At 40.5% G+C, this 70,941-nt stretch overlaps 6 protein-coding genes across 8 annotated transcripts in view; 3 read left to right on the top strand and 3 right to left on the bottom strand.

Moving 5' to 3' along the window:
* The window catches only part of LOC103179275 (katanin p60 ATPase-containing subunit A1), a 23,125-nt gene extending 22,809 nt beyond the window's left edge, over nt 1-316 (bottom strand). Inside the window, exon 1 of the mRNA XM_042332693.1 lies at nt 126-316. Within this exon, the coding sequence (XP_042188627.1) occupies nt 126-293 (168 nt within the window). The 5' untranslated portion in view covers nt 294-316. The remainder of the gene's footprint in view (nt 1-125) is intronic.
* Nucleotides 1-13,137, top strand: part of ppil4 (peptidylprolyl isomerase (cyclophilin)-like 4) — a 26,277-nt gene extending 13,140 nt beyond the window's left edge. The window contains 11 exon segments of the mRNA XM_007894477.2: nt 5,316-5,433; nt 5,923-6,065; nt 7,115-7,211; nt 8,487-8,603; nt 8,861-8,985; nt 9,507-9,573; nt 10,423-10,534; nt 11,320-11,416; nt 11,881-12,013; nt 12,839-13,019; nt 13,022-13,137. Coding sequence (XP_007892668.2) covers nt 5,316-5,433; nt 5,923-6,065; nt 7,115-7,211; nt 8,487-8,603; nt 8,861-8,985; nt 9,507-9,573; nt 10,423-10,534; nt 11,320-11,416; nt 11,881-12,013; nt 12,839-13,019; nt 13,022-13,068 — 1,237 coding nt within the window. The 3' untranslated portion in view covers nt 13,069-13,137.
* A 984-nt stretch (nt 13,138-14,121) lies between these two features.
* Nucleotides 14,122-28,433, bottom strand: lats1 (large tumor suppressor kinase 1). 3 transcript variants are annotated; one of them, XM_042333300.1, is made up of 8 exons: nt 28,380-28,433; nt 25,066-25,583; nt 23,400-23,550; nt 21,157-22,766; nt 19,584-20,166; nt 18,891-19,073; nt 17,995-18,101; nt 14,122-16,053 (listed from the first exon to the last, which is right to left on the bottom strand). In XM_042333300.1, the coding sequence occupies exons 2-8, from the start codon at nt 25,420-25,422 to the stop codon at nt 15,538-15,540; spliced, it is 3,507 nt and encodes a 1,168-aa protein (XP_042189234.1). In that variant the 5' UTR covers nt 25,423-25,583; nt 28,380-28,433; the 3' UTR covers nt 14,122-15,537. The 3 variants fall into 3 exon arrangements, with proteins under 3 accessions (XP_042189234.1, XP_042189233.1, XP_042189235.1); XM_042333299.1 differs by lacking the exon at nt 28,380-28,433 and adding an exon at nt 28,315-28,345; XM_042333301.1 differs by lacking the exons at nt 14,122-16,053; nt 17,995-18,101; nt 18,891-19,073; nt 28,380-28,433 and adding an exon at nt 28,315-28,345 and having other exon boundaries at nt 19,623-19,696.
* Nucleotides 28,434-29,086: 653 nt separating this feature from the next.
* Nucleotides 29,087-36,617, bottom strand: nup43 (nucleoporin 43). The gene is given in 8 exon segments (NM_001292152.1): nt 29,087-29,476; nt 29,905-30,027; nt 31,419-31,570; nt 32,158-32,293; nt 33,653-33,815; nt 34,374-34,451; nt 34,826-34,948; nt 36,470-36,617. Coding segments are annotated over 8 exon segments (1,125 nt in total). The 5' UTR covers nt 36,590-36,617; the 3' UTR covers nt 29,087-29,246.
* A 331-nt stretch (nt 36,618-36,948) lies between these two features.
* shprh (SNF2 histone linker PHD RING helicase) lies at nt 36,949-64,668 on the top strand. Its single transcript, XM_042333304.1, has 30 exons — nt 36,949-37,034; nt 37,693-38,312; nt 38,968-39,097; nt 40,280-40,498; nt 40,881-40,959; nt 41,711-41,861; nt 42,466-42,571; nt 43,051-43,307; nt 44,446-45,156; nt 45,909-46,160; nt 46,950-47,028; nt 47,614-47,777; nt 48,317-48,573; nt 48,923-49,044; nt 49,630-49,718; nt 49,840-49,932; nt 50,600-50,707; nt 51,660-51,802; nt 52,643-52,816; nt 53,807-53,869; nt 54,478-54,703; nt 55,272-55,415; nt 56,656-56,757; nt 57,035-57,106; nt 57,226-57,414; nt 58,039-58,131; nt 59,155-59,241; nt 60,077-60,255; nt 61,200-61,280; nt 62,798-64,668. Exons 2-30 carry the CDS (start codon nt 37,710-37,712, stop codon nt 62,892-62,894), a joined length of 5,070 nt encoding a protein of 1,689 aa, XP_042189238.1. The 5' UTR covers nt 36,949-37,034; nt 37,693-37,709; the 3' UTR covers nt 62,895-64,668.
* A 4,117-nt stretch (nt 64,669-68,785) lies between these two features.
* Nucleotides 68,786-70,941, top strand: part of si:dkeyp-110a12.4 (pancreatic secretory granule membrane major glycoprotein GP2) — a 14,454-nt gene continuing 12,298 nt past the window's right edge. The window contains exon 1 of the mRNA XM_007894530.2: nt 68,786-68,864. Within this exon, the coding sequence (XP_007892721.1) occupies nt 68,786-68,864 (79 nt within the window). The remainder of the gene's footprint in view (nt 68,865-70,941) is intronic.

Below are 70,941 nucleotides of genomic sequence, written 5' to 3'. Positions count from 1 at the left end.
TTCTAAACTACAGACTAAAATAATAAAAGACAAGTACAGCAGTTAACCTGCATCAGCAACTATAAGGCATCCATCATCTCTTTATTAAGTAAACACATAATAGAAAAATAAGTAAAGTGTCTTACTTGTTGCCATTTCTGTTTGTTCAAAGGATCTCTGACACAGGATAAGTATTTTTGAATCTGTTCAATCACGCCTTGGTAGTAAACTAGTGCAGAATCATAATTTCCCAGCAAGGCATACTCTCTGCCCAACTTTACATTTTCACTGATCTCAATGAGACTTGTATTCATTGCATTCTGGAAGAATATCACAAACAATAATTACACTTTCTCCAAATAAAACGAATGGCGCAGAAAAAAATATTTTATGATAGGTTTAATTATAGCTTTCCAATGCAATTAGACCTACACTCAGAAATCAACTCCATTAACAACAACAAAATTACATTTGTAATAGCCCCTTTCACGTCGGGAGGATGTCCCAAGGCACTAAACAGACAGAGTTACGGACCCGAGCTGGGGGTTTGGGTCGGGGAGGGTGGAGGGCAGGGGGAGAAGCAGGGAGATTGAAAGCACGGTCGAAGAGGAGGGTCTTGAGATGCGTCTTGAAGGTGGCAAGGAACGGGGCGAAGCGGAGGGACTGCGGGATGGAGTTCCGGAGGGTGGGTGCAGAGTGGCGGAAGGTCTGCCCGCCAACAATAGTGGGGCAAACAAGGCGGGGGACATGAAGAAGGCCGAAGCCCGTGGAGCGGAAGGAGCCAGCTGGATGATAGGGGGTTAGGAGGTCGCAGAGGTAGGGGGGAGCAAGACCGTGGAGGGCTTTGAAGGTGAGCCATAACACCATAGCATAGTAAGTATTTTGTGCAGTGATGTACGGTATATTTAAGACCTTAAATGTAAACGTACTGCAATACTGAGGAATAAGTCAAACACAACATTGGTTTATGAAAGGCTGAGTATATCTAATAAACTCTAGAACTGCTTCAAAAGGCAAAATACGCAGATGCTAGAAATCTGAAATAAAAACAAGTTGCTGGGAACACCCAGCAGGTCAGGCAGCATCTATGGAGAGGATTTTTAAAAAATTAGTTAATGTTTCAGGTCGATAATCTTTCATCAGAACCAGGGAATGTTCGAAGGGAGTAGATTATAAGGACAAGTAGAGAAGGGGGCAGGGAAAAACAAAGGAAAAATTTAGGTGGGGGGACAGAAGATGGTGAAATCATAGGTGTGACGGTGCAAGACAAAAGAAGGCAAGAGAGGGAGATTATAGAAAGAAAAAATGTAAGACTCAGAGAATGTGTGAATGGTTATAGAAGAGGGCAAGGCACGACTGAGAGAAGATGGGAGCTGTGTTTAAGGTTTGAAGTGGTCTAGAACTGCTTGACCATTACATTCCAGCAATTCTGAAATCAGGAGACACGAATTTGTAAATGACATTATATGCTTAGGCATATTGCTGAGAGTAAGTTCAAGGACTCATTTGCATTGCAAAACGTATCAAAATATTTGGTATAGTTTTCAGCCTGTAGTCAGTCTGCAGGAACTCAGGCTAGTTACACTAAGCCATGGGGAGATTTACCAATGCACGAAACCATTAGAAATTTACAGCGCAGAACAAGGCAGTTGTGTCTCTGCTATCTCTTTTAAAGATCAATCAGCAGAGAGCAGGAATAATCAGGGTGAAAGCCCACAACAAAATGACAACCAGGTAATTGAGGCATCCTAGTAGTAATAATAATAATCCTTGCATTTGATATAGTGCCTTGTCACATCTTCGTCTCTCAAAAAGGAGTTCAAATTCCGAGCACTTGGCTAGAATCACTTTGCATTGTTTAATTCATAGAACAATTAATCCATTGTAAAAGGATATTTCCTAAGTGCCCTGTTTTGCTCAAATTCTCAATATATTTAGTTGAATTGATTTTCCCCAAGGCAAACTAGCAGTGACCCCTATTTCCTGACCTGTTGTATTTCTATGCTTTAAATCTACGTTTCACTGGTACGCCATTCTGCCAGCGGCAAAAGTATTTTACTGATGGATTTCCATTGTTTTTATCTTAGGCTAAAAATTTGCAGAGAAGATGACTTTATTGTAATTGCAAACTCTTTAATCATTCTGAATGTGTGTTGTAAATATGAATTTCTTCTTAAATACCCTAATTAAAAACGTTTTGGACATTTCAGGAAAAGCTAGCTGCAGCTCATCTTATTTGCCAACTCTTCCAGCAACACGTACATATAATAATCCATTTGATGTAAGCGCTTTTCACATCTTCTAGATGTCTCAAAGCGCTTCACAGAATATACTATAAAGTGAATTGACTGTATATTTGTGGGCAAAACCCGCCAGCCAATTGCACACAGCAGTGTCCTACAAACAGTCGTGGTTGCAGTGACTAATTTACTATTTTTTTTCTTGAGGGATTATTATCATGCATGTGGAGTAAGGAAACTTGCCCAAGGTTTCGCCCTGCTGGGAATCGAACCCAGGTCTCTTGTATGCGAGGCTGGAGCTCTGACTACTGAGCTACAGGACTCCTTACAAATATCCTTATAGAAAAAAGGAAATCCGTATTGGTCTTAGGATGGATATACCGGATCAGGCTGAGATTGTTTTCATGCCCTGAGCATCATTGACAAGTACTTGACTTTGTTTGATAATTCTTCCTTCTTGATCCTTTGCCTTTTCCAATGCCGTTTTAAATTTTTCTTTTTCACATTTTTGGTTCAATTACTTTCTGGAAGCTATTATGGATTCCTGGACCTTCTTCCCATTAAATGAGGCCATTTCAAATGTAAACATTCATCCTTCTTCAGTGTACAGAGGCTGGCACTATAAACACTTTATGATTAAAGTAACAACAACATCTTCATATACATAACCCGCCCACTATGGGGAGAGGTTCGGAGGGAGAAGAGAAACACCAAATAACTGAGTAGTTTATCAATGTATCCCTTACAAAGGATTCAGCACTTTGTGAATAGGCCGCACCACCCTTCCACTCAATTATGAACAAACTTGTATTTTATAGCAAAGGTATATCAATTTTATTGATTTTTTGTCACCAAACATGGAGCCATTTGTGCCAGCAAGATCCACTCAGGTGAATTAAATATTTTTAATCTGGAAAATAAATCTTGTCCTACTGATATTCTATTTTTTGGGGCTGCGAGCCAGATGAGAACAGAAAAACTAGAAATCTGCAAAAGATCGATCAGCATCTGAAAGAAGTTACTGTTCAGTGGAGTCCTGTAGCTCAGTGGTTAGAGCACTCGCTTTGCAAGCGAGAGACCTGAGTTCAATTCCAGGCAGAGGGCGAAACCTTGGGCAAGTTTCCTTACTCCACACAGAGCCTAATAATAATCCCTCCAAAACCAACAACAATAATAAATTGGTCATTTTCAATCTACGACTGTTTGTGGGACATTGCTGTGCGCAATTGGCTGCCGCGTTCGCCCACAAATATACAGTCAATTCACTTTACAGTGTGTTCTGTGAAGCGCTTTGGGATGTCCTCCCGACGTGAAAAGCGCTATATCAAAAATGCAAGGATTTATTATCACGACCGATAGCTTTTCCTGGTCAAAGGTGATTGAAACCTCAAGCTATTCCTCTCTTTCCAGTGCTGACGGACCTGCTGTGAATTGCCAGTGTCTTTCTTGTGTTTCATAAATTTCAGCACATAGTTTTTTAAAGATGTATGTATGAGGGGCAGTTACAGGCCAATTGAAACTCTTGTTCATGCCTTCATCACCTCCAGGCTCGACTATGCAAACGCCCTGCTTGTCGGCCTTCACAACTCCTCCCTCCACAGGCTGCAGATAATCCAGAACTTTGCAGCCCGTGTCCTCTCCCGCACCAAATCCGTGACCCCATCTCCCCCATTCTTGCCCGACTCCATTGGCTCCCTATCCTTCGGAAGATCCAGTTCAAGATCCTGGTCCTAACCTACAAAGCCCTCCGTGGTCTCGCCCCACCCTATCTCTGTGACCTCCTAACCTCCTAACAACCTGCCCGTTCCCTCTGCTCAGCCGGCTCCGGGCTGCTCCATGTCACCCGTCCCACCATTGGCGGGAGAGCCTTCAGCCACTCTGCCCCCAATCTCTGCAATTCCATTCCCCAATCACTCCGCCTCGCCCCCTCCTTAGCCTCCTTCAAGTCCTGCCTCAAAACCCTCCTCTTCGACCATGCCATCAGCTAGCACAGTAATAATCCTAGGCCTCCAAGGCCTTGAATGTATTGAAAACATGCCGTTTCTGCAAATCAGGATGGTGGCATACGAGTACAGTACTGCGTAAAGTTTATCTGCCAGTAAATTATTTGTGGCCCGAGATGGCCCAGATCCTTGAGAGGACAACATATTTATTGTAATAATAATTCATGCATTCGATGCATTTTGTTATCACAGCAAAATATTTCAAAGCGCTTCAGAGTTTTTTTTATAAACTGTAGTAACTATGTACTTGTAGGGAAATTTCCGCTGATGAATAATGTTCGGAATATAAAATGAATTTAATGACTTGGTGTTCCACAGACAGAACTCAGATGTAAATATGTGTGCTATCTTAAGACGAAAAGCAGATTTGTTTCGCCTACAAAGGATTTGAGGATCAATTGCTATCTCTTCAGTTTATAGGCTTTCAGACTATAATCAAATGTATTGGAAACTCCTTGCTATGCATGTCATGGAATATCGAATATGTGTTTCCTATGATAATTACTTTTGTATTGAAATGGAGTGCATCCTATAATAATAATAATAATCCTTGCATTTGATATAGCGCTTTGCACGTCGGGAGGACATCCCAAAGCGCTTCACAGAACACACTGTAAAGTGAATTGACTGTATATTTGTGGGCGAACGCGGCAGCCAATTGCGCACAGCAATGTCCCACAAAACAGTTGTAGATTGAAAATGACCAATTTATTATTGTTTTGGGTTTTTGGAGGGATTATTATAGGCTCTGTGTGGAGTAAGAAAACTTGCCCAAGGTTTTGCCCTCTGCCTGGAATTGAACTCAGGTCTCTCGCTTGCAAAGCAAGTGCTCTAACCACTGAGCTACAGGACTCCACGGCGCAAGGCGCAATTGCATAGTGGTCGAAACACATTTAAACCTGTGTACAACGTTGAACTAATATTTTAGTCCTAGGTGATCAATACATCATCAAGCTCTCTATAAAGTACCAGCTTTTAAGTCTAGTTGTTTGCACTTGGCATCACTCATGTTGCAAGTACTCGTATAAATGTTTTTATATAATTGAGATTAAACTTGCCGTTTTTGAATAAGTTTTCCTTTACTGTCTTGCAGTAAGCTGTATGGAGATCAAGCCAGATTTTTTGAGGCAGAAAAGGTGCCTCGAATTAAACATAAGAAATATGGGACTGTTTCCATGGTGAATAATGGGAGTGATCAGCATGGATCTCAGGTAGATTGATATCACATAATTTTATACACATGTGTGTGGACATGCATTCTAGTTGCCTATGTGCATTCTCAGCTGGAGGTGGTGATAGTAACAGTGAAAAATCATGATTATTGGAAGCAGCAATGTGTGTAACTGAAGATATATTTTCCATTTCTGTGTTTTCACACTTGTAAAAATGAATAAATATTTTCTCTTGAGCTGCTGCCAGTAACTGAAATTTGAGGTTTTACTTCAGAAAGAAATTTGATCCATTTGTTTTGCTTAAATTAAATTGATCTGTCTTTGGTTAACCTCTTTGCACCTCTTATTTTCCTGCTTGGTGTCCACTGCGTTTATGAAGAGCTTGAGAGTTTTTTTTATAAGTGAAAATCCACCTGTTCTTTAGTTGGTTGTGGTGAACGATCAGGAATTTGCAAACCTGGAAAATTATCATATGGATCATTTAAATTTAAATTATTGTTGTTGATTTCTCTTCTTTCTCTACCCCAGTTCTTAATGACTGCAGGAGAAAACCTGGATTACCTGGATGGTGCACATACTGTGTTTGGTGAGGTGACTGAAGGCATGGATGTTCTGATGAAAATCAATGAGGTCTTCGTTGACAAGGATTGCTGCCCATACCAAGATGTTAGGTGTGAACTATTAAATCGTATTGAATAGTCTGACGATAGAAGTTTTTTTAAAAAAAGAAAGGATATGATGTGTCCTTTTACCAATGGGACTTACTGAGTTATTAAGAGCCTCGTGAGAGTGCAGGTTCACTGTTAACATAGATCTAATGACCTGGAAGTCTGTCTGTTTTTAGGGTTAACATGGATCTGATGACCCAGATCATGGTGTTACAACAGGGTTTTTGTGTATTGGCATTTTTCAATCATTAGTGTCTTTAAAAATTTGTATCAGATTTACAGGTAACCAAAGTCCATAGCCGACTCATGTTAAAAGTAAAATTGCACTCTCACGAGGTCAGCACATCTCTATCCTTTTCAAATACCACATTTGTATTCCTGGAGCCTTCCATCCATATGTTTCTGAATCCTATTTGGGATCTTTGTAGCATATTCTGTCTCTAACACACTAAATAGACAAATACCATGGAATTGTTTCTGTTCTCTTGTCTAATGGAATTATTATAACCAGTCTCCAAAGCTGAGGTTGTTTACGACAGTTGAAACTTCAGTATATGCATAGGGAAAAGGAAAGAGATATAAGACATATAAATGATGTGTCTTACCAATTTGCTGAAAATTATCTTCTTATCATTCTGACAAAATTATGCTTATACTCTTTATCTTGACAAGTTTTCAGCCTTTGTGCAATTGTGGAAAGCAGTTAATGATGTGAAACAAGATAATATTTTGCAACATTGTATAATTATAATAATTACATAGCAGGGTTTTTTACACAAGCATTCATGCCTCCTATCTTCAGGAAATAACATTGAGTACATCCTTTTCATACCACAAAAAGAGAGCATACATCACACTTAGTTACAGTGTGAATCTTAACCTTGTGTTTTGGGCAACTGTGGGTCTTTTATAGCATTGCCCTCTACCTCATTCCCTCTACCACCATGTGTAAAATTGTTACAAAGCTAAGATTTAAAAAAAAAGTTTAATGATTCAGTTACTGAATGTAGTTTTATGCATACATTAAATAATTTTTGTTTCTTTCATAATAGGATAACCCACACAGTAATATTGGATGATCCATATGATGACCCTCCAGGTTTGCAAATTCCTGATCGTTCACCAGAACCAACCAAAGAACAGTTGGATGTGAGTTTAAAAAATGTAGCGACCTAGTGATCAGTTTACTTATGCAGTTAACATTATGTTAAACCCATTTTAATACTATGGTTACCGCCACCCCTCCTGCATCCAGCCCCCAACTTGAGTGCTAACCCTCAACTGGCCTTGAGTTGTACTCCCAAAGTGAAAGGTACTTTATAAGTACAATTTTTCGTTGGTGTTGGCGGTTGGGGTCCATAAAATGAAGATCAGTGTTCTAATGGTTGAATTATAATGTGGCCGGTGTTCAAAGGTTCTGGGTCATCAAGTCACTGATGATGTAACCGCTGCATGGTGTACGGAAGCCAGGCTAGTCAGTGGCGACTGCTCTCGAGAGTATTTCTAGCAGTTCTTGGGACATTGCTGACATCCGAAAGCCCTGCTTGCTGTGCATGAAGCTGACCGGTCGGCGCGAGAAACCTATTGCACATCCCTATACTGGGAGTCCCTGACCACAATGTGCTGTGTTGTGTTATAGCTGAACTCACAGTATATTAAAATATAATGCAGTATAACAGGTCAACTGTTCTTCATCCATAAGTCATATAGACCTGTTCCTGCAAGCATTATGCATAAGAATATTCTTGTGGTCTATATGGCTTCTTTCTATTTCTGCAGAAACGTACAGATTTATAAAAGAAAACCATTCAGTGCAACATCTATTTCATGCTTCTTTTGTTGTAGCAATGTATTACAATTATACTGTACTTTTGAATTTTATTTTACATTGTTTTACCGTGTTTGTCTGAGATCAATAGATTTTTAAAAACTAATAATAATAATAATATTATTACTAAAGGCATTAAGGGATATGGGGATAGGGCGGGTAAATGGAATTAGGTTAGAAGATCAGCTATTATCTTATTAAATTGCAGGGCAGGCTCGAGGGGCTGAATGGCCTCCTCCTGCTTCTTATGTTCTTATTGTTACTCCTCCCTTTTATTAGAAACACTTCTATGAAGATTTTATTATACCTCATAATTTCTGAGTGTTTTGGTGGCTTCTATGCCTTTCATGTATTTGGTTAAACATTTGTATAGATTGTGACAAGGTTATGTAGATATGAACTGTTGTTTTTTCTGCTTCAAGCACATATTTGCAATAAGGAAGATTCATGCCATGTGAAAAATCAAATATGCAGTTTTGGCCTTAGAGCTAAATCTGTATGGTCATGGAGGAAATGTTCATTCAAAGAATAGAAATTCACACAGAAATTCAAGTAACAATAATGTGTTATGTGAAATGTGTTTTGATTCTGTTTAGAGTGGAAGAATAGGAGCTGATGAAGAAATAAATGACAACAAAGGAATGTCTGTAGAGGAAGTTGAAGAAAAATTGGCAGAGAAAGAAGCAAAGACAAGAGCCATTTTGCTGGAAATGGTAAGGGAAGCAGTTGCAGTGACTTGAATAAAAAGATCTTTTAAGACATTTTTAATCTGTGCACTAACCATCTTTGTTGTCACAAATTGTGGAGAGTTGTTTCTTTGTAAAGAACAATCCCATTATAACACGATGGCCATAAGCTCGGAGTCCTGTGGGGTATATGCAACAAGATTAATCTGAGCTATTTCTTTGCCAAGGTGATGGCCGCAAAAGAAAACGTGAATGCCAGAGTCACAAAGTTTCTTGTGTTATAGGTCGGAGATTTGCCAGATGCAGACATCAAGCCCCCTGAAAATGTGCTGTTTGTTTGTAAACTCAATCCAGTTACCACAGATGAAGACTTGGAAGTTATTTTTTCAAGATTTGGATCAATCAAAAGGTACTTTTTGACATGGTTTCAAACTAATTGATGCATTTCATGAAGAATCTGGAGGTAATAGGTGTTTATGGTAATAAACTGTCCAGGTCCATTATGGTTAATGATAGTTGAATGTGACAGTAGGAAGAGTATGGAAACGATCCATAAATCTGGGCTTAATAGGTGTTTTATTTTGCAAGTTATTTGTTTCTCTCCTTTCTGTGTCTTTATGCATCAATTCTGACCAGGTTAAGCAGGTGAACTGCTCCTCTGCTATTGCTTGTCTGTGAACAGCTGGTAGGAGGAGCTTGAGTGAGTTTTTCATTTCCCCCTTTCTGTGGTCTGCACTTATTGCCTCAGTGTAAACCATACGTAAACACAAGTATACAGAATTACCAGTGTCCTCAATTCTATTATCCTTTTCATTGGTGTTTGGACATGGTTATTTCAACCCGCAAGGTAGAACCCAGTGTGAATGTTATTTGTCTAATATTAGCGCCTATATATCAAAGTGAATTATAGTAATGTGTGTTATTCTGCAGCTGTGAGATCATTCGAGACGGGAAAACTGGAGAGTCTCTCTGCTATGCCTTCATTGAGTTTGAAAAGGTATAGTTACATTTTTCTTTAGTTATTTGGTATTCTATATGGTACTGCATTGTATGTGCCATTCTCTGAGTAAACTTCAAAGCATGTGTTACACATTATTGTTAATTTTTCAGTGCTGTATTTATATTGAACATAGAGACTGTAATATTTACTGTTTATACTGTTTACATTATCTGAAAAAGTTAACTTCTCTTTCATAATTCTTAAGCAGTCATTGGAGTCAGTATTTAAATTCTTCATGGGCAAAATAAAGAGATTTAGTAAATATCCTGTGCCATCAAAATTTCACTCAGAATTACAACAAAAGAAATGCTCAGGAAATTCTGGGGTGCATTTTCTCATATAGGAAATGCATATTTTTATATATGTCTGTGTGCAGTCGAGATTTGGACTGTTTCAGTGCTGCTTGAGTTGTGTAGGCCACTGGGCCTTTACTAAAATCTTTTAAACTTTAGAATAAGTTTCAAACCTTTAAATAAGTTTCATATGATTTAAAGCAAGAATACTGACTCCCATGCCAAGCTCTATTGGTAGGAACTAACAGAGTACAGTGCTGTAGGGATGGGTTGATTCTTGAGAGTTCATGTTCTGGATTGACGATTTAGTAGATTAATAAAGAAAATGTGAATCGCAACATTTTGAGATTGTCTCAGTAGAGAAACGTATTTTATGCTTTTGGTACTTTTAATTTTCAGTCCTTTTTGGTCTTGTTTTGATATATTTCTTTTGTAAATTACTCTAAAAAAGGTGAATGCTTGTGTCCAAGTTCTATTCATCCTTCAGTGCTGGATAGAGTTACTTTCCTTTCAGAAATTACTTCAGATAATTGTAATTTTTATTATCTTTCAGGATGAGGACTGTGAAAAAGCCTATTTTAAGATGGACAATGTGCTGATAGATGACCGGAGAATACATGTGGACTTCAGCCAATCTGTAGCTAAAATTAAATGGAAAGGGAAAGGTCGGATTGGAGTGTTTTTTTNAAAAAAACAAACATTGGTCATGGCATTTCAATTTTATTGTCATGTGTAGTATTCATCCGGATTTAATTTAACAATAACTCTATTCTTCACAAATTGCCAGTAATGTTTTATGATGACATTGGTAGGTTGGTGGACCAAAAGTATGTGGTATATCACTCTGCCATTGAAAAGCTCTGAGTGAAGGAGATGGCAATCAGAGCCCAGACACCTCCCATAGAAGGAGGATGAATTAAATAATGAGCCATGTCCGATTATTTTGTCAAGACTGGCTTTAACAGGGAGGTGGTTGTCTCCGATCTATCCTACTGTGTACTCCTCGGTGGACAATTATCAGCCTGTGCAGGTGTAAACACAAAGGATTTGTATAGAATATCAGTTTCAGAATCAAGGCAATCTTCAAATTTCTTTCATTGTACTTTGCATAGCATTTGGGTTGCTTGCTGTGCAACTGAAGAGAATCAGTCATGCAGGGATTTAAGAGATTTTATGGGTAATGGATATAATGGATTGGGTATTCTTAATTTGCTATTTTATATTGTTCATCAAAATGTGAGATATCAATGCTTGCAAATAGAACACATTTCTAATTTGGCACCCAATGGTAGAACCAGATACTCTCAGGCTCACTATTGCTTCTGACAACACCCCCCACACTGACATCCTTCCTAAAGAGGGTTCACCAAAACCGGACAGAAGAATAACTTAAATTACATAGTAGCTTAATTCATGTATAATTGAATGTTTTTAAAACTTATCTTTGCAGGTGGAAAATACACCAAGGATGATTTTTTGGAGTATGAGAAAGACCGTGGTAAAAATTCCAATGTTGCTCTGAAGGATAAAGCAAAACCAAAACAGGAGTATCCTTAGACTGTTTCAACCAGTGTTAATCTGTCTCCCTCACTAACCATAACCCATTCAGCAATTAGAATATAATTGGTGAATGTGGAGTGATCTTGAATTGCGTGATTTTCATTTTTTTTCAGAGAATTTTTTTGGGAGAAAAATTAAATCCAGGTGAAAGCTTGAGGGATAAATTAATGTTTTTTTGATAGGTTGTGCTGCCAAGTAAGCTTGATTGTCACATGGAGAAAGTTAACATCGCAAACCCGTAGCTCTTGAATGGGAGTGAAGCCTATTTGAAGTTTAACCTTGAACCACTATCAGCTTTAGTTGGGATTTTCACACCATGAGCACTATTTATAAGTGCATATTTCCAAGAAGCTGAATAGTCCTTCATTCTCAAATATAATCTATAAATTGTTACCCAAATGCATATTGCTTGAAGCATTTTAAAAATGCTTTTCCCTTAACGCAAATGCAGCTCAAAATATGAACTGATGCTGGATGCGGATGAGGTGGGTGCAAGCCACCGACACTTGAAGAAACACCACAAAGAGAAAAGACATCAATATTCAGATGAGGAAGAAAGTGACAGACACAAGGCAAAGTGCAAGGTATTGGTTAATGATTGTGTATTCAAATACAAATTAACATTCTGCTTCTCAGAAATTTTCAGCAAAAGCATTACATTGTAGTATAAGATCGTATGTATACACCTTTTTGTTAAACTGAGGACCCACCTGCCTGTTCAGGTGGATGTTAAACATCCCATATGCTTTTCAAAAAGGGAGTTTCTTCCAGTGTCTTGGCCAACAATCTCCTAATAAAATTGGTCATTCACTTCATGGCTGTGAGACATTGCTGTACACCACCTGCTTGCTGTGTTCACGCAAGTTATTACTCTTTACGCCATATCCTGTGAAGCACCTTTGAGATGTCCCCACTGACATGAAAGGTGCTTACCAAATACAAGGATTATTCTTTTGTTGTATAATTGTACTGTAATTAGTCTTTCGTTCATTCAACCTTCAATGTGAGTAAACCTCTATCCCTTTACAAATTGGGCACTGATCACTGGTATCCCTCTCATCTAATGGCTTCTCCTACTCTGAAGTCGTGTGGTGTACTTCCATCCTGGGTCCTTTCCTTTTTTCCCATCGACATGCTTCCCTTTGGTGATATTGATTGCAGGCAAGGGTACATATATTTCTTACATATATATACACATGTGGATAATGCCCAGTTCTACCCATTTGCCTCCACTTTTGGCCCCACGACTGCAGCCTTCATCCTCTCCTCTCCCTGTCCCAAGAGCAAGTTCACTGACTGACTTCAGGAGATTTGAGGGAAAAGTAAAAATAATAATAAAAGTAAAGCCAAGCTAGTCAAAATAATCAGATGTGACCAGAGGAATGAGATGTTATGTTTTGACTCAACAGGCAACAACTGACAAAAGCAGCAGTTATGAGGATGAATATTGCAAGGAAAAGGGGAGGAGTGAAAAGAAACGAGACCAATATCGGAGCCGAAGCAGGAGTACATCCCAAGACAAAGATGACTACCACAAGCGAAGTAAAAAGAAATCGAGAAGCAGGGATGAAGAAAGGAAAAAAGACAGAAATAAAGTCCTAAACGATCAAAAGATAGAGAGCGTGATAGATACCGATAAACTACATTTTATGAATTGTAATGCTCATGATTTATTAAGTTTTTGTTAATAAAATCATTTGCAAATGAAGTTACTGGCTTTCTTTATTAAATGGCTCATGTAGATGATTCTGTCCATACTTTGCATCAACACTGGATACTACCGTAACCATACTGTGCAAGATTCACAAGTGAAAATTCCTATCACTTTGGACTATGTTGTAGTTTACCCAAGTTAACTTCCAGCACTCATCAGAACATTATCTATACTTGCTCCTGATGAGTTTAAACAAACAAGAATTCGAAAATGAACATGTCAGCTTGAGTTTTCCCCCCCCCCATAAACAAGTCCCAACTTTAATGTTTCCTATCTTGATTATGTTAAATGTATAGGTCTCTTAATTTGTAGCTTTAATAGATTAAATATGTAATTTTCAAATTTACCTAAAACACATCACAATTAGTCTTTGAGACATTCAAAATAGATCCTCAGCACATTCAATGTTTTAGAAATTTGTTAGGACAAATTAGACTGCTTTTGGTTTATTTACACTTTCCACAAAACATTTGGGTTGCTTTGAGAACAAAAAAATGAATTATAGAAGTAAACTGGATGTGTTCTATGATTAGTATAGAGTCACAAGTAAAGACATTTCTTACTGGTGGCACAAATACCAATGCGAGAACTGAAAGCAGGTGAAAGAAGCAAAGCAATAGAAATAATAATAATAATCCTTGCATTTGTTATAGCGCTTTTCACGTCGGGAGGACGTCCCAAAGCGCTTCACAGCGCTTCACACTGTAAAGTGAATTGACTATATTTGTGGGCGAACGCGGCAGCCAATTGCGCAGAGCCCCACAATCAGTCGTAGATTGAAAATGACCAATTTTATTATTGTTTTTGGTTTTGGAGGGATTATTAGGCTCTGTGTGGAGTAAGGAAACTTGCCCAAAGTTTCGCCCTCTGCCTGGAATTGAACCCAGGTCTGTCGCTTGCAAAGCGAGTGCTCTTACCACTGAGCTACAGGACTCCACAAAGGTTAAAGAGACAATCGGAAAATTCAAAAAGACACAATTTTTCAAACAATATTTTTAATATAATTTTACACCACTGATCACATTTCAGATTTTATGCCCATCCCAGAGACGTTTACACTAGTTGATCGGAGAGCATGGTGACAATCACTGAAGACAGAAAACACAGCAGGAAAACTACTGATCATTCCACAGAAAATACAAACCAATGTGTTTGTAAAACAGATCCAAGTTTTCCTACGTGGTATCATTTTTGAAGCTCAAATGATCCACTTGCCGGATAGGTACAGGATGATAAAAATCAGACAAGGTTTGCCGAATGCTGAGCATACAAGGCACAAATGATAGTACTTTGTACAATATCAGTCCTTCAGCAAAGGTACAATTTAACAGTTATGAATGTCAGAGCCAGAGATGAACCAATACAAACATGAGGGGAAACGAATCTACAACAAAATGCCATGTCATACCTCAGTGTGTAAACCCGTTTACTTTCTACTATCCTGCAATACTGCTGAACTAGCCATACATACTAAAGCACTTCTCATATAGGCTTAAGAGTACTGGAAACAGCTTAGTAGGCCAGCCCAAAAATAGTTTACTGTAAACCTAAAATATTTCACACGTAAATATTCAATGATCTACGTTACAATCCCACCCCCAACTCACATATTCATAATTAAATGAATTTCAAATCTTGAACAGGGCAAGATTTAGTGATGACAATGTTAGTTAATGTAAACATACTTGTGTCTAAAATGTTAACAGTAGATTGCCAAAACATTTACACCCAAAATGATCTTAGGTTTACTATATCATTGGAAAATAAAGTGAGAAGATTGAAGTTACTGTATTTACAGTAAAATTAAATGTTTATACAACATATAATTTATAAATAAATTTGAAGCATAAATTAGAAAAATATCTAGTGTTCTAAACTACTTCTAATAGGAAATTATTTTCTTGTAAATTGTGCCAAACTGATTTTTCTTCATATTTGGTCAAAGCAAAGCAGATTTATTTAAAGGCACTGCATTAAAAGGCCACTGTCCAAGATTCAGACATGTAGTGTAATTTTTTTTAAAAACACAATCTATTGTGTATTTCACCTACACAAAACTCCAAGAACAGCTGAGAGTGCTCAGAATAATGTTTAAGACCTTAGTAAATGTGATGAAATTTATAAAGATAGTTTTGCTGATAGGCTATTTATCAAATAGTATTTATCAAATGGTCCACGTTATTTCAAATCTAGTGTCGTGTTTAGGCACACTCAATCCAGCACTGTATCCAATTGCTGGAAATGTTCAATCAAAACATTCAAATAAATTAATACTCACAAAATATATTTTTCTGTAAGTTTTTGAAAACAAACATGAAAGTTTCTGGTAAAACTAAAAACACGTCCCTGCGAATTATCATCAGCAAGGGTTTTCTGTTAGAATGAACGCTCCCTTCATACATACACCAGCTCTCGATTTTGGCTTTCTTTACTTGCTGCAACATTTTCATCCCTATCTTGCATTTGATGCTCTGAACCTTCTGGGTTGGGATAGTCGTACTGCAATGGCTTTGGATAGCTGTAAGGGTAGCCATTGTCATCAAAAAATCTCCGGAATGTGAATTCGTAGAATGCATGTTCTGGGTGTTTCCCGTTCTGGTACCAGCCATTGAGAGTGTCACCGATGCTTTCTCCATCAGTGTCGTCACTCCATAACTTGTCTGGATCCACAGGATCAAAATTAGATGTATCCGTTGGATGCGTAATTTTAGGAATGTATGGAGCTGGTTGATGGCGTATGTCACTAGAAAAATCAATCAATCTGAAAAACGGATGGGCTTTTATTTCTTCTGTGCCATTTTTTCCAAGCCGATCGTCTGGACCGCGACAGAGCTTAATGATAAGATCAGAGGCCTCTGGACTAAGCTTCGCTGGTGGTGGGATGTGAAGAGTTGCTTGCCAGTTTATGACCTATAAAAGAAACATTAGCGATATAAATCACAAATCCGACATTCCGCACTTCAGATTGCTTCTATACTTTTATCACTGGTGCTATAACAACCAATCTTGATATGTATTTAAAATATTACAATCCAAAACATAGCTAATGTCAATTGTATTGCAACTAGGAATTAAGCAAAGAAACAGGTTCTGATGTTACGAATATTTTAACAGTGTGATGTATCATCCTATGCTCAAAACTACAGAACTATTATTCGATTATAATCATGAAATCATGTATTCAGTACACAGATAAACTTGCTCAATCCCCCCCCACTCCCACCACAGGAATGAAAGTAACGGGCAGCTGAAGTTATAATCAAAATTGCTGGTACGAATAAAGATTTTACTTTTAGTTAAAGTTAATAGTTCTGTTGAAAATTCAAAGCTTTAGGCATAAGCACCTCTCCCAGTTTTTCGAAATAAGCATTATAAACCAGGCCAAACATGTTATTTTTCAGAAACAGAAAATGTTAACTTCTACTATCTTCTATAATTGAAGGAAACGTCTCCATATCCGCCCAGCAATTTTAGTCAAACATTTTAATACGTTCTGGGTCTGATCTTGTGCTCTCTGATTTTGTTCACACTGCTTAGGACAACCAGCAGATGGCATAAATCAATTACTATCTACATGACTATGAAGCATATATTGAACAGTCCTGCTTCTGGCTGTGGAATTAAAAAGAGTATGAAGGTCAACCGAAGTACAGTGGAGCTCTGTAATAAAATAGTAGTTGAGGTCCATAAAATCACAACCAGCCACTAAAATAGAGATTCATCTTCTCAAACCTCTTCATTATCTTCAATAAATATCATCCCTCAACCTCCTCTGCTTCAAAGGAAGAGTCCTAAAACCTCCTCATAATTATAGCCTTTCATCTCCACTGTCACCCTCATAAACGCCTCGGAAGCTCCAATATTCCTTCTGTAATGTGATGTCTGAAACCGCACACAATATGCCAGCTGTGGCTTAACCATCATCTCTTCCTCACTTTTGTATTCAATGATTCTCTGTATAGACCCCAGAATCCTGCTTGCCCTTTTAACAGCCTTCCCTACCTACAATCCTACTTATAACAATGTCATTTGAGAGAAGTGTGAAGTAGACCTTGGAAATGAAGCAGAGGTAAAAATGGGTTCTGATAGACTTATCTTGGTTCAGTTTTACAGTCCAAAATTGCCCAAAGGAGAGGGGTAGTGAAAAGCAATATTTCCAAATAGATGATCATTCTGAACATTATGAAAGATTAAAAGTTTTACATTTTAATTAACAACAACAAGTGAACTTTATCCCTAATGCAACTTTTTCAAACTGTAAAATGAGTGGACTAGATTTTCAAAGTACTTATTATTTTGAGATTCACATAAAAATTGCAAATACTGACATTCCAGTTTAGGGCAGTAAAAGTGATTCAATAATTGATAGAAAATTTACCTTGTTTGGTTGATTTTCTTGACAATAGGAAGCACAAAAATCAATAATTATGTCTTACTTATCTCAGCCTCACTATGAAATGCCTCCTTACCCTATCCCTGCAACTTCCTGGTCATTGTGTGAACACTACCTGCTTCACATTCCCTGCCTGGGTCGCACCATCGATGGGTAAGGTTTCAGACATTCTCCGGAAGTCATCTAAGTCTCTTCCCTTTCTCCCCCAGAGTTTCTCTGAGATGCTAACCTGTGTAAAGTGTGCTCTAGAAATTCAATTTGTTGTTTCCTGTCCTTCAAAACCTACACAAGGACAAACCTTTTCAACTGAGCTTTCAGCCACTTCCACACACACATACTCAACTTTCTCCACCAGCTCAGGATCTCAGTAAGCTGTGCGAAGCACTTTCAGACATCCTCCTGGTGTGAAAGGCACCAGAAGAAAAAAACATTTGGGATTTACATGATTAACGACTTACCTTGATCTGGGTTTCCAATGGAGTTTGTGCCAGGAAAGGAGGCTGACCCACCAACATTTCATACAGAATTACACCAACACTCCACCAATCGCACAGCTGAGTGTAGCCTACAGGATCCAAAGAATAAAAATATATATTTTAGATAATATAGCTATCCAGGATTTTGTAGACCTCAATATAAATCAACCCACTGTTGTAGGTGCATAAACTAACATGCACAAAGCACTTTTAAAAGGTTAACTCCATCATATCTAGAAAGCACACGTTGTTGCTTTGTCATTGTAAACAACTGAATTACAGGAAAGGTGTCTGGTGATAGAAATTTCTTCCAGGAGCTTCAATATCGTGAGGAATCGGTCAGCCACGGATCAAATTTTTGGTCTAACAATGTCATCTGAACTCCTTAAGGTATAATATTCCCTTTTGCCTGTAATACAGCTGGTTGCTTCAGCTGGTGACTTTAGTTTTATATAAGGTTACCAGAAAATAAAGATTGCATTCCTAGCTGTGAGTAATAAGGTTTCATCCAACTTTCAGATTTCTTTCTTTCATTCCCCTTTTCAATGTTTTTCTTCTTTAGTCATGCTAGGGTTTGGAATCCCTGATCTGCTAAAAACAGGTTTGATTATTTGTCTTAGGATTATTTGGTTTCCAGTTGCAACAGACATTGTCATATAAGGCAAGAGCAGAAAAGCTGTACGACGGGAAAGAAAATAGCTTCTATGTGCTGCAGCATTGAGAAATCTGGTGAGGGATATAGTGCAGGGTGTTAAAATACTGCTCCCAGCTCTGTCTCCATTACCAAGACTTCCAGTTACAACGCGAAGCTGATACGATCATAAAGAAGCGTCTCCATAATCTAAATGAAACCAAAGCCAATGGGCTGTTCACATTACCTGTCCGCAACAAGACTTCTGGTGCAATGTAATTCGGAGTGCCTACTAGGGAATGTGCCAAGCAGCGTTGATGTTGTCGGGCTGCCCTGCGCTCTAGTGGCTTTAGTCTTTCTGCACATTTGCAGCTCTTAGGGTCACCCCATTCATTGCTGAAGTCCATGCTGTCCTGACGAGGATGGTCACCTTTTTAGAGAGGAAAAAACAGGTTACATTTGTAACAATCGGGCAAGTACATTGAAAATAAATTGGTCACTCAATCCATGACTGTTTGTGGGACACTGCTGTGCGCAATTGGCTATCAAGTTTCACCCACAAAATAGTCAATTCACTTTACAGTATATTCTGTGAAGCACTTTGAGATGTCTCAAAGGTATTATAAGCCGCTGTATCAGAAGGCCATTGGTCTTCTTCAATTGTGCAGGACAGGGTAGAGTCCATGATAAAGTAGATTGACTATTTTTGGAAATGAGATAAGATCAGCAAATGGACTTTTCATATTCCATTTTATAACAACACTTGGATTTGATATAGCGCCTTATCAAGTCTTCAAGACGTCTCAAAGCACTTCATGGAACACACTGTAAAGTGAATTTTGTGGGCAAAACTCAGCAGCCAATTGCACAAGGCAACTCTTAATAATTCTCTAGCTGCAATAAAATGGCAACATACAATAAATTACTAGGCATTGCTTACCACTTTGATAATATTTAGAATCGTGGGTCCATCGAAAGCCAGTGCACAGCCCAAAGTCCGTCAGTTTGATATGTCCATCTCGGTCAATTAGGATGTTATCCGGTTTGATATCCCTATGAATGAAGCCCATTTTGTGAACACTTTCTACTGCACAGGTCAGTTCAGCAATGTAGAATTGTGCCAGAGGCTCTGGAAAAATGCCCATTCTGATCAAGAGGCTCATCATATCTCCTCCTGGAATGTAGTCCATCACAAAGTAAAGATTATCTCGGTCTTGGAATGAATAATACAGTCGAACCACCCACTCATTGTCAGCCTCTGCCAAGATATCCCGCTCAGCTTTTACGTGAGCAACTTGATTTCGCAGCAGAACATCTTTCTTCCTCAATGTTTTCATAGCATACAGTGCATTGCTGTCTACTTTTCGAGCTAAGCAAACCTCCCCAAATGCACCTATTCCCAAGGTTTTGATCTTCACAAACATGGATTTATCCATCTTTGCCCTTTTCAGGCGAATATAATTAGACTCTTTTTGGCATAGCATCTTGCGCATCTGATCTTGGGCATCTTTTGACAACCCAACCTATGAATAAACAAAGAAATACAGACTAAATTTCCAAATTTATGCCCTCAAAATAAAGGTTCTAATTCAGAGAGTATAAAAGAACAAATTACTATGGTTAAGAGTAACATAGGTATACAGCATATCTAGTGTTTATTAATAATGATTTTAAATACACAATACTATAATGACATTTCACTACTTTTACAATATTGGACTGAAAAAATTCACATCATTAACTACTAACTAGCATTGTTATTACTGAAATCTAGTCACATAATCTAGGCAACAGTGATCGTTTGATTATAACAAAAACATTTGAATTAATAAAAACATTGTAGCTATTAAAATAATTGAGAAATGCCCAGCACACACAGTGTAGAGGTTATACACAGGTGTAGCAATTGGTCACACTGCACTGCAGAGTAGACACAAGAGGTCTAAGCCAACAGAAGCAAGAGGAAAATATTCATAGGCTTCGTCTGGCCACCAGTTACCCTTATTATCTGTATATGAAGCAGCTTAGGAACAGAAATAAGCCATTCAGCCCATCAAGCCAGTTTCAAAATTTTATTGGACCACGACACTAGCACAATTCCTGCAATGTCTAAACCGAAGTCTAGGTTTGCAACAAGTTAGGTTTAATATTCTGAAGTAATAAAATAGCCAGTAAGAATCCTTATAATTGATACAGCGCCTGTTTATGTCCAAAGGATGTGTCAAAGAGTTTCACAGGATTTATAGTAAAGTGTAGTAACCATGTATATCTATAGGTGAATGCAGCAGCCAATTTACATTCAGTAATGTCCCATAAGCAGCTATGAAGTGAATGACAAGTTTTATCTGGGGTATTGTTGGCCAGTATACAGGGGGAAACTCCCTTCACTTTTCAAATAGTGCCATGGAATCTTAAATGTCTATCTGAACAGGCAGACTGGACCTCGGATTAATGCCTCATCTGAGCAGGACACCTCCAATAATACAACAAAGATGAAAGAAATCATTCCTTACCCGTGACATTTCATTCTCCAGTTGTTTTTTGCGATGTACTCTCTGATGATGAGATTTCAACACATTCTCAACGTGCTGCTCCATGAAGAACTTAAAAGCCTGTGGGGAGTAGATCTGAATGCGCGACTCTCTACGTTCCTCATCTCTCTTGTTCTTCCTCACTGGGACAGGTGAAGTGGTTATCTGTTTCTTTTCCTTGTCCACAGCATTGGACCGCTCACCCAATTCGGTGCCCTTTTCATACTCCTCTTTGCTTTGACCCACCGCTAGCATGGTCTGTTTTGCTCCTTGTTCCTCTTTATTGGCTGTAGCCGCAGAGTCATATGGTGGCACAGTTTGATTCTGCTGAAGCAAATGCTTTGGGTATGGTGGAGGTGGAGCCGGATAACTTGGAGCTTCAGTCACAGGAGGACTGGCTGCTGTTGGACCCTCAGGAACATTACTCGTCTGCATGGACTGCTGCATCCAGGGAGGGTGAGTTGGTGCTAGTGCAGTCTGTAGTTCTGGCTTTTGTACACGCATGCTCTTTACTGGCTGCAGAATGGGAGCAGGGGTAATAGCAGTCACTGTTGTGGCAGATGTTTGCGAGTTCGAATGAGGCTGGCGATTGGATAGAAGGTGATTGTTGAAGGAATTAGACCTCACTGGTACATTGAGATTTTGAGGAGGATGCCAACCAGAAATCTCTGGGCCACTACCTGACGATGTCTGGGGCTGAGGCGGAGGGGACTGTGGCCATGAAGCTGGTATGCCAGACGCACCAATGTTATAAAGGTCCATGTTCTGGCTGTTTCTGTTTGGCACCATCACAGATTGCGGAATATTTCCATTGAGATTACTGCTATAGTTGGGAGAAGCAGCTGCCCCCCCAGCTTGCATTTGTAAGGCACTGGGGCTCTGCCGGTTAGACTGGGAGAGAGGGTATGGGGGAGGTGGCTGACGATTGACTGCGTTACCTCCCATAACGTTTTGGTGTGACACAAAGTGTGCAGGGGTAGACCCATCTGGCTGTGTGGTGCCATTCTGATGTATTACGCGGCCTGCTGGGTAGCTGTATTTACTGCTGGTTGTGTTTTGCATGATAATAGGCTGCCTACCCAATGGGATAGGACTGATCCCTCTTTGACCTTGAGGCGGTGGATTCATCATGGAGGCAGTATTGAGGTTGGGTGGTGGGAACCCATCTTGCCATGTTCCTTGAGGGACAGGAGAGATTCGCGTCATCATGTACTCCATGTTTCCAGAAAAGCGTTTTGGTTGCTGGCTCCCCTCCCAGGATGGTGGGGGAGGGGTCGTACCACGTGGGGGAGGGGTATGGCCCCTGGGGGGAGGAGGTGGTGGCGTTACACTCCTCACTGGAAGCGGAGGAGGAAGGTTTCCTCTCTGAGAGTTCACAGGTCCCAAAGCCCCCTGGCCATTTCCAGGATGAACCTGAGTGTATGCAGCCATTCCAGAACTCGATCTAGCCATCTCTAGCTGGGAGACGGGGCTATCTGCTCGATATCCCACACCCTCCATCAATGATGGACCAATTCGTTGCGGAACCAGAGATTCTTTAGATCCCTTCCAGCTTGGTTTGCGGTTAACTGCTTGTGGAACGTTATTGGAACCTGTGTAGGAAGATGGAAGAAAAAAACAAAAAATATTGTGCCAAGAAACAAAGATGTAATGCGAGCAAAACAAGAATTTCTCTAATTGATCACAACATATTCATCCTTAAATGAAACCTGAAGTGTTTGAAACTTTGAAACAGTATTGCAATAACATTCTTTAATGATTTATGTTTTGTAAACTGATTTAAGTTAATGTCATGCCTGTCAATGGTACGAAATGGAGTACTCACTTTCAATACTAAACACTCATAGGTCAGGTAGAGAACAGCCACATGCAGAACAAACTTTCCTTATTCTACCTGAACAATGTTAAATCCCTTCAATTCAGGCAAAGCACGTTATACAGTTTCAATCTAAATGTTCCATTTCTCACATCAGCCATTGTTCTGTCCTTTTTGGATGACATTATCAGCTTAAAGCTGTGTCCAGCATCTACTAGGAAGTGGACACTGTGTTCTACTCATGAGTGGAAGATTAAAATACTCACTCGTTCCCTCCCATCACAGATCCCACAGCTAGAAATAAAACCTATTTCTGTGTAAATGAGTGAGAAAGAGGCAACAGTGATATCAGTTTCCAGTATTTAACTCAATCAATAACAGCTTTAGCTAGCAGAAGGTCTGTATTTACCCAGAGATTTCATGCCTGCATTTACTGGTCTTGCTGCTGCAGCAACCATCTGCTCCCGTCGTGGATCCTGATAGCTCATCTTACTGATGTATTCAATTGCCGCCTCTATACTGCGACTGTTGGTCTGCTTCAAGGCTCGAACCACCATGTCCTGCAAATAGTTACATATTATAATACCAAAGTGGTACAATACAACCTGGAATTAACTTTGGGTAGTTTTAAATACTTGTCGAAAATCTCAAGGGACTAATTCAAATGAAGAACTTACAGTATTTTTCCAGACATTTTAAAGTACTGTATAGTATTTTGTAAGCACAGTCAAAGAGGAAGGTTTTCAGGCGGGACTTGAAAGAGGGGAGAGAGAGGGCAAGGCAGAGGGATTGAGGGAGTGTTCCAGAGTTTTGGGGCGTAGTGGCTGAAAGTGCGACCTCCGATGGTGGGGTGGAGGGTGAGAGGAACAGACAAGAGACGGGTCCCAGTCGAGCGGAGACTCCTGGTGGTGGAGTCGGGAGTGAGGAGGTCGGAGAGATAGGGAGGTGCCAGGGAGTGAACAAATTTGAAAACGAGTGTAAGGATCTTGAAGTTGATCCGTTCGGTGATGGGGAGCCAGTGGAGCCTGGCCAGAACTGGTGAGTGGCTAGAAACAGAATTCAGTACAAAATACTGCACTGAAATGATGCGGACTTCCTGGCTCAGGAACTAAACTACTGAGACCCCGACAGTATTTGAAGCTAGCAAAGAGAAATATTTTCCCAACGTCAAAATTCATAATAGAGGGAACTATTTCTAAAAGTCAAGCTGCAAGATTTCAAATATAAACCATTTATACAAAAGCTGGTATTGAAATGGTAACAAAGGATACTGGAAAGAGTTGGCAGGAAGAGATAGGAAGTTGGTTCACACCCATGATTTTCCAATTACCAAGTTTCAGATTTCACCCCTCCATTAAGAACAGACACATTCCCAAATGCAAGTGGAAATTGGAGGAGAAGGCTCAAGTATCCTATTATCCAGTAAATAAGAGAAATAGTAGAGATCTAGGATCATGTTGCCTCTACTCCTAACCAGGAACTGGAGTATGTTAGGAAGAAGAAACCTAAAGGAGGAATGTTTTAATGTAACAAGGGGGTGGATGAAAGAATAAATGTGAATTAAACCTAAGAATTTTCATGGAGAGGGTATTTCTGTTCCTTGGGAACCGTCTTAATTATTTCATGTATGAATCTGGTATCCAACAAAAATCAATCTCATTTTCAATTTAATGGTCTTCTGCAATATCAATGAAATGTTAGAACTGAAAACAGCAGAGCTCATTTGGAAGACAAAGTGGCACAAGTTCAAAATGAAACTAACAGAAAACCACCTTTCACCACTTGTGTTTTAACAGTTCACATCCAAATAAACCTGAGCGACAAGACCAAATCTTGTATAGTACGATGCTAACAAATGGACAGTCTGAGTGAAATCAATCAGTGCAGTCCTGAGTGAATTAATTGGAACAATTGCCAGTTCAACCGATTGCCAGTTCATATACACATACAGTATATATTGAGAATGAAACTTTAAAAAAGAAATTGTATTTACTATTATTATCATTATTCCTATTTAATTGCAAATTTCTTCTTTTCAGATCCAGCTTTCATTTAAACCATTTGAAAAATCTCACCTCATCAAATCCTGCAGCAGTTAAGTCCTGCAGCATCTGCTTGTTTACATCTGCTGCTCCTCGAGCTGACGAACTATATTCATTTGCAAACGGTAATAAGGAATTCCGGATCTCCTGAAGCGCTTTTTGGTGAGTTGCAAATTTGGTAGCATTCCGTCCTTGTTGCCTGGAGTCTTCTGCTGCTGTTTTTAGTACATTTTGGTCCGTGTTTCCAGCCTCTCCTGATGGTTTGGGCAAGTGTCTGAGACTCTCACGAATTTCCTGCAACATATGCCGGCTGCTACCAGAGAAGTTGCTGGCAGGGAATGTTTTAGGCCTCATTTGTCTATGTCGCTCAGGTTTCTCCCCTCTCTTCATGAAAATGTCAGTCAAAATCAACTTTACTCAAAATTCATTCAGACAAAATTCCAACTTCAACCAACTAACGCCTGGTGTATGACATCCAAAAATATTGTTGATCAGTTATAATGTTGTTGTTTTGCACATCTATTGTCTGCATAACCACAAGATCTGGTAACCTGCAAAGACAAACACTTGCATTGAATGTTGCAAATTACTCCCTGAAATAAAATTATCACATCAACATTTACTGAAATTAATAGGATTTTGCAGTACATGAGTACAAGTTAAAGATGAAGCTCAAAATGTTAAAGTCAGTTCAAGAGCACTTTTGTAATCAAACATTACCATTTTCCTTCTCATTCACACATTTGTCCCCTCGCCTGAAGGCAATAAATGTCAATGAAATTTCACAGGACATTAATAATAACCCATCTGTAACTCAGCCTTTGATCGGCATGTGGGTTCCATGTACAATAAAACTTACACAAGTCTTCTTTATAAATCGTATAACTGTGTAAGTCATACATGCAGCTGAGTCCCATTCAGTGCACTAGTCGGATTTTATAAATTATCTCCTAACTTGTAACTCTGCTCCCTATCTTCCATTACTCCCTCACTTGATAGCTGTATTGGATCGCGGGAAATGATGTTCTGACCTGTCACCACATGCTCATTTATTAGCCGGATGAATTGAATCATTGGAAACGTAGCCTTGACCCTTCGCTACAGGCACAGAACTTATTTTTCTGTGATTCTAATGCTTGCTGGTAAGTGCGCCAGTGGCAACTGGTCAAAATGCATTGAATCGTCATCACATTCTCACTTACCAGCTGCAGTGGTAAAGTATCGCATGTGCACTAACTGGCTGCATTGAATTGCGCATAAACAGTGTATCCAATAGTCAATTGGATTTTATACGACTATACATTTTGCCTGTAACTCAGATTTCACATAAGTCATATTAAATGTTATATTCACAACTTATGTGAGTTTGTACTTATTAATGCAGATTAATAACTTGACAAATCAGTACAAACCTCCTTACTATGACCAATTACTATGAACCTAAAAAGCACCCGAACTTCGAAAATAAGCCCCTTACTGAAGCAATTTACTGCAATATTTTCAACAATTTCATCCTTATTTACAAACATTTAATTAACTTAGAATAAAAATTAAAGTAAAACATAGTAATTTAAGATTCCACTGTCAACATAAGTGGTGCCTTACAAAACAATGTTAGGGACCTAAACAATTTGTCACCAATTTGTGTGCTGGCTTTCATGTCAAGTATTTAGTATTAAGGTGCAGAGAAGGGCCCAGGACTTCACGTTTTTGTCAATGTAAGTGAGATGTTGACACAAACAAGTTCAAGATAAATGGGTAGGACTTTATCTAAGTGTGAGCCATTCATAGCCTACTTGACCACAATTAGTACAATTACCTGTTTTCTGCTCGAGTCAATAATAAGCACTGGAATGCAAAGCTTGTTTTCCATCCCACTTAACCCTGAATGTTGAGGTTAATTGTAACTTCCAGTACCATCCCTGCTTACATCAACTAACTCAGCAGACTGAGGAATCAAACTTTGTGCCTTCCCAGTTTCTAAAGCACACTCATTGGCAAGCTAGTGGTTTTAGCTGATTAAACAGCAGTACTACAACACACACTCCGGGGTCTCCAAGCCTTGGCTTTCGCCAATCTGCATCTAATACTTTCCGGAATTAGATAAGTGGGTGCATTCCTCCGGGGAGAGAATGCGCATTCCATTCCAGACATTTCCATTTGTGGTTGGCACTATGTGCAACTCACTTTGTTTCGAATACCCTTAAGCGTGGTGATGGGTTTCCGTACGCGTCGAGACACCCGACTGAACCCCCCCCCCCCCAAAAAAAATATCCAAAAAGCCTGACCGATAGCACAATTCGTGGAGCAAAAAAAATGAAAATTTTCGCTAACCAACAGAAGAAATAAAAAGAATAGAGAGCGTTGCCTGCTGATACAGTCGACGAAAGATCGAGCATCATTATAAATGTGTTATTGAGACTGAAATTCTCGGGGCCTTATTGTACCCACTGTCAAGTATAGCGACTGTTATTGTTCCAAGAGATGTGTATTGACAAAAGACCAGTGACAGATCCACACAATAATCCACTCACCTTCCCCCTGGCAAAAAAAACAGTCACTGCACTTAACTGTAGAACCCAAATGTCCTCTCGATGTGAAACAAAGGCAAAGATTATTATTATTATTATGATGACGAGGAGGAGGAGAATAAGAAGGATTCTGCTGTTGAGCGAAGTGACCCTGTAACCGCACACAGTGCCTGGTAACAACAAGAAGGCGGTGACTAATTCAGGTGTTTTTAAACGACTGTGAAGTCTGTGAATGTCCCCCCCCCCCACCTCAAGCCACTCCACTCACCACCGCCCCCCCACCTCAACCCCCCCCCACTCACCTCACCCCACTCTCCCACTCACCTCACCCCCACACTCTCCCCCCCACCCACCTCACCCCCACTCCCCCACCCACCTCACCCCCACTCCCCCACCCACCTCACCCCCACTCACCCTCCCCACCCCACCCACCTCCCCCCCACTCCCCCCCCCCACCCACCTCCCCCCCACTCCCCCCCACCACACCTCCCCCCATTCACCTCACCCCCCCCCAACCCGCGCAATGTTCCGGCGCAGAGTGCCGCCGAGCGGCCTCGCCCTTCACCCGCCTCGCCTCCCCACCGTGCGGGATGTGGAGCAGCTCCCGGGCCCAGAGCCGCCCTCTCACCGCGGCCATTTTACCCTCACTCCACAGCGCCCGGCCCTCCCTCCCCCCCTCTCGGCCGGCGTCTCCTTCCCCCCCTCCCGCAGGCCGTAGCCCCGTGTCCACGACGCCTCCCGTTAAACGTACCAACAACAACCAACCGCTCCCCGTGCCCGCCCGCCCGCCAGGCCGCCCGCCCGCCACTTCAGCACCTCAGTCCCATGCAGTGCGATGGCCGCCGCTTCCGAGACACACACCAGCCTGGGGGGGAGGGGGGGGGGCACTCATCTCGCGAGATCTGACTCCTCCCCCACCCATCAACCGCCAACCTCTCGCGAGATCTGACTCCACCCATCAACCGCCAACCTCTCGCGAGATCTGACTCCCCCCCGCCAACCGCCAACCTCTCGCGAGATTTGACTCCCCCCCCACCCATCAACCGCCAACCTCTCGCGAGATCTGACTCCCCCCCTCCCCCAACTTCTCGCGAGATCTGACTGCCCGCCCCCCTGACTCCAGCCTTGGGCGGGCTCACGCCCAATTGGGCGGGTTTTAAATTATAATGGTAACGATCCCTGCATTTGATGTACCAGTTTATCAAGTCATGGAAGCCGTCTCGACACCCTTCACAGGATGCACTGTGCCTCCGACTGACTGTATTTTGTTGGCGAAGTGCAGCAACCGGTTTGCACACAATGTCCCACGAACAGGCATGGGAGTGATGACCGATTTCACTTGGGGGGATTGTTGGCCAGGACACTGGGAGAGAGAAACTTCCTTCTCTTTTTCGAATAGTGCCAATGGGAAAACCATTTGAGACATTTCTCTTATGTTAAAGGCTTCATATCAATGCAAGTTGTTGTTGATCCTGCAGTTCTGTGTGTTCGAAATATCATGCACAAACTAATGTTCTTTTGTTAAAGTTCATTTATTTTTTAAAAAAAGTTGCACAATAATCCTTGGCATCAGTGGTGCACTGTAAACACTCAAATATATGGCATTTTTTTGGTTTTAACAAATGGTACATTTACAGTTGTTTACATTTTAACTTATCTAGCAGTACTCTGGGTTTTACCTCCTCACACTGGTAAATGAGTGGTAACATAGACAGCCTCTCCATCCGTTCCACAAATTAAGTACTGCCCAAGAACATCTAAGCTATTGACAGACATTGTCTGATCTGGAAGTAGGCTATTAATTTCCAGTCGTGCTTTTGTCGGATCATTCGTTAGCCACGTACTTGTGAGCGATTGGTTAAGGTTGGTGTGGACAGCAGTACCACGTGACATGAGGCTCGTGTTTCTTCCACCTTCAGGATACAAGAAAAAAAGTCTTCCAAATAAATAACATTGTGCAACAATATTTAAAATTTTAACAAAGCATTTCCGTTACTAAAGAAACCAAAATATGGAATTTTCAGGATAACAAGCAGCCTTCAATGCAACCTTCAATACATTACAATTACCAAATGTGGTTCAAGTAGTCACTGTCAATAAAAATTGATGATCTATAAGTATTTAATATTGTAAATACGCCTTCTTGGGATTTGGATGATTTAACAATTCTGTATTTGAATCCTGGAGCAAACAAAATCTCTAACTCCTTAGCTGTTTGCTGTAGAGCTATGTAGACCTCAACACAGTATTGATTTAATGCTCAAATCTAATGCAATGGGCATTCAATGATGCTACAAAAGAAATAGCCATTTTTTATTGTAGTAAATTTGTATGTTCGTACCTGGGTGTAGGAAAGAAGGTATTTCAGTAGTTGTAGCTGATGCGTTCCAGTGCCAAACTGATCCATCTTCAGAGCAGCTGAACAGGTGGTCCGGGTTAGAGGGATGAAAATGAACTTCCCACACTGTTAGAAAGAACATGACAAATTGAAAACTTCAGTTTTTGTTTAAAAACTTTTATCTAATTCATTTTTAAACCTGAGCATTAATTCTGACAATGTGTGTAAAAAGTATTGCATTCTTCAATGTGGATTTTCTCACATTGAATGACATAACAATGTAAACTGGGTGGGGTGGGGGGGAGGAGAGAGGAATCTGTTGACATTTATAAATCTAAAATAATTAATTTGAAATCCAAGTAATAATTCAGGATAGTTTTTATTTTGAGGAAAGTTCAAAGAATCTGAAAGACCACACTAAAGGAAGTTTTTATTTTGCTATTCTTTCTTACTCCTCCTCTCCTGTTGAGTTACAGTTCTAAGAGCGCTGGTAATGCTCCAGTATCTCCCCCAAATGATATTCTACAAGCATGAACCTAAGCAGAGTTTTGGAGAATTTATAATAGTGTATGATTTTGAGGGGTATTACAATCGATTCTTTTGCTATTATTACTCAACATTCACTCCAAAGTTGCCACCAGGGGTCACTGTATATTGATCAGCAGAGGGTACCTTGCCTGATTTTTCCCTTTAGCTCTCAAGTACTAGTCATTTATAGGGCTTTGTGCCCACTTGAGCTCAGAAGTCTACCTACCAGGTGATCCAATTTAAATCTTCAAAATTATAAAGAGTTAAGATTTGATAAGTAGTAATAGATCATTCCAATGGCCCGTGAGTCAATAACAAGAGCACACATTTAAGATGATCGCAAAAGTAATTAAAGGGTAGGTAAGGAAATAATTATTTACATTGACAGTGTTTGGAATGTGAAATTTAGCACCAACTGCAGTTAAAACAGAGTCAATACATTCCTTAAATAGGGAATTTGCTAGATGCTTGAAGGATCAAATATATTAAAAAGTCAGTGGAGCAAGTAGGAGGGCAGATTAGATTAGGTGGCTCATGTGGAGAAAATTACCCGTGCAGACAGACTTGATGAGCTGAATTGCTAGATTCGGTGCCACAATATTCTATGACTACAAGCAAACCAGGAGTCAAGCCTTCAACCTTCTCGTCTATATGGCTTTGTGCTACACCTTTGGCAGCACTTTTTAAGATTTAAGACTGCAGATTTCTACTGGATAAGCAGGTGCTTTTTTTTTTAGCAGGCTAGCGGTTACAAGAGGTGCATTCATTGTGGTACAGAACACTTTCTGCTCATTGTCCAGCTAGCCACCCCCCACCCCACAGTTGGGGCTTCAGGGCTTAAAGGGTTATCGAGAGCAGAATAAGAATTCCAGTCTCCACTTTCTGGTCTGCTCCTCCAAATCCTGCCAATCAGTCAACTTAGCTGCTCCATCATGAGGGAGAGAAGACAACAATATCTAACCATTCCAGTCGCATAAGTAGAAACTTACTTTCAGTGAAATGAGCCTCCAGCAAAGAGACAGGCATGTTTCCTTGTCTGACATCCCAGATACACAGCATACCATCCTGGCCACCTGTAGCCACTATGTGCTGCTGGTTGGGATGTCTGTCCACACAGTGCAGAGGCACTCTATCCCCCGTCCTAGATAGTAAGGATCATACACCAAAATTTGGCATTAGCGAACAACAACTTGCATTTATATAGCGCCTTCACATGGGACCGGGTCTCAGAGCGCTTTTATTGCAAAGCAGAGGCATGTTTGGAAACGACGAACCAAGATTACTTTTTTAAAAAAATGCAACTGAAACAGTATTAATTTTCCAACATACTAGATAAAGGTGCAAAAACATGAGATTGTCTGCCTACAAAATATACATCATTTGCACTTTACAGTATATCTTGTGTAGGGCTTTGAGAAGACCTCCCGACACAAATGCGCAATATTAAATGTTAGGATTATTGTCATATCTGTAATTAATCACATGGCTCCACTTGATCAGAGCATTACAATGGAGGAAGAAAAACTGAAAGTAACATTTGCCCAAGCTGTTATCATGTCCCTCCCCCTCAATTTGTAAACAACAACTTGGATTTATATAGTGCCCTCCATGCTGGACGGCGTCTCAGAGCGCTTTACAGTAACGGATCCCGGGACCGAGCTGGGGGGGAGGAAGGTGACCAAAGGCACGATTGAAGTCAATGGAAATGAAGAGCATTTATGAACATACAAAGAAAATATGCGAGAAGCTTCATTTCCTGGTTGTCGAAAGTCCCAGATTTTCAACTGTCCGATGGAATTTACTGTCAAAATCTCATTTATTCGTAGGAAAGTCACTGCATGAAGAGTACTACTGTCTGCATTATCTGGAGATAGAAAAGAAAAATCTTTTCAGTTAAATTTACTTTAAAAAAACAAGTTATGTACTCTCAGCCCTAATATTTTTCCTATTCAAATAGTTATCTGGTCACCGTAAAATTAATTTCAAGAATTGACAGGGAAGGGTTATAGCTGTGGTCTCATTAAAGGAACACAGCTCTGTAGGTATGGTCTATGTCTCTATTATTGAGGCAGAGGAAGAAATCAGAACATGGTATGATTCAACAATAATTTGCACTTATATATCGCCCTCTATGCAACAGTCCAAATGAAGTACTATGCAACTACATTACCTGTAATTAAAAGGGAAGGAGTATAAGAACATAAGAAATTGCTATGTAAAAGAAGACCAAGGTCCATCTAGTTCACCTTCCACCATTCTGACAGTCCCTTGACATGTTGTGTCCCAAATTATATATTGTATCCCAAGATATTATTTTCTAGCAGAAATCTGTCTAATTTGTTCTTGAACCAAGCAACATTTTCTTCTTCCACCGTTTTCCTAGGGAGCCTGTTTGATACGTTTACTACTTGCTCACTGATGTACTGTTTCCGCAGATTTGTTCCTGAATTTACCCACTTCAACCACAGGCCGTGTCCTCTGGTCCTACCGTTCAGTACAAGATAAAACAGCTTGTCGTAGTTATATATAACAACTTGCATTTATTTATTTTATCTTGTTGTCACTTCTACAAGAGTACAACGTTATAAAAGTAGAGAGGTCATCCGCTTTACAAACTCGACAGCTTTCAGAGGATCACTTTCACACAATGCCATTAAAGAGAAAATTCCTACAATTTTACTTTCTTTGAGAAGCACTTTGAGTCGATCACCAAGTGTAAAAGGTGCTGTATAAAATTCAAATTGTTGTTGTAGAATTTAAATTGCTCTGAAATTAAGGTAATTGTTTTCCTAATTACATTTTAAAATAATAATTTCCATGGAGGTTAAACAGGCAGTAAATGCACTGGGTAACAAGAACAAGGGGTAAAGAAGCAAGACAAGGGGATCTGCTTGACGTGCATCACTTGATTGAGAATTAAACTTGCCAACACTCAGCAACATTTAAGACGGAGTATACATCTCTATTTGATCAATGTAAGGTAACAACAGAGCCTGCAGTAGATATCACTTTCTCTACCATAATGTTTAACCTTGTCAGAGACTAACCTACAGTGAATCAAATCATGATTTGAATAGGTATTTGACACTTTGTTTCTCTAATTCTGGTCTAGGGCTCAGTATTCACTCCCTTCATCCTACCATTGGTGCCCAAGCTTTCAGACACCAAGTACACATCTTCTGGAACCGTGCCTCATTTCTTCACATTTTAAAACTTGATATACCTATGGTTCGCACTGGATCCTTTTGGTCAGCTCTAAAGTGGTTGATCCGGCCATCCTCTCCAACAGTGATGATTTCAGAACCATTGCAGACTAGGCCCGTACAGGGAGCATTATCGCAGGAATTATAGTGAGCACGGTCCCAGTGATGATGAACAGATAGAGTCTACAGGGAAACACAATCAACATTTAGTCACATATTTAACCTACAATCCTATGTGAGGGATGCTTTATAAATGCAGATTATTATTGCTGTAAACAGATTTTTCTTTTAAAAAAATGTACACAGTGGAAAAACCATTGTAGTGCTCCAACTACAGTTTGTGGACTGGGAGTTTGCCGGTTCGAATCCTGGTCCATGCTGAGTTTGCTGGTCTCAACTGGGATTGCATGGGAGGCTAAATTGCCTCCAGCCTTTGCAGGGTTACAGAGAGCAAAACCAGCCAGGGTTCCAGTCTCTCACTCACATAATATAAATATATATATATGGGGGTCGGTGCCCCCCACCGCTCACCCCACTTCCTTCCAACCCCACCCCTCTGCTCACACATTCACCATTCAGTCCTCAGGTTAATACTGCTATTCTATTTGGGATTCCAATCCATAGGATATACTGTAAAGTGGATTGACTGTATTTTATGGGCAAGACACTATATAGGAGGATTACAAAATGTTTCCACATAGCTTGAGATGTCCTTGGAAAATGTTTCAACTTTATTGTTACCTGGCTGTTTTGGTGATGACGGAATATATTGACACTTCCTGTTGATGAAGCTGTGACAATCCTCTCCTGATCGAGAAACTACAATACAAAAACCATGGTGGTCATTTACACAATGCATATTTAAAATACACACAAGGAGAAAATCATGACCTACAAATTAATAAAATTAAGAAAAATGTAAAATACAGTACTCTTCCACAATAAAAACAAAACATCTCTCAGTTGAATCACGTTCCACATTTGCAGTAAAATGCTGTTAAGATAACTGATTTAACTGTTGTCCATGCAGACTTTCCACATTGTAAATGTTTAAATCTTATACTGTATACTCATAGCTGATAATTTAGATTGTGAGGCTTTGAAAATCTGACTGAAATTCACATTGTGGTGTAAGGGATGTAACTTAATGTGCACGCTACAGAAACTTTTAATGAAAATATTCTATACCGCACCTGTAAGTCCATGACATCGCCATCATGTTTTATTTCACAAAGTAACTGAGGATCTCCCTCATATTGTTCATCCATTCCAGAGCTTCCAGTGTCCTGTATCGCCCAGAGACATACTTTGTTTTCCTGCACAAAACACAAATCAATAGAAGATGGTTTATAACTGAGGCTTTAGTCAGAGGGGGCAAAACACATAAAAAAGCTAATTTCAGTCTTCAAAAATGTTCTATGTGCAATCTGTTTAATTTTGCCTTCAACTGTAAAACTAGTAGATACAAGAACAAAATTAAAAAGCCTCAAGCAAAATACGAGACAATAAGAATCCTATGCATATCTTGGACAGAATACTAAATATGTGGAACAGAAATCCAGCAAAAGCTGCACTAGAGTGTCAAACTATCTTAGGAATGAAATCCACAACTGTGTAACTCAGAGGTGATGGCCCCATCCTGACACAGGATGGAAAAATAATGTCCAATGGATGATGCATGATTAATATACAGCAGGATCTAACATACGACTCTCTTCATTCCCTTTTGGCTTTTGGTAAATGGCATCCATCCCCTCAAAATGCTCTTGTTTCTGTTTGCAATGAATCCCATTGAATCTGTCCACATTCAAATAACTTGCACATCCCTAGAATCGTGTTCTTACATAAGATCAGCTCTTCAATCAGAAGTTTCTCGGGAGAGGTTTGGCTGACAGAAGCCCTTGAGCCCCTTTAAATCACAACCTTCCGAAAAAAAAACAACACCCATCCAATTCCAGCATTAAATCAGTTTCTTAAACGAGTGCAGTATTCTGTCCCGCCTCTGCAGGTAACTCAGTTCCAGTTGTTAAATCATCCTCTGTGATCAACATGAAAACTGGAGCCTTTCCTGAACTTGCCACTGACAACCCTGAGCTCCGAGTTGCTGCTTCGGTTGATCTGAGAGTATTGTCCTGGAAACAAAAACGCAAAGTACTGCAGACGCTGGAAATCCGAAAGAGAACCAGAAGTCGGTGGGAACACTCAGCGGGTCGGGGCGGGTCAGGTTGGGTCAGGGCAGGGCGGGTCAGGGCGGAGCAGGTTGGGGCGGGTCAGGGTGGGTCAGGGCGGAGCAGGTTGGGGCGGGCCGGGGCAGGGCGGGTCAGGTTGGGTCGGGTCAGGTCAGGGCGGGGCAGGGCAGGGCGGGTCAGGTTGGGTCGGGTCAGGTCAGGGCGGGTCAGGTCAGGGCGGGTTCCACGGAGAAAGGAAACCGAGTCAACGTTCCGGGTCCGCGACCCCTCCGCCAGAACACGAACAAGTGTGGTTGCGGTTTATTTTCCCAGTCCCGGTGTGGGATCCAACACTCCCCTCCGAGGCATCTCTTGCCTCGGTATGATTGTGATTATTATTATTTATTTTTTTAATCGCCGCGTGTGGTGGGGCAGCTCACGGCTCTGACGCTGGGAGTCAGCCGAGCTTCAGGGCCAGGTGCTGCTCTGCTGCTGCTGCTGGTGCTGGGCCGCCCCGAGCCTCGGGTCGGGCGGGGAGGGAGGGAGGGAGAGAGGGAGGGAGAGGGCCAGAGCAGCCCCCGCCGGCTCCGGAGGCCGAGCCACCGCCAGCCCCGAGTGTGTGTGTGTGTGTGTGTGGGGGGGGGGGGTGATTTTCGGGCGAGGCCTCACCTCGTTGTCCCAGGAGCCGGTGGCGAAGAGCTCCGGCTGCTGCAGGGCCTGGGCGGACACGGGCCTCCAGCGGCAACGGCTGATCTTCTGAGACACGAACTTCGCGCAAATATCCTCCATGCTTCGCGCCTGCGCACTGCGCGACACTGCCGCTGCCACCCCCGCGCCTGCGCGCTGCGCAACCCTGCCAACCACCCCCCCCACCCACCCCCGCGCCTGCGCGCTGCGCAACCCTGCCACCGCCGCGCCTGCGCGCTGCGCAACCCTGCCACCATCCCCACCCCCGCGCCTGCGCGCTATACAACCCTGCCAACCACCCCCCCCCCACCCCCGCGCCTGCGCGCTACGCAACCCTGCCAACCATCCTCACCCCCGCGCCTGCGCACTATACAACCCTGCCACCATCCCCACCCCCGCGCCTGCGCACTACGCAACTCTGCCAACCATTCCCCACCCCCGCGCCTGCGCGCTGCGCGCCTGAGCCTGAACGTCACTACCTGTCTGGTGCTGGGGAGGAAGAAACAACAACAAAGAGGCTGGAAACCCGGTAATGGCAGAGTTTGGGGTATGTGTGGTCAGGGCATGGGGGGAGGGGGGGTATGGTCAGGGCATGGGGGGAGGGGGGTATGGTCAGGGCATGGGGGGAGGGGTATGGTCAAGGCATGGGGGGAGGGGGTATGGTCAGGGCATGGGGGGAGGGTATGGTCAGGGCATGCAGGGAGGGGGGTATGGTCAGGGCATGGGGGGGGGTATGGTCAGGGCATGGGGGGGGGGTATGGTCAGGGCATGGGGGAGGGGGTATGATCAGGGCATGGGGGGGGTATGGTCAGGGCATGCGGGGAGGGGGGTATGATCAGGGCATGGGGGAAGGGGGGGCTATGATCAGGGCATTGGGGGAGGGGGGTATGGTCAGGGCATGGGGGGTGTATGATTAGGGCATGGGGTGTGTGTGGTCAGGGCATGGGGGGGGTGTATGATCAGGGCATGGGGGGGTGTATGATCAGGGCATGGGGGGGGGGTATGATCAGGGCTTGGGGGGGGGGGGGTATGATCAGGGCATGGGGGTGTGTGGTCAGGGCAAGAGGTGTAAGGTCATGGGGGTAGAGGTGGGGCATACAGGGTAAGGTCAGGGTGTACTGGCATAAAAGTAAGCAAAACATGGAAACAGCATCAAGAATGATATGCACTGTACTGATAAATATAAGTGTTGTTCTCCGTTGCAGACACAAATAGAAATACAATGAGTTGTAGAAGAAAACGTGCCACCCCATTGCGGGTAGGTGAGGATAAGAAGAAAAAGCTATGTTGGAACATGCATGATGACCTGAAAGAAAAGGATAACGTACTGGACAACAGTGATTGTGGCTTAATTGCAGGTCCAAGCTTCTTGGGGAACAGACAGGAAGATGGTAATCTGAAACTGAATGAATCAGTGAACATCTCAATTCTTCCAGAGGTTGAAGATGGAGAGGACTCTTTACAAGACATCCCCAGTAGCTCTGTCAAGCTGAACTTCACTGTGTCTCCACACCACACTGACGGGAAATGGAAAGCAATGCTTGGGGAGTTTACCCTTCAACTTATATCAGACCAAGCATTTCAGGACAGAATTTGGACTCAGGATATACATTTGATAAAGACCAGTGTGGAAAACCATATTCAGGTCTGGCTCAGGAAGGAACAAGATGGTTTGAGCAGCAAAGAGAGTGATTGTCCGGAAGAAATGGTTCACCTTGTGAGAACTTCACTCAGTTCAAGCATGCTGCAAAACATAGTGTGGCTTCAAAAAAAGAAAGTACTTGGATTTTTTCAAAAGAAAGTTGACCATTGTCAAACTCTAAAGGTATAATTTATACTTCAATATAAATAAATGAGAACATTATTCTGTAAGTCATGATGACACTGATGAAATGATATTTATTTTTATGCTTCTTTCCCTTTTCTTCTATATTTGGTGTTAATTGTCAGGGATGGTTTGGGACCTGATTAAAACTACAAACTCCTTTTGTTTAGGAATTGGAGAATGATATAACTGGGAACACTGTTACCATAACTGTTTGGAATGTGGGTCTCTAAGCTGACATCCAGTGCTGTGCTGGGGAGGTGCAGTATTGTCCTTTGGATACAATGTTAAACCTATGTTTCATCTGCTTGTTCAGATGGATGTTAAAGATCCCATGACCCTGAAAAGAAAAGGGAGTTTCACCCAGGGAGTTTGACCAGCTTTCCTCTAGATAAGTTAGTCATTCATCTCATGGTTGTTTATGGGACCTCAGTGGCCGTGGAATATGTATTGCATTTGCCTACAAAAAACAGGGACTACACTTGAAAATACTGTAAGGTGTATTTTGATATTATAGACAAATTAATAATGCAGATTCCTTCTCCTTACCCTTTTATTTGGGCTTCATTAGAGACCAATGTTTTCCTTTCACTGACAATGTACTTTTTGCATATTTTTTAAATGAGACTTACAAATCTTTCTATTGATATTGTAGGTGTGCATATACCTGCTCGAGCGCGGCCTGGGAAAACTAGAATTCCTGAGTGAAGGGAGCTGTAGGATGAGAAAAACAACTGCATTAATTCAGAAACTTATGGAATATTTTTATGACTTAATATCTCCAGGTATAATATTTGGATGAAACTATTACAACCACTGTAATTTGACTGCTTTGAGGAACTGATAGATTAATCGGTCATTTTTTTCTGTTTTCCTCCCTGACCACCATGTCCCCCGTAGGTCCGAAATGCCACCTTGAAATGAAAGATTGTGCAGAATTGGAGGGGAATTTTTAAAATCAGCCGTATAAGTCTTAGAGCTGACTTTAAAAATTTAAAGTCCTCCTAACCCCTACCATCCTGTTTGCTCCCTCCGGCCTGCTTCATGTCCCTCGCCTTGCTGGCCCACTATTGGCCACTCTGCCCCCACCTTCTGGAACTCCATACTGCAGTCCCTTCGCTTCACCTCCTCCCTTGCCACCTTCAAGACCTATCTCAATACCTCTTCGACCGTGCTTTCAATCTCTCTGCTTCCCTCCTGCCCTCCACCCTCCCCCACCCTGACCCCCAGCTCGTAACTCTCGTCTGTTCAGCACCTTGGGACGTCCTCCCAACGTGAAAGGCACCATACAAATGTAATTTTGTTGTCATTATTTGTCCTGTTCTCAGTAACTTTATATTAAATCTTACCTTCCTTGTCTAATTATTTTATTGTTCTTTTTTAAATGGCTGAATTGTCCTGCCTACAGGAGTCCAAGATTTCTCATGTGTTTAGGTTTAAGAATATGCAAATGTTTAAAAAAAAAGGCATAAATTCCATCTTTATTTGGGAGCTAGTTTTCTGCATTTCTTTTTGAGTGCTGTTGGAAATCAGTATCGGCGAAGCAGGTCACCATAGTCCTGAATGTTTCCAGGGTGATGTGCTTGACAATGGAATTTTAGAATTGAGTCAGCGCTCTGTGACGGTCTCAGTAGTCCGGTTCCTAAACCAACCAGCTCCCAGTATTCCAGGCACTACTGATGACGGACCTGCCAGCCTGGCTCCTGTGCCTAATACACTCTGGAATTAGGGAATCAGGATGCGTCCTTTCAAGGAGAGATTGCGTATTCCATTCCAGACTTGGAAATTTCCACGTGTAGGTGACATACATATGTGGTACTCTCAACATAGTTTGGATACTCTTGAGCATGGCGATGGATTTGCACGTGTATCAGACACCTAGCTTACCAAAAGAAAGTGATGTTTTTTGGTAAAGCTTGTAAGTCCTAATCTCTGTGGCTCTGCTTTTTTCTTGTATTTTCATTCAGATGTTTTAATAGTTAATGAGGAAGAGGCTGATAAAGAACTTGAAAGGCAAAATATAGAGGAACTTTATGACTTTGTACGACGTTTGCACCAGCAAGAAATTCTTTGTACTGAAAAAGTTCAGCATCCTCTACTTATTCCAGCACTTAGACCATATCAACACGAGGCCGTCAGTTGGATGCTTCAGCAAGAACATTATAAAACTCCCTCTTCCTGTAACAGTAAGTTTCAGTGAAAGCTGTTTACGAGCCAGCACACTTAAATACAAGCCTGATTAGTACAATAAACTCTTCTTAAATAATATTCATGGATAAGAATTGGTTTTGTTTGTTTTCACTTTTTCACTCATTCATGCTCAAAGTCCCAAAACGGGGCTTGAATCCACAACCTTCTGAATCAGAGGCGAGAGTGTTACCAACTAAGCCACCTGACACCTAAATGGTACCTAAATAGTAGTGTGAGGCTCAGTAACTGTGTAGATCTGCCATGATCTAATAAACAGGTAATATTAGCTTGATAGATGAACAGCTTCTTCTTGTTCATCTGTTCCATAGTAAGTTTTAGTATAATGTATTTATTTTAATTGTGTTGTTTTGCTTGCAGAAACTGCTCTACATTTGTTATGGAAAGAATTTACTACAAAGGATGAAAATAAACTTTATTACAACCCATACACTGGCTAGTAGGTATATTTTATTCTGTGAAAGTACTTTCAAACCTGGTGCAGAAATGAGATACAGTGACCTGGGAGAGTTAACATTTAAGTTGTGGGTATGAGTCTTTAGGCAATTCTTAGAATCACACTGATACAAACTTAAATAGGTATACGTATGTATTTTGCTTCTCAACTGACTTCGTGTCTATGAGTAGAATAAAGAGATGAAAACCTGCATTGAAAGAGTGATCTAACCTAGGGAATAGATTGTGTATCCATAGATTGAAATAATGATATGATTTATACAGAAGTGCTGTTTCTTTACAACATTGTATGTAATACAAATATCACTGCAGTAGGAACTGCAGATATATTTAAGAGGAAGTTAGATATACACATGAAAAAGGAATAGAAGGATATGGGAGGGAGTAAAGAGTGGGTGGAGGCTCATATGGAGTACAAACACCGGCACAGACTAGTTGGGTCGAATGGCCTGTTACCATGCTGTAGATTCTATGTAAATCTAGGTAGCTGCATGGTTCAATAATCGCAGGAGGCAACTAACTGAAATTGAATTTTTACTGTACTAAACTTCCTTCAGCAAATTTAATATATTGGGTAAAATAAACAATAGGGAGAATTGTACATGGTTCGTCGAAGAAACAGATTTCATGAGCACAACACCATTTTTAAATTTTAATTGTTGAAAGGGTCTCTGATTGCATAAGTTCCATGTTGCTGTATTGTTCAGCCAGTGACTTTCTTTTCTCTTGTTTAGTATTATTCGTGAGCGTCCTCTGCCAGGTCCTGAATGGCCTGGAGGTATCCTTGCTGATGAGATGGGTCTGGGGAAAACTGTAGAGATACTGGCACTTATCCTAACCCATACACGTGAAGAACTCAAACAAGAAACACTGACCCTCCCAGAGGTATGATACAACATGAATTACTTTAGTGTTCTATCACAATCTTTGCACTATATTTACTGTAGAAAGACAAGACAAGCCCGCAGAGTTCAAAAAAATCATGATTTATTTTACTTTGAGGTGCTGACCATCTTTTAGGTTTTATCTGAGTTCTATTGAGCTACAAATAGGATAAGTCAAAGATAGAAAGTGCTCTTACCTTTACTATATGTGTTGCTTTTAACAGAGGGGCTGTAGAGTGATGTATCACATTACAAACAGACAGACATCAGCTTGTTGCAAAACTGAGCACGGTGCAGATACACCATTTGAAACATAGAAAGAAAATAACTTGTATTTTCATATCACCTAATCAGAACGAAACATCTCAAAGCATTTTACAGTAATTATATTGAAATGTACTGACCTTTTTTAAGCTCTTCAAAATTAAGAATGAATTTAAGAACTTTTCAAAATTCTGCACAATCTTAAATTTTAAGATAAAGATCTTAAGGCTAAGACCATGAGATATTTTGTCCCTCTGCTAGTTAGTTTTGCGCTAAGATGTTAGACTAATGCAGTATACGGATGTGATGAGCATTTTATTGATCTGCAATTATCTTATTAGGGGAAATCTGTAAATTACTACATCCCTTCTCCACCATCTTTGAGGTCTCGTAAACCAGAGACAAAGAAAAATGAACTCAAGCCCAAGGAGAAAGTGAACTATCCCAGTAAGTGACTGCATTGATATTGTATATCACAGTAACGTGGCAATCAGTAGGGCAAAATGGGGTGGTCATTTGACCTAATTGTCTTGGGGGTTTCCAAATTGACAATTATTACTGCTACTAATAATAATCATCCTTGTACATCAAATGCAATGATTATTATTATAAATGTTCTTGGGGAATAGAAGAGGTGGGGACTTATGTGGAGTATAAGCAGCAGTACAGACTCGTTGAATGGACCTGTCTTTGTGCGATATCATTCTTCGTATTTCTTACGTCACTCCAAATTGGCTCCCCTCTTAGCAAACATTTACCTTTTACAGCTTTAAAGTTGGGTGTTGAATTTACAGATACCGAGAAAGTAAATCACTTCCTGTTTACTCTAAAAGTTTTAGCTGCATGTAGCATGGTGAGAAACACAACAATTACAGGTATTTAGGGCAGCATTTATCAGTAAGTTTAATACTTTTTTTTGTGTGCAGGCTTAAGAGTAATGTTAACTTCGGCCATAAAGGACAGGAAAATCAAGAAAGGTGCTTCTGCCAATGCCATCTATAAATTCATCACTGCCACTTACAAGTATGATGTGCAACGAAACCGGCCACTGATCAAAAAAACTTTGGAAAAACTTGTTGCAGAACAAGTGGTGGAACAAGTCAAAGGTCACGGATTAGCTGGATCCTTCAGGATGGGAAAGAATTACAAGGAACAGATGAAACAAAGTGGAACTGAAAAGCAGGTATAATTTATTCTAGATAAGTAAACTAGTTTTGATTGTGTAGCTTTCAAAAGATAATTCTCCCTCCTTTACATTTCTGCAGACTTATACTATAAAGGACATCTACAGAATGTTACCTTAATTTGTTGGACTCTTAATGTGCTTAAAAAAACTTTTATAACTGAGAACATCTAGCAGAATCATTTAAAAGACAGTTTTGTTATTTCCCTCTTCCCCCAATGCGCATCCTAGTTTTTCCTCTCTGTGCCCTATAGAGAGGTGCCCTTTCACATCTTCTTCTACTATATGGTGTATTAGATGCAGGAAACCTTTGGTTCCTAACATGACTCACTTGGAGTGTAACTGGAAGTACTTCATGACACCTGTGGGAACTCTGCTCCAGCTAAATTTACTTTTGGAGCAGAGTTCCCACAGGAGGATCTGACGTACTTCAGTTATCAGAATTGTTATTAATGAGTCCTTTTATAAATCTCCATGTTTTTAGACCTTTTGTTTCTGGTGTCTCCCAGTAAAATCTTATGGAGAATTATTTATAGCTCTTATAGGAGGATCCTACCCCATAAAGGGCATGTTTTGTTTTGGCAAATCAATCTCGACCTGTTAATCTTGACTGAGCACAAGGGTAATGATAGATAAGTAGAGGAATTTGTGTGGCAAAGTGTACATCCTTTTTATATGCTTTATTGCAGCTATTTAGGCTAAGTTCAGTGTACACTGAACCCAGACAGCAACTGGCTTCAGGTTACACCAGTGCCTTCAAACTAGGCAGTAAAGGCTTTGATCTCACAGAGTTCTGGGCTTGGCAGATGTGTGAAGACAGTGTTGTGGAAGAATGCCAATTAATCTGAAATGCCCCATTGCAGTTTTAGAAGATGAACTCATTCTCTGGGTACATCTATGGTTTAAGATCATTAGGATCAATCATTTGAGGCATGTGTCTCTAAATGATTTCCTAAGATTTCAGTGGTTCGTAAATGTTTAGTAACTTAAATACAGTCTACTGTATTAGATAACTATTTCTGAATTCATATTTAGTTCTGCAGATTATCACCAACACTTGAGATTCTTTTCAGGTTTCTCTAATTTTGTAATGTCTGTATTTATGGCCCTCTTACTGTATCTTTCTGTTTTGTCTTAGAAACGAGGGTTTCCGACCAGTGGATCGGAACATAATGAGTTACGTAATTTAATAAACAACAAGCAGAAGGTGAAGGCAGAGGAAAAGGACACAACTTTGAACCCAGTGGAAGATGACAAAACAACTGAAAACGTGAAGTGTCTCATGGTAAATGAACACAATTATTGTGGTGCAAATAAACAGTGTCAGAGTGCAGAAAAACTACCTGTATCACCCCAGAGCTTTACTAAAGAGCAAAAGGATGGCGCAGTACATGCTGCACAAAAAGAGATGAAAGCAACTATTGAAATGAACCATGAGAGTAAAAGTTGCAGTGAAGAACTGCATTCTGTGACCAATCATAATAGTAACTTACGTGCCCAAAAAGCAGATTCTTATCAGAAAACAGAGACTGTATATCCCTCAGGGCAACAAATGGTCTTTCCCTTCAATACTTCACGATATCGCTTTGAGTGCATCTGTGGAAAAGTTGGGCTGGCCGATTACAAAGCACGTGTCCAGTGTCTGAATTGTCACCTCTGGCAGCATGCTGAATGTGTTAATTATAAAGAAGAAAACTTAAAAACCCGACCGTTCTACTGCCCACACTGTCTGGTTGCCATGAAGCCTGTGCCCACGTCAGCAACTCTCATCATCTCACCGAGCTCCATCTGCCACCAGTGGGTGGATGAAATTAACAGACACGTGAGATCTTCTTCACTCTGCATTTTGGTAAGGAATCCTGAATCAGCAAATAAATAAAACTGCACGGTGCAGGGTACTTCAGGTAGACACATTCCAAATGCTTTTCAACAACAAATTGCACTTGAAACATTTTTCAATGGGATGTAAATAATTATTATCATCCTCTATTTCTGAATGTATTCACAATGTGAAATCGAGATGCTGAGTGGGGGAAGAGAATAATAAGCACAGCTTGGGCGTTTTGCCCACAAAATACACAGTCAAGCCACTTTACAGTATATCCTAGGAAGCACTTTGAGATGCCTCGACGGGGTGATAAGGCACTATATCAAGTGCAAGGATTAATATTAATAAGCACAACTTGTCCTTAACAACTTTGGTCTGTTTTTGCCTTGTGTTAGTCATGTACTCTCACTATTATTCTCCTGAATAACACAGCCCTTATTATCTGTGGATCTTTTTCTTCCTTTGGCAGCGTTAGCATTTGCCTACAAAATACAGTCACAATACTTAACAGTATGTCCTCTGAAGTATTTTGAGGTTTCCTCCTGAAATATGACCAACAACAATTTGCATTTATATTGTGCCCTTCGTGCTGGACGGTGTTTCGGAGTGCTTAGCTTTATCAAACGTAAAGATTATTTATTTATGACTTAGTATCATCATGATGGACCAATGGCTTACTCCAGCCTGACATTGACTAGGTTATGTTCATTCTTTACAAGAGGAGCTTTTATTTCTGAGGAACAAAGATGTTCTGACGATTATTTGTTTAACAGGTATACCAAGGAGTAAAGAAGCATGGCTTTATCCAACCTCACATGTTGGCCAAGCATGACATTGTTATCACGACATATGATGTTCTTCGATCGGAGCTAAACTATGTCGACATACCTCACAGCAATAGTGATGATGGCCGGCGTTTCCGCAACCAAAAACGTTACATGGCAATTCCAAGCCCACTGGTGGCGGTGGAGTGGTGGAGGATCTGTCTGGACGAGGCTCAGATGGTGGAATGTGCTACTGCAAAGGTGAGATGCAAAAACCTGAAAACACTCATGCAAATGTCAGGGGGATGCTTCTTGATGGCCCCATAGGCCACTTCCACCACACGGGCCACAGGTCTAGGCTGAAACTCCCGTGCAGTGCTGGGGAGTACTGCGTTGTAGGAGGTGAAGTCCTTTGGATGAAATGTCAAACCGTGGTCCCGTCTGTCTGTTCGGGTGAAGTTAATTCAAGATCCTCACCCTCACCTACTATCCCCCTACCTACCTGCCCGTACCCTCTGTTTCTCTGGCTCCGGTCTGCTCCACATCCCCCGCCCCAACCGCCCTACCATCGGTGGCCGGGCCTTCAGCCTCTCAGCCCCTAGGCTCTGGAACTCTATCCCCCAGTGCCTTCGCCGCCTCCTCCCTTTCTTCCTTCAAGGCCGGTCTCACGACCTTTCTCTTTGACCGTGCCTTCAGCTCCCCTCTCGACTCTCTACCCCCTCCTCGCTCCCTCCCTTCCCTCCCCTCACCCTGACCATTTCCCCCCTACTCGGGTCCTGACCCAACTGTGCAGCGCCTTGGGACGTCCTCCCGACGTGAAAGGCACTCAATAAATGGAATCTTGTTGTTGTTGTTGTTGTTAAACATCTCATGGTGGTCACAAAGAGAAGAGCGTTTTTCCTGGTGTCCTGGCCAACAATCCCCCAGATAAAAATGGTCATTCATTTCAGGGCTGCTTGTAGGACATTGCAGTGTATAAATTGGCTACATTTCTAGAACTACAAACAGTTAACACTTCTTTCTTTCTGTTAAATTCTTTCCTTTGTCCAGGCTGCAGAAATGTGTCTAAGATTAAGTGCAATAAATCGTTGGTGCGTCACTGGAACTCCTGTTCAAAGAGGCTTAGAAGGTAATAAAGATATTCTATCAATAGCTATTTGTTCACTGTTACAAACAGTATTATTCTACAGATAATAAGGTCTGCCATTAATCCCATTTTTATTAAATGCAACAATAGACATAGGAACAGGAGTTGGCCTTCGAGTCTGTTCCACCATTCCATTAGATTTTGGCTGTTCTATACCTCAATTCTATTTAACCGCTTTTTCTCCAAACCTCTTGTTACCGTCTCCTAACAAATATCGATCGACCTCAGACTTGAAAATTCCAATAGACCCACTATCCACAGCCGTTTGGGAGATGGAACACCTTTCTGCTAGAAATGGTGCAGACACCAGTGGGTGAAAATTGCAATATGTGGTTGGTTAATCATCATTATGATAATTAACACCTTGTAAACAATTCTGCCCTATCAATGTATTAATTCACTGAATGTCCCCCAACTGTGTCAGAACTATCAGTCCTGAACCCATTCAGTAGATAACAGAAATCAGCGAGCATTGGAGCCTAACCAAATTTATCAATTTAGACTATTGACTCACTGGCAATGCATCATTATTGTAGTTTATTTTGCCATTTGTCATTTTGCCCTCAGATCTGTATGGATTAGTACTGTTCCTTGGTGTCGACCCATACTGGGTCAAACACTGGTGGGACCAGCTCCTATACCAACCTTACCGCAGGAAAAATCCTTTTCCTCTCTATAGCCTCATTGCAAAGATCATGTGGAGAACAGCAAAAAAGGATGTGCTTGATCAGGTATGTGACTAAGCATTTCTGGGACACTACCCCGCGTGAAGAGCGCTATATAAATGTAAGTTGTTGTTGTATTTAAATATTAGCATCAAATCGTACTGTATCAAATACAGCAGCTTGAAAAGAATGACGAAGTCCAGACTACTAATACAAAAAAAACTCTTCTGGATGGAATAGCTAATACAGATGTAGTTTACTTTGGTTGTTTAACCTGAAAGTAGAAGTCAGTCGTACTGTTATAGGCAGTCATACTGATTTTCTGTTACAGCTGCAGGAAGTATTGGATCCTTTATTTTTACTAAAGGTTAAACTCTTAACAGCTGGTGGATTGAAAACAGCAGTCAAGCCAGTAAATACAGTCCAGTTTAGTAAATGTGTCATTTGATATTTTAGGAAACCTGTTTGAAATATCCCATGTTAAACCGCATTCTCAAAAGTACAGTTGAAAAAAATGAAGCAGTAGTAGTGCGGCCATGGCAGGGAGGGCAGTGATCCAATTAATCCAATTTTATCCCTTTCCTCTGACCCTCATTTTCTCTTAGATCCAGATTCCCCCTCAAACAGAGGAAGTTCACTGGCTTCAGTTTTCCCCTGTGGAGAGGCATTTTTACCATCGGCAACATGAGTTCTGCTCCCAAGATGCGCTGCAGAAACTGAGAAAAATTTCTGACTGGAGCATTAAGCTGAGTATTCTGGATAGACGAACAGTGGCTTCCATTCTGTATCCGTTACTTAGGTTAAGGCAGGCGTGCTGTCATCCACAGGCTGTTCGTGGAGAGTTTCTTCCACTGCAGAAAAGGTACGTTCCTTATGTGTGAGCATAAGCTTTCATCATATGCTGTTCCAGAAAAGTTATGTTCATGGCTATCTAGCTTTCCCTCAGTAGCTCTTTCTATGCAATAATTGGTCTATTTGTGACGTGCGCTTATATAGATTAAGTGCATTCCTGGAACCATGCGAATGCCTTCTCACAGAGATAATAATACTAATCCTTCCATTTGATATAGAGCCGTATCACATCATTGAGATGTCTCAAAGGGCTTCAAAGGATATAATGTAAAGTGGAATGACTGTAATTTCTGGCAGAAATGAGATTAAACTTGGCTCTTGAATCTGAATTTTCCTCACTCAGATTTTTTTTCTTGCAGCACCATGACAATGGAGGAACTTTTGAAGTCACTTCAGAAAAAATGTTGCACAGCGTGTGAAGAGGCTCATCGACAGCTTGTCTGTGCTCTCAATGGTTTGGCAGGCATCCACATTATCAAAGGTCAGCACAATGGTGCAAATGTTCAGCTATATTTCAACGTGAATGAGATATACCAATTAACTCTATTAATCCGTATATCTTGTAACCATGTAAAATGCTTCTGTGGGTAAATATCTATTTAGAATAAGGTTGAAGGTTACAGATACATGTTAGAAACCTAGAAACAGAAAGTCTCAGCATAGAATAGACTATTTTCTTTCACTGTCTGAAGGATTCCACTTTAGGGGCATTTAGCATATGAAAGGGTTAATGAAGGTTTTGGTCAAAATAAAGCAAAATTAATTTTCACAGCACGATTGGTTAACACTTTTTTTTAAGGAAAGTCCACTTTAAGAGGTTATAAACCGATTAAAATTCCTAAAATGGCTTGATTTAACACTAGCATAATGAGTTAGAAAATGTTCTTTTGTTAATATATGCTTCATTGTTTGATCTTAAATTAAGTACACTTTCTGGTGTATTGTTTGGCCCACAAAATATATAGTCAATTCACTTTACAGTATATTCTGTGAAGTGCTTTGAGATGTCTCGAAGATGTGATGAGGCGCTATATCAAATGCAAGGATTATTGTTATTCATTTCTAGATGAGTTTACGACGGCAGCTGAATATTACAGAGAAGTTCTGCGCTCATCTGAAGAACATAAAAGCAAACTTAAAACAGATTCTTTACAGGTAAGTGAGATTTAAAATGTTATTTTTGTGCTGCAGGCTTTTGTCTTTTGCAATTTTATATTTGTTCTTGCTGCCCTTCTTCACAAATTTTAGAGTCATTTGGATTGTTTTGTTTTTCTAGCGTCTCCACGCGACTCATAACCTTATGGAACTTCTGGAGTCAAAACACCCAGGGATTCCACCAACACTTCGAGATCACAGACTTCGAGATGAGGTAATGGGTGATGAGTGATTATTTGGGAAAATCTGTGCGTGTGTTTCTTTTAAAGTGCTTTGTATAAGTTCACTGTCAGTTCCTGTAACATACTACTCTAGGTATACATCCCAAGGTTTTGTCAGTGGGATCTGGGGATGGAAGTAAACACAGTGATTGCTTGCTGTATGCACTAATATTGTTATAATTGGTGGCAGCTCATCAGGTGAAACGAGAGTGGCACTGCCTCACCCGGCGAACATTGTGAGACCAGCGAGGAGCTGAGCAGATTAATCCTCTGCTCTCGGAGGGGCCCGCTGTAGATCTTATAGTAGGCATTGCGAGACCAGCGCAGGCGAGAGCCCGAGACCTGAGTTGGGACCAATGGAATCCAACTTGTGAGTGAGCGGGGCTGGGTGAGAGCAGGAAAGTGACTAGATACTGCCCGTTGCCATGGTAGCTTGGTTATGTTAGGCAAGCTCAGATTGCCTCACTTGTCAAAAAGGTCACCATTGGTTATAAGAATTGTTTTTTGGATCTTTAGCTAGAATGAGTGTTTGAACAGAATTTCTTTAATATCATCACTTTATATTCTACATTTTTTTACGTGACCGCAACACGGTTGCTGACGTTAACAACCTAAAAAATATCTCACCATTAATGTTTCTGTTCCCTTTCTCATACCTAGACTGAGCAGCATAAACAGCACTACATGAACAAATCAGATGCTGAGGTTTCTGAGGCATATCAAGCTCTGCAATCAGTTCAGCAAAACATGCGTGATCTGCAGCGCAAGGTAAATCCATGGTGTCCTACTACTAATAATAACCCTTGCATTTGAAAATAATCCCTCCAAAACAAAACAATGATAAATTGTTCATTTTCAATCCACGACTGTTTGTGGGACACTTCTGTGCGCAATTGGCTGCTGTGTTTCGCCCACAAATATACGGTCAGTTCACTTTACAGTCTATTCTGTGAAGCGCTTTGAAACGTCGAGAAGACGTGAAAAGCGCTATATCAAATGCAAGGATTATTATTATTATATAGCACCATATCGCTTCATTGAGCTGTCTCAAAGTGCTTCACAGAATGTATTGTGAAGTGGATTGACTTTATATTTTGTGGGCAAAACGCAGCAGCCAGTTGTCCACAGCAATGTCCCACAAACAGTCGTGGATTGAGTGACCCCATTCTTTTTTTTGAGGGGTTATTACTGGAAAGCGATCTGCCAATCGACTAACAACTGGGATCCTACTTACTGTTAATAATAATAATAATATTATATTATTACTTACTGTTAAGAAGATACACAAATGTGGGAATTTTCCGGTAACCGGATCACCCTGCCCTCAAGAACCTGAGATCTTCCTTGCCAGCTGCACATTTATTTTGCTGTATCATTGGGCTAGCCAATGCTAACCCTGCAGTTGATAATCACATCTATTGATATACAGAAAATCATTCCATGGCTTATTATCCACATCTGTGGACTAATTTGCTGTGTGTAAATTGGCTGCCGTGTTTCCTCACAAAATCTACTGTCGCACCACTTTACAGTATATCCTGTGAAGTGCTTTGAGATATCTCCACAACTTGATAAGGTGCTATATGACATGCTTAAGGATTATTATAACAATATTAATAATTAAGATGGTTTATTGAAAGACTGAAAGTTTGGGCTAGTAGAGTTCAATAACCAACCATTAATTTAAAATATCTCTTTTATTTGTTTGCTTTGTGGGCAGATTAATGCAGGGGTTCCTTGGTGGCTGGGTATCATTGAGAATTCACGGCAAGATGCTATGGATGAGGAGCTAGTAATCCGAGTGCAAAATGAACTCTCATCCAACTCTAAGCACCAAAGCAATAAATTCTCCATGGCAGAAAAGTAAGTAAACATGTATAGATTATGAAATTAATTGAAATTTTCACTGTTTCTTGAGTTGAATCATTTTTATGACACTTTTTGTACAAATTAGTGCCACCACAACCCCAAAAAGTCAAACAACTCACAATAAAGAAATTTAAAATTCTGAACGTCAACCCTGTTATTTAGATGAGTACTAAGTAACTTGTGTTGTACGCATTATAATTGTGCAGTTACTTTATTCCAGTTTTGTAGTTTGGACAGGTTTAAAAAAAACGCGTCTTACGGCTGAATATTTTGTGTACTTCAAATGCCTCCATAGCCTACATCCCAGCCACTTCCTCCAGTCCACCAACTCAGTACAGCTTCATATCTCTGGTGGATGAGCGTTGGTCATCACAGCATTGGTGGATGAGCATTTAGCCACTCTGCCCCTGCATTTTGGAACGGTCTTCTGAAATCCCTCTGTCATGGTCCTTTCTCTCTTTGCTTTCAAAACCCTGGTCACTTGGCCCCTAAACCCCCATCTCACTCCCAGCTCAGCCTCCCAGTCTTTGTAAATCACATTCTTCATGTGTGAAAAGCACAATGTAAGTGCAAATTGTTGTTTTACTACAGAGATGATTTGGGTTTTTAAAAATGTATATATTTTTTCAGCACCTGCGTTTAATGAAAAACGTCAATAACTGCTTTCCCACATGTACTTTGCACATCATAAGTCATGTTCCAGTGAAGTGCTGGCACAAAATGCAAATAAATAACAATGGTTCTGACATTTTTATCCTCTATTTACAAACATGAAGATTTTGTGGCATATGTGAACAATTGTTTTCCTGACCGCAGTTACTTTTGCACACCTAGATTCCGTGACTCTAGAGGCTTGCAGTTTCTGCTGACAGTGCAAATGGAAGAGCTGAGGAAATCTCAACAGTTGGTGCAGGATGCTGTGAAGAATCTGGAGGCCCCCCCATCACAACAAGCGATTCACGCCGCCACCATCTGCCATCTCCGGCCTGTCCGATTTCCTTTGAACAAGTGGGTACATGGCATTACAACTCTAGTTGCTGTAGGATCAATAGATGGGTGATGTTTCTGATGCAAAGATGCTGTCCTGTTAACATGTCAGGAAGTTGCTCCTTGTGATATTTCACTGTCAAAAATACCTGGCCTCTCCGGGAATAAAGGTTTCAAAACCAAAGAAACTTACAGTACAGAAGACCATTTGGCTCATTATGTCAGTGTCAGCTCTTTTAAGAGCAATCCTTTCAGTGCCATTTAACTGTCCTTTCCTCAAACTCTTATGGTTTACTTATTTTTAGGTGTTTATATAGTTCCCTTGGATTTTGCAATACCTGAAATTTGGAATACTCCAAATTATGCTCTCTCTTAGTTTCTAGGAGTTTACTGGATTGCAGGTGGTCAGTCCCAAAGTCCTGTAGCTCAGTGGTTAGACCACTCGCCTCTCAAGTGAGAGACCTGGGTTCGATTCCCGCCAGAGTGAAATGTTGAGCAAAGTTTCCTTACTCCACACGCCTCTGTTTACCTAGCAGTAAGTAGGAACCCGGTTGTTAGTTGATTGGCGGATCGCTTTTCCAGGGATAATAATTCTTTCAAAAGAAAATAATAATAAATTGGTCACTCAATCCATGACTGTTTGTGGGACACTGCTGCGCTCAATTGGCTGCCGCGTCTCTCCCACAAAATATAGTCAATTCACTTTACAGTATATTCTGTGAAGCACTTTGAGACGTCTCAAAGACATGATAAGGCCCTCTATCAAAGGATTATTATTATTACTACTCTGTCTCTTATATGCCTGTCCTTGATAATAAATAAATGAGTAATTGTCTGTGTAATTTTGTTTATCTTGGATAGCAGGACAGTGTCTGATTCTATCTAGTACTAGTTCACGCAATACCTTAATATTTAAAGATCATTTTCAGAAGTAAACATGCTGAACCCTGACTTCTTTCCAGAAACAATTATTTTTATAATTCTTAATCTTATTATCATCTTGTTTTGCAGCTGTCTATTCTGTAAAGCAGATGAACTATTCACAGAATACGAGTCAAAGCTTTTCTCTCACAGGCAAGTTTAATCTGAGCTCCATGCTTATTTGATTAGCTGTACTTGAGTGCATACTCTTCAGGAATGCTCCTTTGCACATTATAAGTCATGTACTAGTAAAGTGCTGGCACAAAATACAAGTAAATAACAATGTTCGACTTTTTTTAAAAAAAAGCATTACAAAATTTGATCAGAAGTATTTTGGCTGTTATATCGCAAATCCATATGCGACCACACTAACCTTAGCACTTTTGAGATTAGATGTTTTTCCTAACCTTTTTCTTTTTTAAAAAAAGTTTTATGAATGTGTAGTTGCTTTTTGTTTGCTTACAATATGGTATACATGATATGGTATAGAAATTTGCTCTATATGATTGCTCATACATGGCATGATATCGAGGTCAGAACAGTATGCTTTGTTTTGCTTGTCCATGTTTTTTTAAAATAAATCAACAATCGTGGCTGGGCAGTAATAAAGAATTGGGGGAATCAATTGTTGATTATAGAGGATTATAAATTTGGGGAATGTTTTAGAAAATGTAAATCTGAAACAGGCAAACTAAAACTAGCCTGTTGTTGCTGCTAGTAATAATGTTGCAGTCCAAAATCTGATGCTTTGTGTTCTCTAGTGTTAAAGGGCAGAAAGCAATCTTTGAGGAGAGGATCGAAGACGAAGATAGATTAGTTGATGATCGTTTACCTACCACTAGTCGTGGACTTTGGGCAGCAAGTGAGACTGAACGCTCTTTAAAAGCCATCTTGACCTTTGGAAAAGTTCGCCGAATGGACGCAATGCTCATAGAAGAAGGGAATATCTTCATGGAACAATTTGAAGCAGTGAAAAAGGAATATAAGGTATTCTTGGGAAATAATGTCAAATATAGTTTATTAAAAACATGTATTTCTGCGTTTAGGAAGAAACACTTGCATTACAACCACAAATGCAACACATCCCCATTTTAAGTCATAAGGATAATATTTTTCTCCTGATAAACATTTACAGGAGAATTAATCCACAGTATTGCATTTTATCTCTTCCTGCAATGCCCTAAATATTCTTTCTTTGGTAAATCTGTTTTTTTNCCCTCTTGCTGGCCTAGAAATGCTGACGCCAATTCTAATGTCCTTGCTGCCTTATCGACAAACAGCAGCGCATAGGAATCAGGCCTCTAACCTTCCTAATTGTGCCTTGGGATGTCCTCCCGACGTGAAATGTGCTATACAATGTAATTTTGTATTGTGGTTTGCACAGTTCCTTACACACGATACCAATTGGTGCATTTAGTTAGTCATCAGGGAAGGTCTTTGGGTCATGGGTTCTATCTTCCTGCAGATCAAGATTATTATATTTTCATTACTCAGACTGAAGGAAACAGCATCTACTTCTAAAATATCACCTAACGTTTATCTTTGGTGCTTGTAGTTGCTGCATGAATATTGGATGGTACTACGGGATCGTGTCTCTGCTATAGATGAGCTAGCGATGGCAACAGAGAGGTTTCGAATACGCCTTCCGGATGAACCTAAACCCAATCTTCCTGTTCTTCACATCATTGAGCCACATGAGGTATTATTAAGTCATTCATTATGTAACATATATAAGTCAGGAAATGAAAGCAGGGAGCCAAAGTAGACAACTGAGCTTTGAAGATCTGCTTAGCAGTACACAAACAAGTATGTGTAACACAGGCAATGAATTTTCTAAAATAACCATAATTTCACATGATGTAGATGGTTTATAGGGACATTTAATTAGTCCCCAGCTGGTCGGACCATTGGGTACTGAATTATGCAATTAAGTTTTCTGAAATCACGAGTATAGTATCACTGCTTTTTAAATCATGTGATTGGATCACTGGAATAGCTGTGTTGCTGTACATCATAGAAATTTACGGCACAAGACAAGGCCATGTAGCCTGTCTGTGTCGTGTCTGTGCTGATTCCCTCAAGAGCAAACCTTTCTGTCTCATTTACTTGTCTTTTCCCTGTATGCATGTCACTGACTCTTTTTAAGGTATTTGTCTCATCAGTTAACTCATTGATCTCTGTGTCAAAACGGTATGAGGCAGCGAGGCAAGAAGAATACTGGGCTACATTGTGAAATCAGTTGAGTTAGATCCTCATAGTTCTTTGGTCAGACACACCCATAGTACTGCATAGTTTTGGATGCCATGATATAAGGGCCTGAGAGCCAGTGCAGAGAGTTATGAGGATGATCCCAGGTGTTAGAGAAATGAGCTTACAACAGCGATTAGACAAGCTGCATTTCTTCAGTCTTGGAAGGAGGTGTCTCCGAAGGGACCTCATACATTTTAAATAGTAAATGCAGAATAGCAGAAGGCACATGGATAGGGTAGAACTTGACAAGAGGGAGTTGAAATTGCCCTTGGGGTATCAGTTGAGTTGTTGTTCCCCATGTATAAACAGCACTAAGCAAACAGGATGTTAAGCACTCTGAGACACGACTTGCGTGAAGGATGCCATATAAATGCAAGTAGTTGCATTTGAGATGCTGAGTTACATTGCCAAATCAGTTGAATTCAGTTCATATTCAAGCTGCACAAGTGCTCTGATCAGGCTTCACCTATACCACTACAGACTGATCTGCTTGATACCATGTAAAGGTCCTAGAGGAAAGGCAGGGAAGGTCAAGGAGTATGACCCCCAGAATTAGCGAGATGAGGAATGACTAGATAAACCAGGGTACTTCAACCTCGAAACTTCACATGTACTTAAGTACAGTTGAAATCAAACGCATCAAAACGTACAGTTGTAAGAAAATGAAACTCTGTTCACTTGTTTTATAGGTGGAACAGAATCAAATGAAGCTCTTAAATGACAAGCTGGTGGCCACATCGCAGTTACAGAAGAAGCTTGGCCAACTTCTCTATCTCACAAATCTGGAGAAGGTGAGCTTTATTTAATAAGCCTGCAGGATATAACAGCACCATCGAACATTGCACAGATCAGTAGTTATCTTAGATTTTAGTTGTTTTCCAATTTAGTAACCTTGCAAGCCAAACTCTTTAACAGTTAGGGTAATCTCCACCAGTATCCTAACTCAAGTTACTCCGTTGACCAGCAATCAAACCTGGTAGCTTCCTGAATTCTATGGATAGATATATAAACAGAAATAACCATACGAAAAGTATCTGTTGGTAACTATCCCCTGCTTTATGTTACTAGTCCCAGGATTCATCAACAGGTGCCATCAATCCCGAGCCATGTCCAATCTGTGCACGCCCATTAGGGCAACAGGTAATAATATTTTTACAATTGTTTACAGTTTTTAAGGCGGGAGGGTATATGAGTCTCAAATTATCGTGGTGTTTGGGTTATATTGCTGTACAGACACCCATTTTTCTTCTCGTTTCCAGTGGGCAGTCTTAACATGTGGACACTGCTTCTGCAATGACTGCATCGCCATTATAATAGAACAGTATAGCACTGGGGCTCGGCGAAGTGCCATCAAGTGTGCCATTTGCAGGCAGACAACAACACACAAAGAAATCTCTTATGTATTCACAGCTGAGACTGCAAACAAAGATGATGATATTCCAATAAAGGTGAGACGATCTATAGTAGTTGTATAATGTGCAGGAGAGCTATAATTTGATGTTAATGCATGCAAAAACCCAGAAATGTCAGCACAGTAGGAGGCAAACTGGCCTATCCTGCCTGTGTTGTACTGTTCTGTAAATGAGAGACTGTGCCAAAGAATGTGAATTTGACTATTTCTTATCCAGGTCAACAATACAATACAAAATTACATTCATATAGCGCCGTTCACGTCAGGAGGACATTTCTATAAAATTTTTATAGAAATTTCTAGATTCATTGGTCATTCACCATATGACTGTTTGTGGGATATTGTCGATGAATATGGAAACTGCATTTTCTACACAAAATAAGCATAACCTTTGAGAGTAATTACCTTTCAAGCCCTTTAAGGTGTTTAGTTGTGATAAGCCACTGTAAAATTGCAAGTTATTCCTTCTAATAACAAATCTGAAATGTCTCAGCTTTGACACCATAGAATCATTCAAGCATATTTTATAAGAATAATCCCCTTTTGTTTTGAATATTCCAGAAGGATTAGTACTGCATTTATTTTTAAGTGTAACGTTTTTAAATTACTTTTTCCCCCAATTTAAAGGTTATGCTTTGGGTGGCTGTTTATTTCGTTTCAGGGCAGTCACTCGACTAAAGTGGAGGCTGTGATCCGAACACTGAAAAAGATACAGCTGAGGTATCCTGGAGCCAAGGCTTTAGTCTTTTCAACGGTAATGTGCCAACACTAGACCGTGCTAGGAAGCAAGACAATTTTCCCAGCTACGCAGAATATTTCAAGTACTTTATACAACTCTGTCTCCCTCTCAGCTTGGGTTCCCAGTCAGTCTTTATAAAGTGCTTTTAGATGTTTTCTCAATGTAAAAGGTTCTAAACAAGTCCAACTATTGTTTAAATAAATGTTGTCCGAGTATATGTATAAGAAGCAGTCATGAACATCGGAATTATAGACCTGTTAGCTTAAATGTTGCTCAAGTGCTTTTTATGAGATGCAACTAATAATCGTATAAAGAGCCAAATAGTCAACCTGGATTTGTACGTAACATGTCTTGGTTTTCAAATTGTGCAGAATTCGTTGAGGGATTAATTAAATTGGCTGTCATAAAAGCTCCACTTTACTTGGATGTTCATAAACCATTTGATTAAGATTACACATACAATGTAAGAGGGAGAAAGGAAATGAAGATTTGTAGAATAATAATAATAATAATCCTTGCATTTGATATAGCGCTTTTCACGTCGGGAGGACGTCCCAAAGCGCTTCACAGAACACACTGTAATTAGCTAATCAGAAGAATTGTTCATGTATTTTAAGCTAGACAAAAAAATCCAATCCTCGCTAAATCAAACTAGCTTCTTACAACAGATCACAGTCCATAGTGCTACTGAAAATTATGGGTAAGAACATTCAATTTTTAACATCAATTTGAGCTGATGTAGGTTACAGAATCTATTAAGTAAGATTTATTTCAGGTAATTTATGTGCTTAATGGCTTCATCTATCAAATATCACCCACAAACTACTCAGTTATACCACTTTATATTATATCCTGTGAAGCATTTTGAAACATCTTGACAACATAAGATGTTATATTAAAGGCAAAGATTATTATTATTATTAATAGCTCTTGTTAATAGAGCTCAATTTTCTCACGATTCTCAATTTTTGGCGGGATCTATTTAACAATAAATTATTTTTGTTTACTTAGGATTTATGTTCTCCTTTGCTTTCGCAGTGGCAAGATGTGTTGGAGATAATAGGGAAAGCTTTGTTTGACAACAACTTGGAGTTTGTTCAGATTGATGGCCTTCATAAGTTTCAGGTAGGAGAAGAACAATTATTTGAATGGCACATGCAACTAAGTCTTATTACATACCAACAAGCCCAGTAACATAGTAACTTAACAGGATATTAATCTTAACAAGGTTTCAGCTCCTACTAATTTTAATGAAACGCCAGCCAACACGAAGGAAAGTATTTTTATTGATGTATTTAATATAAGTCTAACAGTGTTTTTTTGATATGCTTTGTTAGATTATGCATAACATTTAGCATAATGCATATAATATAGATTTACAATATTTAAATCTTCAGCAATGGGATGATTTATAAAATATTGCATGTTATTATTATAGTAACATTTTATAGAAATTTCAGTTTTGGAAATATAACTGATCATTATGGCTCATTTATCTAAGAATAAATACAACAATAAATACGCTAACAAAATTACATTCTGTCATCCTAGATTGTTGGTTTTGTAATTATTTTTGTAATGGTTCAATGAAGATTGTTTCTTTGTTTAACAAACATTTACACAGGTATCAAAATTCACACAACCAGGCACACAACTATAAATCCTCATACTAGCATCTTCAGTTATCAAAACTTACATTTACACAGATACTCAAAGCTCACACTGTCCATTGCACGGACACTCAAAGTTCATACTGCAGTTTACACAGATATCAAACGTCATAGGAGAAGGGAGAAACTTGACATACAAAAAAAAATGTAATTTGAGCCAAACATAACAGTGAAAGATTGGAGCCCAAATCATGCAGAGTCAGTAACAATATAGATATTGTTTTTGGTGCCTTATGGGTTTACAAGTATTGGTTATTTGAGCTAAAACCAAATAAAATTCTATATTTTAGGAGAATCTCTCAGCATTTAAATATGATGCCAAGATCAACATTTTGCTCCTGCCCCTCCACACAGCATCTAATGGGTTAAACATTATTGAAGCCACACATGTGCTTCTGGTGGAGCCTATTCTAAACCCCGCCCATGAGTTACAAGCCATTGGCAGAGTACATCGCATTGGACAAACAAAGTAAGTAACATTGCCAATTTTATATTTTCCCGATCTCGTCTTTTTCACCCAGTTTTGTTGGCCACCTTCTCTCTTAAACATACAAACAAAGAAGAGTAATATGTGGAAGCTATTTAACACTGTGGTACCGGCATTGTAATTACATTTAGCTGTAAACTCTTGACTCTCTGGACCAGATCCCGCCCCACTAGTCCAGCTAGCTGGGGTTTAAGTGTATCTGTTCTCCTTTTTCATTTGAATATGGTGCCCTCGCAATAAGGCGTGTTTTTTTTTTAAAAATGCCAAAGTTTGAAGGGAGTGTTGAGATCTAAAACATCGTTGCAAACAACAGTGTACACAGAAATAAATGTCTGTAGAGTGCCTGGATCCATTCCAGTTACTGAGCACTCAACTCAAGAGGAGGGTTTAGGGCTTGGCCACAGGGGAATCTTTCAACTTTCTCTGGATCTTAATGGCAAGGGTAGAAGGGAATCAAGGCAACTTGTCTATACAGAGCATCTGCATCTGATTAAATACTTAAGACCTTACCTGTAGGAAGTCACATACAAAAGACTGCATCACCAGGGGTCAGCAAGAGATTTGTACTGCGCACCTTAACCCAGGTCACTAGCAAGGAGGAAATGCAAAATTCAATTAAAATCTTATGATTTCAAATGAAAATGACATGCCTAATTGCCAACTACTAATCTCGCCCCCCCCCCCCCCCCCCACCCCCATCACCTTTCCAGGCTTCGGTGCCCAGCCAGCTGTGTAAAGCACTTTTGAGACATCCTTCCAACATGAAAGACGTTTTGTAAATTGTGTTGTATTGCTATTTATTTCAAAGTAGCTGAAACATTCCTGCATAATGGGAAATGAATAAAATTAATACCTTTGCAGTGCATATAAGCAAGTTCAGAACATTTTTGTTGTCTGATGTGATCTCTTGTCCTATTTCTTTTTAGACCAACTGTTGTTCATAGATTTCTAATCAAAGCAACCATTGAGGAAAAGATGCAAAGTATGCTTAAAAGTGCTGAGAAAAGGTGAGCTAAAATTCCATATATTACAATCTCTGTATGCCTGTCTGTGAAAACTGCAGGAATATTTTGTAACACGTCCAAAGGTACTCCCAAGATTCAAATGTAATTTCCTTCCCCAAAGCTTCTCATTTGTACAGCCAATTCCAATTAATTCCAATTGGATTCTAATTTCTGGACTTCAAAATGTAATAAATTGCTGCTTAACAGCAGTAATCTAAGTGAATATAGATGTAAATAACTGTGGAGGGAAGAATTTTTATGTGGCAGGTTGATTTACCACCCATAACATCAGATGCTCACACAGCAGGATATGATGTGAACAAAGCCTGGCACAACTGGATTGGGAATATTTCTGTACTCCTGTGCTTGTCATATATTATTTGGGGAGGGAATAACTAATAATACAATACAAAATTACATTTGGAAAGTGCCTTTCTCATCGGGTCCCAAGGCGCTGAACGGTCAGGGATTAGGACGCGAACGGAGGGGGTTGGGGGTTGAGATCAGGGAGCGTGGAGGGCAGAGAAGGTAGGAGGATTGCCGGAGGCATGTTCAAAGAGGAGGGTCTTGAGAAGTGCCTTGAATCAGGCAAAGGAGGGAGTGAGGCAAAGGGAATGCGGGATGGAATTCTAGAGGGTGGGGGCAGAAAGGCTGAAGGCCCAACTGCCGATGGTGGGGTGGGCCGGGCAGGGGACATGGATCAGTCTAGAGCCTGCTGAGTGGAGGGAGCATACAGGTTGATAAGGGATTAGCAGGTCGGAGAGGTAGGAGGGGGCAAGGCCATGGAGGGCCTTGAAGGTGAAGATGAGAATCTTGAACTGGATCCTCTGAGGGATGGGGAGGCAGTGGAGCCGGGCGAGGGTGGGGTTTGATGGGGTCACAGAGCCTGGTGCGGGAGAGGACACGAGCTGCAGAGTAATCATTTACGTGCTCAGATTTTCCAATCTACAATAAAGAGTAGTGTGAAGCGGCAAATCAGATCTCTTTTATGTATTTACACATCTGCTTAACTAGCAGTAAGTAGGAATCTGGTTGTTCATCGATTGGCGGATCACTTTCGGGGGTAAAAAAAAAATTGTCACTCAATCCATGAATGTTGTAGACATTGCTGTGCACAATTCGCTGCTGCGTTTTCACCCACAAATTGCACAGTCAATCCACTTTCAATTATATCTGTGAAGCGTCCTGACTAACAATCCTCCAGATACGTTGGGTCATACACTTCGTGGCTGTTTGTGGGATAATGTGTGCAAATTGTTTACTGTGTTTGCCTACAAATACAGTCACTACACTTTACAGTAAATATTCTTGTGAGGCATTTTGAAGCGTTAAGATGCTACATCAAACTGAAGGATTAAAAAAAATCCTCCACCTAAAAATAGTAAGGCAGGTTTACACACCAGCTTAAATGTAGTTCAAATATACATAATATATATGTACAGTATATTACATCTTGAGATTGTTTTGACATTATGCAGAGATTAATCAACTTGATTTTTCCTATCTGCATCGATCTTTAGCCACAGCAAGTCTGCAGTGATAAACTCTGAAGCCTCTGTATTGACTGTGGGAGACCTAGCAGATCTATTCACAGAAGAAAGGAATGTGGATGAATGAAGGCAGTCTCTTTGGTCAAGAGGTTGAAGATCAATTGCATCTATATATTGCTTCTTTACTTCGTATTGTGAGATCTTCCTACCACAGAAAGTTGTAACTTATTAACGACAACCAAAGAGCAGAATTGCTTCTGAAAAACAAGCTCAGTGAGCTTCAAATAAGTCAAGTGAAGGCATAGAGGTCGATTATGCTTTACTTTTAAACAAAACTGGTTTTAATGTTTGAATACAGTATTTCTAATATTGAGGATCAAAACCTTCCTAACATTTTAATTCAAAACTTTCATACCTATCAAAAGCTATTCTCAGCACTGGTTGATGTACAATATGGCGGGTTAATATAAATTTGTTAAGGTGCAGTCTTTTTCAACATACATTTCAACCATATTCTTAAGATCAAGCATCCTTTCTTTCAGTCAGTCTAATAATTTATTTGTAAATCACTGTATGATAGGGCATTTGTATCTCCAGTCTTAATGTTAATCAAACATTAACAAAAGAAAGTGACTGCTTAATTGTTCCTCGTATTTGCAAGTGTGCAGATATTCTGTATCAATATGAAAGTCTCTCTTAGCTGTGAGGATCTTACTTGAAATGAGTGTGAGGGACCTCAGTGTGGTTCTTGGTGGTTGTGAGCCCACATTTAAGAACCTGCCAACAATTTTGTCTGTCTGAAATTGGCACTATCTTTCAGGGGATGTGAGATTGCTCAGTCTAAGGAAATTGAAATAGATTGAATTTGAAGGCATATTGTATGGAAAAGAAATGCAAAACATGGAGTGAATTGATAATAGCAAATGTGCAATATATCCTCTGAAAATGCAGTAGCATTTAAAAGTGGCATCATTCATAGTAACAGTTACTCCTCAATGGAATGGTTCCTCACTCCCTCTGTGCTGGTATATGCTTTGCCTTGATTGAGTAAACCTGGGAAAATAACATGGCTATATTGAATATTTTGCATTGCCTCCACACAAAATGAGTTAATGGAACTCTGTTTAGAAGGCACTGCACTAAGAACATCTGGTCAGCCTCCAGCGCTTGACTAATCCCTGTACCCAGGAAATTGTGCCTGTGCCGTTCCCCAATGCTCCAGTGAGGCTCCACCAAGGGGCACGATGTCCAAGAAACGTGACCAGTCGCACACAACTTTTATTTGACACCTGGTCAGTGTTTGATTCCTACTCTGTATCTTTTCTTTGCTAATCTACATCTGGGATACATATTTAGGGTCAAGTAAAGAATCACACCACACAACAAGAAATTTGGGAATAATATATGTGTGTATATATATAGATATATATAGAAGTATGCAATGTATCGAATATTTGCCCTTGATGGATTTGTGACCTATTTGGTGATCTGCTGGTGAGTGACATAACGGCAGCAGTGTCTGGTGCTGCTATCACTGGACTTAAGTGCTTCAGAAGAGGCACCCATTGTCGCTTGATCCCAGGCTGCGATCCGCCATTGTAGTTTTTTTTTAAATTACATTTCTTTTAAAATTACATTCCTTTTCTTTCTTACAAAAATGACTTGCAAAAAAAGTGTAAATCTTTACAGAAATATCATGAGCACCGTCTTTTTTTTTAACAGTTCAGGTGTCTGCTTTTCGGAGAGGCTAAGCGCTCTGAGACACTGCCCCGTGTGAAGGGCTCTATATAAATGCAAGTTGTTGTTGTTTGCAATGCAGGCTGCAGGCATACAAAATTTGAATGGTAAATCCGATTTTTTTTTGTCTATTTTGTGTATAGTTGTCTACAAATACACAGTCATCACACTACAGTAAAGTCCTGTTAAGTGTTTTGAGATGTTTAGTCGACCTGATAAGGCACAATATCAATTGCAAGGATTATTGTTGTTAATTTTATTATGTGCGTCTTCAAGTTTGTGGATAAGTAAATTGTATGGAGATAGAGTGGATTTTCACAGAATCCAAGGCGATGAAGTACATCTGTTTTCTTACTGACGTGGCTCACGGCTATCTTATTATTGCACTTGCTTCATCCTGCTGGCTAGAGGCATCTGTTACATTTATGTACTATTACCTTTCTTGTTATATTGTAGAACATGATAGTTTTTATCATGCCACTTATTTCTAAATAAACCGTGTTATTATACACCTTTGATATTTTTCTTTATTCAACTCTGAATATCCCAAATACTGCATAGAGTGATAGGAAAAAATTGCTTTGAAAGAAAAACATTAGTGACAAGGGCGTTGAGGAAATATGACCAGAGGTTTTTGTTTTTGCCAATTTCACAGCCGAAGTGGGGGAGCTTTTCTCGAAACAAAAATAAATCCATTCAGTTTTCTGCTGAAACGCCCTTTGCCCAATTTGTTTCTGTCTTTTTTTCATTCTTCCTCCTAAATTCTGCGCAGGCTGTATAATTAGGCCCACCTAGATCCAGGCTCTCGGGAATTTAATGAGAACATTTCCCCTTGAAGAGGTCAGCCGTCGGTAGCACGCTTGCCTCTGGTTCAGAAGTTGTGTCCGCACACTGGGATATTGCATTCACAGACTAATCTGACACTGCATTGCTATCCTGGGAGAGCACTGCATTGTTTGAAATACAATTTTTCAGATAAGACAGTAAATTGAGGTTTTAGTGGTTCAGGTGGGCGTTAAAGTAATTGAAAGGACAAGAATTTCACCTGACATCCTGGCCAACAATCCTCCAAATAAAATTATGGCACAATTCTGAATGTTCTAAAATACTGCCAAAATAAAATAAATCTAGACCCAGACAGAATTTTTCTTCCCAGTAATTCATTCATACTATACTATGTAGTAAGAAACATTTGTCCCCTTAATAACCTAGCATGATTATATTTGCCAACAATTTACTGTGAAACAGTAAACGTTTGCCAAGTGAAAAGATCCAGGGAAATGCTCTCCCAGCCTGATGCGAGTTGAAAGCCAGCAGTCAGCTTTGGGCAAACAGTCCAAGCTTTACTCACACTACTTCAGATTGTGGTTGACCATAGTGTTGTGCATGACGGACCTTCCCACATCACTCAGCTGTTTTCACAGCCAAGTTCAGACCACAAATAAGAATGATGTTTGGATCTGGTTTTCAGTCGTGGCTCCAACTCTGAATTGTAAACTTGCCAAATTTCAAAGCATGGGTACTGTCAAGACACCCAAATTTGTAGCCTAATGTTCAAATGTGTCCCTAAGCCTGGTGTATCAGTCTGATCTAGTTGGGAGTGCTCTTGCCTCTGAGTCAGAAGGTTGTGGGTTCAGACCCCAAGTTGGGATCAGAACTATATAGCCTTAACTAACACTCCAATGGATGAGACGTTAAACCAAAGCCCCACCTGAGTGGTCAGGTGGAAGTTAAAGATCTCATGGCACTATTCGAAAAGAGAAGAGAATTGATAAATAAAATTAGTCATTCTCTCCACGGCTGTTTGTGGAATGTTGCTGTGTGCGAATTGGCTGCTGCATCCACCCATAAAACACAGTCACTGCACTTTACAATACATCTTTGAAATGCTTTGGGACAACAATAACAACAACTTACATTTAGATAGCGTGCCTCACACAGTGCAACGTCCCAGGGTCCCCGGACATCCTGACATGAACGGCCCTACACCAAATGCAAAGATTATTATTTTAATCTCAGGATACACAAAAAGAGAGAACTTGCATTATTACAGTGCCTATAATGCAAAGCAAATGTATTGTGATTGTTTATGTAGGTAAAACCTGTCATATAATACATGGTGACCGAAACATTGCGATACCATTACAATGTCTAATAAGTCTTAAAGAAATTATGATACTTTTGTTTGATTTTAGATAACAAAGTTGTTAACACTTTATTGTTTTGGTCACCCTGGATTTTCAGCTTGTCAATTGAATTTTGAATTTAACTGGAAAAGATCTCATTTTACCCATTTATAAAAACTCCTTTCTGATTTATACTACTGGAGGCAAATTAATTGGCTTGCTGTGTGCAAAATAGCTGCATGAACTGCCTACAAAAAACAGTCACTACACTTGACATTAATTAACCTAAAGTTTTGTCCTGAATTGCTAAGAATCAAAGATCAAAAATCTGTGAAATGTAACAGCGTAATGGTAAGTGCTCCAGAACAAGTGTAGAATGCCTTAAGATTTTCGCTAGCGACATTGTAACGAACACAAAAGATGAGTTTTCCCAGTTGGAACAAAAAAACTCGTAAGCATTTTTTTTATTACAGCCAAGGCGGACGTTTAACAGCTTGGACATTGCATTCACACAAAACCTGTTTACGATCCCATGGCCTGTTCTCACAGCCAGTGAGTAAACCACTTGCAACATTCTTCCCAGAGACGTCCCCTGCTCATCTGTTCATTTGTACAGCCTGTGAGGGCGGAGGCCGTGTATAAGAGACATTACAATTGAACAATCAACGTTGAATTCACAGGTCACCGATCATCAGATGCACAAAAAGGGTAAATTCACAGCTAGATCTATAAGATCTATAAAAAGGACCTTTACCTTTTGCAAAGTGCTAACTTCATTGCCCAAGAGAATTCCTCAGTAGAATTTGTTTTTGAACACGCACACGATCAATTGATACATTTTCGCTGCGTTTCACCCAAAAAATATACAGTCAATTCACTTTACAGTATATTCTGTGAAGCGCTTTGAGACATCTAGAAGACGTGAAAAGCGCTATATCAAATGCAAGGATTATTATTATTTCTTTTAAAAAAGACATTCTATTTATTCCACTCGCTCCTTGTCCCAGGACTGCGAGGAGCTATGGCTCTCAGATTTGGTTTCCACTCGATGTAAGTACAGTAAATGCGGAACTTATTTGCAAACCATTAAAACTCTGATTGCCTCTAAACCCAGCTGAACCCGTTGCTTCACACAACCACTGTGCAAATCAAGAATTTGCAACTAATATTGTGATCTAAAGATAACTAACCAGCTCGGGTGCCAAGCCAGCACTGTTAAGAGCTTGGGATGTACAGTATCGCACTGTTGTAACTGTGGTAGTCAAATGTACTGAATACCATCCTGAATCAAAACCTTTCTTTGTGCAAAATACCAAGGCGTGGAAAGGTTGAAGGAAAAATTATTCCTCATATGAATAATTCATCATCAGATGAATTATTGCATTTCCATATAATTGTCAATTACTTTCTAGTTCATTCACTGTTTTTAATTGATCCTTCAATATCATGACAATCAGAATAAAAAAAACTTTAACTCTTAACTTCAGCTACTGGACACTTCCCTTCAAGTCCAATAAGTTTTTTTTTCTGAATTCTGAATTTATTTTACAAGCCCCTCAGCAGCCTCACTTCACTGTCCACAGATTAATCTCTGGTCCACTTTCTCGTTTCTTGGATACACCAGGAACAGAATAGCGCTGAGTGTGGTCATTAGTTCTTCCTGGAGTTTGGGTTCACAGCTTCAGATCATTTCCATCTCAATATCTTTGAAGGCAGAGACTTGACAGGGCGATGCCCAGAGTCACTGAACTGTGTGTGACTCACTTTCCATTGTGTTTGCTGAGAGCTCTCTCTCTCCCTCCCTCCCTGTATGTGGTGGCTCCTGGTAATTTGGGTTCCCCACATCAGATGCTTCCAATGAATGCTTTTTCATGTGCATGCGTGCGTGTGTGTTTTCTATCTGTTACCCTGGTCTCGCCTGCCTTTTGCTAGTCATGTTTGGAATCCCATTGTTTGCAGACCATTCAGACCCCTAGTTCAGGCTGAGGAGTGAGCGAGTGCATGGTATCAAACCCAAGTGTTAGTTTCAAGAGGATAAAGGGAAAGAGCCGGGGACATAAAGAGGGATCAAAACTGGTGCTACCATCAGAAGAATTCACCAGTCTCCGGATACTATAACAGAGAGCCCAAGGGTTTGATTAAAAAAAAGTTTCCAATGGCTTGTTTGAAATTGGCTTTGATACTGACTCTCTTCTGGACAACTTCAGCTTTATCGTTCACTAATTCTGGGGAGGGTAAGTATGTACACATTCTGGCTGCTCCGAAACAACTGTGACAGAATAGAGAGAACTACAATAGAGAATCAAAGCTAAATCGTACCTGAAACTGGAAGTTATTCCGACTAGTGTCATTGCATCCTCCTTGCTTTTATCCTTAGGTGAAGAGGGCAACAGATGTTTAGGAATTTGGAACACAGTACAATATGCTTAGGGTTTTATAATTGCATATGTTGTTTTCAATTGTTAAATTTGAGTTGTGGAGGATTTTCAGGGTTCACAGTATACTGTATTTGCTTGGTTAGTGTCATATCTGGTGCTGTGAAACCTTGAGGCTTTCACACAGGCTGGAGTAAACTACAAATGTCTTTCCCAAGTGTGCATTCTTCATGTGTCAGAACAGAGTGTTGGTAGACAATTCTGCTCTGGAGAGCAAGGCAAACATGTTTCAATTGATGTCCACACAACTATGCTTTCCAGCAGGGAGGTCACTGGATAATGACCAGGAGTAGGAAGCTGGATGCAGGAACACTGAGGACAATGAACTAGGCACAGACTGGGGGCAAGATATAATACTGTAGATGCTTCCAGATGTATATAATACAATTTACAATACAATTTATGCCTTTCATGTCAGGAGGGCATCTAAAAGTGCTTGGCTGGGCAGCCAAATTGGGGGTGGGAGCCGAAGGGTGTGGGGAGGGGAAAAATGACTGAAAGTGCAAGCAAAGAGGAACTTCTTGTATTGGGTCTTGAATAAGGGGTTGAGATTCCAGAGAACGGGGGAGAATGACTGAAAGCACACCTGCTGATGACCTTTTAACAACTGAGTCATTGGGGAAAGCTCTAATTAGATAAATTTAACATATGTGTCACAAATATTTTTTAGATGAAATAGAGTGATAAATAGCTGACAAATCTGTTATAATATGATCCAATATCTCAGGCCCTGTATCAAAATTGTGTACGAAAAAATTGGTTCTTGGGTTGCCACTGGCATCACTCCCTACATGTTACGTGCATGTTTCTTACATAGTTACAGTGGGTGCTGGCAGCATCAGCCTCCACGGCTGCACACTCAACCTCACTAAGCTAGTCATGAACTTGGGTGTCTTGTTTGACCCTGACCTGTCCTTTCTCCCCCACATCTGCACCATGACCGGCACTGCCTACCACCACCTCCGCAACATTGCCAGACTCCGCCATTGCCTCACCCCTCAGGCTGCCGAAACCCTCACCCACGCATTCGTCACATCAAGGCTCGATTATGGAAACTCCCTCCTCATCGGCCTTCCCAATTCTTCCCTTCACAAGCTGCAGATCATCCAAAACTCTGCAGCTCGTGTACTCTCACGCACCAGGCTCCGCGACCCCATCATTCCCACCCTCGCCCGACTCCACTGGCTCCCCATCTCCCAGGGGATCGAGTTCAAGATCCTCGTCCTCACTTTCAAGGCCATCCATGGCGTTGCCACCTCCTAACTCTCTGACCTGCTGACTCCCTACCAACCTGCCCGCTCCCTCCGTTCAGCGGACTCTGGTCTGCTCCATGTCTCCCGCCTGACCTGCCCTACTATCGATGGCTGGGCTTTTAGCCTCTCTGCCCCCACACTCTGGAACTCCATGGTCCCTTCGCCTCACTTCCTCCCTTGCCTCCTTCAAGGCCAGTCTCAAGACCTTTCTCTTCGTTCATGCATCTGGTCTCCCTCCCACCTCCCTGCCTTCCCTCACCCCTACACCACCCCTCCCCCAAGCTCAGGCCCTGACACTTGACTGTTCAGTGCTTTGGGACGTCCTCCCGATGTGAAAGGAGCTCTATAAAATTTAATGTTGTTGTTGTTGTTACAGTGATACGCGACCAGGAAACACTGCTAACATTACGTCACATGAAATTATGTGCAAGAAACACCACTGATTATCACTTCCTTTGCAAAAGTAACATCAAAGGCGTTTTATGAAGGGAGTAGATGTGCACAGCATGTGTGCAACATGCAGGAAGGGATCTGACAAGCCTGATGTTGGCCATTTTTTAGCATGTGAAGCTGAATGTACCATGCTTCTGGTTAGCATAGGCCCACAGCAGATCAGTGCTCTA

This window comes from Callorhinchus milii, unplaced genomic scaffold (assembly GCF_018977255.1).
Source record: "Callorhinchus milii isolate IMCB2004 unplaced genomic scaffold, IMCB_Cmil_1.0 Scaffold3, whole genome shotgun sequence".
Taxonomy (NCBI): Eukaryota; Metazoa; Chordata; class Chondrichthyes; order Chimaeriformes; family Callorhinchidae; genus Callorhinchus; species Callorhinchus milii.
This window is presented reverse-complemented; position numbering and strand designations above follow the sequence as displayed.

What these genes read in the sequence shown, in the direction of transcription:
- lats1 (XM_042333300.1), bottom strand. Translation starts at nt 25,422, where the DNA reads ATGAAGAGAGGGGAGAAACCTGAGCGACATAGACAAATGAGGCCTAAA. An exon ending in CTGCTGCAGGATTTGATGAG is followed by an intron (nt 23,551 to 25,065) that starts GTGAGATTTTTC and finishes AACTATTTGCAG; the next exon opens with GACATGGTGGTTCGAGCCTT. An exon ending in CATTGGAAACCCAGATCAAG is followed by an intron (nt 16,054 to 17,994) that starts GTAAGTCGTTAA and finishes TTTCTTTTATAG; the next exon opens with GTCATAAACTGGCAAGCAAC.
- shprh (XM_042333304.1), top strand. Translation starts at nt 37,710, where the DNA reads ATGAGTTGTAGAAGAAAACGTGCCACCCCATTGCGGGTAGGTGAGGAT. An exon ending in AGGCATCCACATTATCAAAG is followed by an intron (nt 49,045 to 49,629) that starts GTCAGCACAATG and finishes ATTCATTTCTAG; the next exon opens with ATGAGTTTACGACGGCAGCT. An exon ending in TCAAAGCTTTTCTCTCACAG is followed by an intron (nt 53,870 to 54,477) that starts GCAAGTTTAATC and finishes TGTGTTCTCTAG; the next exon opens with TGTTAAAGGGCAGAAAGCAA.